The sequence below is a fragment of the Hermetia illucens genome, chromosome 4 (genome assembly GCF_905115235.1).
Source record: "Hermetia illucens chromosome 4, iHerIll2.2.curated.20191125, whole genome shotgun sequence".
NCBI classification, from domain to species: domain Eukaryota; kingdom Metazoa; phylum Arthropoda; class Insecta; order Diptera; family Stratiomyidae; genus Hermetia; species Hermetia illucens.
In genome coordinates this window covers 64,692,507-64,764,595 of record NC_051852.1, presented here as the reverse complement: position 1 = coordinate 64,764,595, position 72,089 = coordinate 64,692,507, and the positions used below count along the sequence as shown (strand labels likewise).

Below are 72,089 nucleotides of genomic sequence, written 5' to 3'. Positions count from 1 at the left end.
TAAGGTTGTTAACGACCTCACTACATTTTCGGCTAGCTATTCGTCGACACGCAAATTCGATAGAAGGAATGAAGCAAGAAATTTGGGAAACTTTCTTCCATAAATGTTCTACAGACGAAAATCCTCAGCATCAAAATTGTCCAGCAGGCGAGGGCAGTTGGTACAAATGGCACAAAGCGGAAGCTAAAGGAGAACTGGATAGTTTTCACCACGAGAAGGCACCTTTGGCTGAAGAAGTTCAAACAGTCATCAAACCAATCTACGAAGATTTCTCACGAGAGGATCTCTTGAACAGATGTTTAGGAGCAGAGACCCAGAATAACAATGAGTCGATAAATGCATTGATCTGGACTTTGGCTCCTAAACCCCTTCATTCTGGGGCCAAGGTCGTAGAAATAGCCACTTTTCTGGCTGTAATTATTTTCAGTGAAGGATTCAATGGCATTCTCAAAATCCTAGTGACAATGGGATGCCAAGTTGGTCACATATGTCAGGTTTATGCCCACCGCCGTAATGAAGCGCGAATTTGGCGGTTCGAACGACGATCGACTGACCTCGCTAAAAGAGCCACAATTGACACCAGAGAGCAACAATCGGTCTTACAAGACTTTTTTGAAGAAATGGAGAGTGCTCTCTATGGACCAGGTATAGCAGATTAATGGTGAGCTAAAATTTTACTGTTGATAATCACATTTAAATTTTCAAATGCGTTTTTCTCGAAACTGCATCTTGAAAATCGGCTGCCACCATAGCTCAAAATCTATCCAACCAAATTCTTTGAAATTTTTACGGCCTCTTTAGTACATATTTCTACGGTCCGCAAACTAGGATAATTGCAATCGGACGGGTAGTTTTTTTTTATTCATAAAAAAAGCCGTAAAAAAACACCAAAATCCAAAAAATGAAGTTTAAAAGCCCACAAAAAATTTACCTTTCAATATTTCCCAATTATCCTAGTTTGCGAACCGTGGAATATTGTCCACATTAAAATGCCGTTTAGTTTTTTTTCCCTCAGATGAACACAGCGCCCTCCAGCGTGGCAGCAGAAAAACACCTTTTTTTGGAGATGGGTGCATAAATTAACACCTATTCCGAAAATTAGCTAAGAAATCAAGCTGAAAAATTTATCAAATATATGAGAGTTATCAATAAACATATGGTGAAAAAATCACGTTTCTATCTTTATCCAGTCCTTCAAAATATTTTTTCAAAAAAAGGCAAAAAAAACGGCCTTCACACGGGATGACCCCCTTAAAGTAAATTCAGTTATTTGTATTGTATTGCAGTGAATTGACGTAAATAAACGTCTTGAATAAAACAATTTGTTTTTTTATTTTTATTGTCTATGGAACAAGTTCCATAACTGGCGCAGTCGACGGTTCGGTTTTCTTTTTGCGAATCCTTCCAATTCAAGTATCGAAGGATTATCGGTATAAAAATAAAACTAGGTAGCTTGCTCCTACTACAATATATTTTAATAGTTAGTAAATACGTATTTCGAAAGCTACTTACTTTCTTCCTCAGTACTTAAGCTACTAAATCATTGGGAAGTTTTTCCTGAATTTTTAAAATAAAATAAATTAAAAGTCTGTAGGGACAGATTATAAAAAGTTGCTTAAAAGCTAAAGATCCGTATGTGGGTACAGATTCTAAAAGGTAAAGAGAAAAACGTAAAAAGGTCCACATGCAGGTAGGGATAATATAATAACTTTTAGGGTTCATGGCCATCAATTATCAATAGTTAGTGGGTGGTGCGGTCCCTGTGTTTGTCAGCGAGTTTTTTGATTAGCCTTGATGCACAATTCCCTCCATCTGTGTTCATCAATTTTGCCGCATCCTTTCGCAATATTTCCAAGCTTTCCCATGCGTCCAAGGTGTGTGGCTTATTCACTTGTCGTACCAGCTCAAGATTTGCCCTCGTCACAGAATGCCCCTCCTCTATGACGTGCATCGCAACCGAAGAACGCACCGTGTTGGAAATAATAATTAAGTGAAATTCAGTTCAGCAAGTACAATCGCGACTGAGTGAATTAATAATTAGATCTCTAAAACGAAATCTTTGAACCATCTTATTAGACGTTGTTATACTCAATTCGTTTAGTCAGAATGGCAACAAACGATAACGGTGGCAACCATGTTATCACTGCAAAGGACATTTGTGAGGCTTTACGCGTCCCGGATGCGATCAAAGATCTACCAAAGTTCAGTGGTAATCCGAAGTTACTTTTTGAATTCCTCAATAATGTTGACGAAATTCGCTCACTCATTTCGTGTACAGAAGGCACTCCATATGGGAACCTACTATTACGATCTACCAGAAATAAAATTGAGGGATCGGCTAACGAAATTTTCAATATGTATGGAACCCCACTCGACTGGGCAACCATTAAACAAAATCTCATTCATCATTACGCCGACAAACGTAATGAAACTTCGTTAATTAGAGACCTTCACAGTATCAAACAAGGTAACAAACCTGTTGAAAAATTCTACAACGAAATTATAGAAATATCTGCAACCATGACAAACTATGTTCAAATTCACGAACAAGACAATAATGTAGTGAAAGCAAAACAGAGCTTATAAACCGAAATGTGCCTAAACGCATTTCTATCAGGTCTAAAAGAACCTCTTGGTGCAACGGTACGAGCAATGAAGCCTGATAACCTGGCAACAGCTTTTGCCTATTGCATTAAAGAGCAGAACATATCTTACGCAAGGTACGATAACTCTGTACTCCGCATACCGCAATACGTCAGACCTACTAATAGAACACATTTAGCCCAAAACAACCCATTGAATCCAACCTTTAGACAGATAACTGGCAATCCAAACTACAGGACACCAATGATTTCGAATCCCAGCAAGTTACCCCAGGCAACGAAATTTCCGCAACATAATAATATACAAGTTAACCAATCGCTGCCCCAAAACCCCAACTATCAATTTAATAGAACAAACATGTCACAACTACCCAAAGCAGAACCAATGGAAATTGGCTCTGCTAATACACGTCAAACTCGATCTCAAAACTCCAGGTAAAATGAATACCCATGGAACAATTTTTTCCACCCAACAGGACCAGCAAATTTCGTTTCTAAGGAACTATTCAATGTTTCTTCCTTAGAAAACTCAAATCCAAATATGAGCTCTAACGTTCAGGAACCAACACACTATCACGACGAAGAAGCCGATCAACTTTTCGTAAACGAAAACCAAGACTGGGACCCTTCACAAGATTTTAACCAGTCACCTGAGCAAAATCCTTGTTACGAAATTGACGATCAAAATTTTTGGCAAATAGCCTCAACGAACCAATCGGCTACTTAGACGTCAATAAACATGGATCAGTCCTTCCATATATAAGTATAGCATCTCCATTCGGTCGTCCCTTAAGATTTTCAATCGATACAGGAGCATCAGCTTCTTTCCTAAATCCAGAATTTATTCGGTCAGAAGACTTGGAGGATGTCAATCCAGTAACAATAACGACAATTTTCAATCAACATAAACTAAGCAAACGAATTACACTACCCAACTTCTTGGAATTTAACCAATATGGTGAGTGTAGTTTCCTCATTTTTAAATTCCACAAATATTTCGATGGACTGTTAGGACTGGACATACTTTCTAAACTCGGAGCCAAAGTTGACCTTGAGAACAAGACACTCATAACAAAAAACGCAATCATACCTATTCTTTATAAACCCAACTTTGCATCCGCTAAATACACAGTACCAGGAAATTCAAAAATTCTAGCCAAATTGCCCGTAGACGTAAAGAAAGGAGAAGTGTACTTGCCCAAAACAGAAATCTCGAAAAATTTAACTATTTCCGAAGGGATTTATCTTACACAAAATTGGTTTAGCATTGTCGAAGTAACCAACACATCGGATCTCGACGAAATTTTGTACTTGGACCAACCTCTTAAGGCCAAGGAATATGTCAAAGAAAATTTTTGTGAACTCAACAACTTCAACATTTATGTGAAGCCTTCGAACCAAATCAACCCTTGTATCATAAGTGATTGTATCCGAACGTCTCACCTGAATGAAGAAGAAAAAGACCAAATTATCAAAATCTGCAGAGATTACCAAGACATCTTCTTTAAACCCGGAGAACACCTTAGCTTTACAAATTCCATCAAACATCGTATTAGTACAACGGACGACGTACCGATACATATTAAGTCGTACAGATATCCGCACGTACATAAAACTGAGGTCCAATCCCAAATTCAAGACATGTTGGAACAAAGAATAATACGGTCCAGCTTCTCACCTTGGAGCTCTCCAATTTGGATTGTTCCAAAAAAGAAAGACGCTAGTGGCAAGCAAAAATGGCGTCTAGTAATAGACTACCGTAAGCTAAATGAAAAGACCATCAGTGATAAATACCCAATTCCCAACATTAACGAAATCCTGGACAAACTCGGGAGATGTCTATATTTCTCAACGATCGATCTGGCAAGTGGATTCCACCAGATTGAGATGGACCCTCGAGACATAGCTAAAACCGCGTTTACTGTAGAAGGTGGACACTATGAATTCATCCGCATGCCTTTTGGGCTGAAAAACGCCCCCGCTACCTTCCAAAGGGTCATGGATTATATATTATAAGATATCCAAGGAACTTTTTCCACGTCGTTACAGGAACATATTGAAAACCTCAGAAAAGTGTTTGACAAACTAAGAGCAGCAAATTTCAAAATTCAACTGGACAAGTCCGAATTTCTAAAGAAAGAAGTCAGTTTCTTAGGTCACATTATTACAAGCCAAGGTGTTAGACCAAACCCCGACAAAATTGATGCTATTAGAAAATACCCTACCCCCAAAACCAAAAAAGAAATCAAGGCATTCTTAGGACTTCTCGGATATTACCGAAAGTTCATAAAGGATTTCGCTAAATTAACAAAACCTCTCACCGAATGTTTGAAAAAGGATAGAACCATTGACTTAAATGAAAACTATGTCAGAACATTCGAGTTTTGCAAACAGCTTCTTACCAACGAACCGATATTACAATACCCAGACTTTTCCAGGCCATTTGTATTGACCACTGACGCAAGTAATTTTGCTATTGGGGCTGTGCTGTCACAGGGACCTATTGGTACAGATAGACCAGTATGCTACACAAGTAGAACCTAACCGATACAGAAACAAATTATTCTACGTCGGAAAAAGAGCTTCTAGCAATAGTTTGGGCAACAAAATATTTCCGCCCATACCTATTTGGTCGTAAGTTTCAAATCGTAACAGATCATCAACCACTTCTATGGCTCATGAGTCTAAAAGATCCTAACTCGAAGCTTATACGATGGCGACTTAAGCTAGAAGAATTCGACTACCAAGTGATACATAAAAAAGGGAAGCTAAACACCAATGCCGACGCTCTTAGCCGAATAAAATTGACAAAAGACACCACTCCCAGCACTGAAATTAACCTGCATACCCTAGTAAATCCCGATAGTGGAGACGCAAGCTCCACATGCGCAACCAGCTCCAGAAACCCTCGACGACCACATATACATTTCAGAACGTCCATTGAATGAATTTAATATTCAATTAATCCTGGAAACCCACAGTGGACCCCCTTCTAATTCCATCGAAATCTTGTTCAAAAATAAACAACGACGCACCATTAAGATGAATTGTTTCACATTAGCATTAGCACCCAATAAAATCAATGCCATATTCACAGATGACGAAACATTTAAAACACTGCAAGAAGAATACTCCAAATTCTTTTCCAGAAGCAAGATTTTCAAGCTACTCCGATGTACGACAATACTGACTGACGTAAGAGAAAACGACCAACAGACAGAGTAATTAACGAATATCACAATAAAAACAACCATAGGGGAATCAACGAAACAACAGCTCACCTCAAAAGAACCTATTACTTTCCATTCATGAAATCAAAAATAACTCAAACAATAAACAACTGCCAGGTGTGTCAAACATTAAAATACGACAGAAATCCCACAAAAATCAGATTTGAAAAACCCCCGACACCTTGTAAACCCTTAGATATAGTTCATATCGACGTTTATGCTATAAACCATAAAAAAATTTTCACCATAACTGACAAATTCTCAAAATTCATCGCAGCCTACACACTAGTTGCCCAAAACAGCCTCACGATAATCAAGTCCATAAGACACTTTATAAGCCTTCACGGCATTCCAAAAACGCTAGTAGCAGATCAAGGAGTTGAATTTACAGCTAATTTTTTCAAGGATTTCTGTTCCCAATATGATATTCAACTGCATCTCACGTCATTCGCCCAGAGCACTAGTAATGCCCCTGTGGAAAGATCACATTCAACCCTCACGGAAATATACCGAATTATCTACAATAAAGTAACAAACAAAGACCATGACGACATCCTGAATGAGGCTGTGATAACGTACAATAACGCCATTCATTCGGCAACCGACCACACTCCTTACGAATTATTCACGGGACAAACACACAAGTTCCTCGAAACTGTCAAATTCAATAACGAGCACGAATTCTTACAAAAACTCAATGAATTCCGTCAACTAATTTACCCAACTATCAAAGATAAACTTCAACAAGCCGTAGAGAAAAATATAGACAAACTAAATCAAAAACGAGAACCCCCCACACCTTTCGATGAACACGAAATTGTTTTCCGTAAAGAAAACAGAAGAAACAAATTAACTCCCCGATTCAGTAAACAAATAGTAAAAAATAATAATAGAGTAACAATTATCACCCATAAAAATCAGAAAATACACAAATCTAAATTGAAGAAAAAACGCAAATTTCAGGCTGACAATGACGCTAGGACAGAAACTAGAAATTCACGACCTACAGAACAACCAGGGACTTCTACCACTACAACTGGGGAACGCGAGAAATAAGATTGGACATAACAACTTTATACACATCATAAACCTTCAATCTTACACAATCATTGTAGAAGAAATACGACATTCACTTAATGAACTTGGCAGCATACATGAACTTGATAATACTTTAGCTACGACAAATCTTAAACTCAATGAACTACAATTAAAACTGAACTCCCTCTTACCGAAAAGAAGGAATAAACGAGGACTTATAAACGGACTAGGGACAGCTATAAAATTCCTTACTGGTAACATGGATGCTAACGATGCTATTAGGTTAAACGAACAGATTGAAAATGTGATCGCTACACAGTCTAAAACCAAAGATGCAATTGATCGTCAAACTTTACTTAATACTAAAATGATACAAAGGTTCGAAAACATAACCAATCATATAAATTCACAACAGAAAATAATATCGAACTATTTGAAACTCAACGAGAACACAATTAATAACCAAGTAAGAAGAGAACACGAACTCCTTCAAAACATACAATTTTTAAACCAACTAAATTATCACATCGATATTTTACACGACCACTTATCCGACATCGCAGAAGCGATTATACTTGCAAAATTGAACATAATTTCAAAACAAATCCTTACTTCTGACGAACTTTCCGAAATTCATGATACTTTATTAAAACAAAAAATCCCAATAGAATCAGTAGAATCTTTATATGAATTTTTGAACCTCCAAGCTTACATAAATGGCACTAACATCATATTCAATGTACAAATACCCACCTTCCGGAGTGAAAATTATTCCTTTTTTCACCTTATTCCTGTCCCTACACCAAACCACCTAAAAATTATAACAAAGCCCTATGTAATCCTACACCCTAACGATACCCAACTCTTCGACGAGAGATGTCCTAAAATTGGAAACACCTTCTACTGCCCAAAACCTCCGTACCAAGGAAATAAGGAAACTTCTCAATGCATCAGTGACTTACTCCAAAACAAACCTTCAAACTGTGAATTTATCGAAGGAAATAGAGGAACGGAGATTTTTCAACCAGAAGATAACTACATTCTTATCACCAATAGCCCCGGAATCCCAATCGAATCCTCATGTCCATTCGCCCCGAAAAATGTGTCGGGTACCATACTTATACACTTCGAAGGCTGCAACATCCGAGTAAACGGAGTCACCTACGAGGGTCAACCAAAGAAGTTCTGGGATGATATAACTGTGCATATAACATCCTTCGGTAAAACGAAACCTACATCAGTTGGACACAACTTCACAATCAAATCATTGCCAATATACAAATTCCCAAACTTGACAACCATCGAACTCCTACAAAGTGTGACAAACAAGAAGCATATACTTACCTTCGTGCTCTTAGGCTCCCAGGGATTCATCATCTGTGTAGTCATAATATATAATACATTATCTACAAGCCCCGGGGATCCATCTTCAACATCCAACAATCCGCTCCAGCAACGGCAACCACTAAAGCACAGTTCCTGTTCCCGACGCTCTATTCCAAGGGGAGAGGAGTTACGTCAACGACCCCATCATAACCACCCGATACCAACACATGCCATGCTAACTCATCAGATTGCCACACATGCCATGCACTCTACTTTTTACTAAATACATATAATATGTCAACGCACTCCACGCACATGCACCTGAGTAAGCATTATTGTAACATTATAAATGATGCACTCAATTAAAGTAAATTCAGTTATTTGTATTGTATTGCATTGAATTGACGTAAATAAACGTCTTGAATAAAACAATTTGTTTTTTTATTTTTATTGTCTATGGAACAAGTTCCATAACTCGCGCGGTCGAGTATCTAGGAGAGTTAATAAATTGTTGTAATATAAGGAAAAATTAGTGTAGTATTACCAAATTTAATAAAGTGTTAGTTAAATAAAAGAAGAGTGTTTGTTCCTTTATTGCAACTGCGGATCTTCCAAACAATTGGTAAGACCTTAACTTCGTCACTTTTAATCTTTCCACAGCTTTACTCGACAGCGAGGGACAAAGGGCCCGGATTCCGTCGCTCCCAAGAAGTAAACGCGCCGAGTTTAATACTGGGCTGGACTTGGGATGACCTGCGCCCTATTTTAGGACTCCCAAAGACCTGTTATTTGGACTAGTGCATGCCTTCGCAATGTGACCAAAGCCTGTTCCCTAAGAAGACATAACCCAGCCTATTCTCACTCTCCCTGCTGCTAACAGTTTAAGTGCGTTCTCCACTGGTAGGCTGATGATGACCGTTTGTGTTCCCCCATAGGCTTTCCATAGCGGTTTCACCACTGACTCTTGTAGTCCGGCAAGATCGAACTGCTTCTCTAACTCTTCGCGAACCTCCTCCTTCGTCGTGATTTCATCTATATCTTTGCAGATTATAGTGATCTCTGGCCTGCTAGCTCTTATGTCGGCTTCCTGTCCTAAAGTCTTTCCGATTTGGCTCAAGAATTTGTCCGCGGTTACATCCTTGGATTTCTTAAGCTCCAATATAAGATCTCCCTTCTTGGACCGTCTAATGCGGCTGATATTGTCTCCCAAATTGATGAGTTCGGGGTCTGCCTTCACTTTCCTGAGAATGTCGGTGTATGACCCTTCGCCTCGTTTGGAAATAATAATCACGTCCGGTCTTATCTTCCTCCGATCATTTCTTTTCCGCGGTTCTACCTTCTTCCAACCTTCCGCATCCGCCTTTGAAAGTTCGATCCCTTTTCTCGAGGTAGCCACTGCAATATTTTCACTCCATGTTTGGCTTTATTTCTGGGTATCCTTCCCATAGCCAATTTTTATCCACTGGTGGGTGTTTACTTTCCACCTACCCGGCCTGCGCATAAACATGCCCATACACGCACATATCCGGACGGGTGCATGTGAATGCCGATGACACATTCGCCGAGCATTCCCTCATCCGCACGAACGGACGCGCCTGATGGGAGATTTGGCAACTCCACACAGTATATATTATATATAGTTAAAAAAGCCCTTGGACCCTCTTCCCGCCCAACCGGACTGAGGGGCGACCAACCTAAGGATGGGCTAAAGGTAACATCCAAAGACCCGCATCACAGCGATGATGCGTTTTAACGCAAAGTGTGTGCGACCATGCGAAAATGTATTACTACATCCCGATTGTCGCAAACACTTCAGCCAATGACGCGGTGTTTCTGCACTACAGAGACATGGATCTTATATCGAAGACAGTGCGGATCAAGACTGAAATCCACTAGGTCAGATTGTTACCGGACAGGACTCTTTGGACTATAGCACAGGTTGCAAGGATAACCGCTTTTTGTATCTCCATGTATAGTCCAACCCTAAGATCGAGCGCTTTATGTAAGTTCTGCGGGACTAATCCCGTCGCTGAAATTACTACTGGGACTACTTCGATCTTTTATAGTCTCCAAGTCTGCTTCATATCGTCTCCCAAGGAGCCGTAGTTCCGGATTTTTACGTGCTGTTTTTCAACAGTGTTCCCGTCCAACGGTACGGCTACATCGATTATAAAGCACGTGTTACATATATTAAATGTAACTAATAATGTAAAGTAAATTTGCACCAAAAATATACTTTCACAATCGTTTGCAATTAAACACGCGTCACGACCTTTGCATTTAACTTTGTCCCACGGTCGTTCACATTACGGCGGCATATGATACTCGCCAGCGGAAACCGCATAACATTTGCAAACGATGCGTTTTATAGCACCTGTGGGAATTCAGGTGAAGTGAAATGTGAGTAACGCTGAAGTAGTATTTTTGGGGCAAAATTATTAAAGTATTCATTCAGTGTTGAGCTCTCGTTCGAAACGAAGCAGCTAGGAAAAGAAAGAACCTCCAAATTATATCTTATACTAAATATTATATTTTACTCTTTAATAAACACTTATATCCTTATTTTATTTTTTCCATTCAATTGACCTATCGGTCCAAAAATATATATATAACACTGGTGGCAGCGGTGGGATTAGATATTCCGATATAACAAGGAATCAATCGGTAAATTCGAGTGCGATCAGCAATTCCATTCTCGAAAACTCGAGCGTGATGGCACTGAGTTTTTCCGATCTAAAGGCATTTATCCCTGTGTTTGATGGACGAGCTGAGGATGCTTTTAACTTCGTATATAGCTGCTCGCAAGCTATGGAGTTCGCATCCGAGGCTCAAGCAACCATATTATTTAAATATATCCAGACACAGATAAGAGGAAATGCCAAGATCATAATCTTGAACGAAAATTTCGTTGATTGGGAAAGTTTGAAAAAGAAACTTAAGGAAGTTTATAAAGAGTCACACTCGCCTCTTCAGCTCCATCAAGAGTTGATATTGTTGAAACAAGACGCGAGTGAGACAGTTATATTCTATACACAACGGATTCGAACTTTACAGCGAAGAATCCTAACGTCTCGGGCACAGTAGATTTACTATAAGCAGTACCCTTACAAAAATGACCCCACTTGCAAATGTGCTTGCAGAAGCTTATCTGTACACATCAGAGACGCTAAACAAGGAAAAGGCATAATCTTCGTCAAATCGTATTGGTAAGAGACAGATCGGTGAGCTTTTGCTATTCTGGTACTACGGCGTGCTCACCCACATATCAAAAAGTTGTTTCACGTATTCACTTATACATAAGCAAAAACTTGCCAATCTCACCAATACATTGGCAAGTCCGGGCGGAATGTCAAACACAGCAGATCGGGTTTTCGGTACATCTCGCTCATGCTCAAGGGCAAAACAATTTGAAATCGTGTGTACTCGCACTGATTTCCCCCCTTGAGGGGCAAGGGGGAGTGAGGTAGCTGTCTAGTATCTAACTGTGGTCTCGGGAATCCTTAGTAGAAAAGGCAAATCAACTGGGTGAAAACGCGTATTTGGCGGACCAAGCGCTAATGGTTTTCATCAATGGTTTGAAACCACAACTTTCGCAGTATGTGGTCGCCCAAAAACCACAAAGTGTAGAGGAAGCTAGTCGATATGCTCAGGAAGAGGAGCAGCGACTTAAAGCTTACAAACCGACTGTTAATCGTGATTTTACCAATAAAAATACACTACCTCGAATTCATAAAGTGTCTGGTGACAGAAAGTGTTTTAACTGTGGGAAAGTAGGGCATCTGCAGCGTGACTGCAGATCAAAGAAACGTTTCGATAGAAACAGAAACTTCGGTAAAAAGAAGTGGAATTCCGATGATTGTGAAAAACCAGCAGATAACAGAAAAAATAGAAGAGAAAGAGATAACGAGATACATTCAAACAAATATTTCAAATGGTGAAGAAGTTTTCGTTAATGGATTTGATACCGGTAGCGTGATCGTAGCTGACACTTTGGTAAAAGCTAACAAAAATGGAGAAATATCAATAACTCTGTATAATAGTTCCGAAGAGTGTCAAAAGGTTAATGTAAGTGATATTCATTTATTTAATATTCAGACGGAAACTGATTAATGATTAAAAAGCCAATCACAATCAGAGATCAGCATCTAAATGAGGAGGAAAAGTCGTCAATTCATGCAGTTGTCAACGAATATAGTGAACTTTTCGAGGAGATAGATCCTCACAATCTTACCAAAGCGGCAGAGCATTCTAGTTGCTTGGTTCCAGACGCTAAACCGGTGCACGTAAAACTATACAGGTACCCAAAGGTACATGAGGAGGAAGTTGACAGCTAAATTGATAAATTACTAAAAGATGGCACCATAAGGAAGAGTAACTCACCCTGGAACTCTCCCTTGTGGATAGTTCCTAAGAAACTCGATGCTTCATGAAAAGTAAAATGGAGAATGGTCATAGATTACCGTAAGCTTAATGAGCTCACAATTTCTGATAATTATCCATTACCAAACATTAATGACATCCTCGATCAGTTGGGTAAAGCCAAGTATTTTTCTACTCTGGATTTAACATCAGGTTTTCACCAGATTCCTGTGAGGGAATCTGATCGTGCAAAAACTGCATTTTCGACTCCACATGGTCATTATGAATACAACAAGATGCCATTCGGACTAAAGAATGCTCCTGCTTGTTTCCAGAGGATGATGAACAACGTCCTTTCAGGTTTGCAAGGTTCACGTTGTTTCGTCTATCTCGATGACATAGTCATCTACGATAATTCGTTAGAAGATCATAATTCCAAATTGAGGGAAGTGTTTGAGAGGCTGAAAGTCAACAATTTACGCGTACAGCCGGACAAGTGTGAATTTCTCAGAAAGGAAATTATTTATCTGGACATATAATCAGTGATATGGGAGTTAATATGGATCCTGGCAAAATAAAGGCAATAGACAACATTGGGAGGCCCAAAAATGTCAAGGAAGTCAAGTCATTCTTAGGAATGACTGGTTACTATAGACGCTTCATTAAAAACTACACAAAACTTGCGGAACCATTAAACAAACTATTGCGCAAAGACACTGCGTTTGTGTGGAACAGTAAGTGTGAGGATGCTTTTGAAGAATTAAAACGCAAATTGAAGGATGACATAACGTTAGCTTACCCAGACTTCGATAAGGAATTCATATTAACCACTGACGCCAGCAATGAAGGAATTGGCGCTGTTCTCTCCCAGATGGATGATAAAGAGGCAGAGAGACCCGTACTGTTTTTAAGCAGGACACTGAATAAAGCTGAGCGAAATTACTCTACAACGGAAAAAGAGTGTTTGGCCATTGTTTGGGCGACTAAACAATGTAGACCGTACCTATATGGAAAAAAGTTTATAGTGCGTATCGATCACCAACCGCTCACCTGGCTCTCTAATGTAAAGGATCCAGGAAGTAAACTTGTGCGATGGAGGCTAAAATTGGAGGAGTATTCTTATAAAATAGAATACAAGAAAGGAAAGGACAATACAGTTGCGAATGAATTAAGCAGAAATTGCATGGTAAACGCGATTATACGGACAGCAGACGGAAAATTTGAGGAAGTAAGTGGAAGGCACATGAACGACATATCAGAGGAAATATTAGGCTACAGGCACACGGAAATAATTGAAGATACTACTGTAATCAACAAACATGGAGACATAATCAGCAAGCAGGATGGCCAGATAGAAAGGCAATTTAAAGATGGTACTGTAGAAAGAATCCCATTGTCGAATGAAAACGAACAAACAGATGATGATATCGAGGACGATCATCAAAGCAAGGATGAGGATGAAGAAGCAGAATTACAAGCAAAGAATAACCCTGTTAAAGAAATTGTGAACGAGGATGAACAACGGAAGATTATAAAAACCGCACACAATGGCTTGATAGGAGGACATAGAGGAATGAACGCTTGCGAAGAATTTATAAAAAGGACATACTTCTGGAAAAACATGAGACAGCACATCGAGGATTAAATCAAACGTTGCGAGCTCTGTCAGAAATATAAAATCACAAGACAGAACCTTAAGCCACTCATGGCGATAGAGGAACTCAAATCGGAGCCGTTTGAGAGAATCCAAATAGATATTGTCGGGCCAATTGAAGTCGAAAACCGAGAGAAGAAAATTTTAACAATTCAAGATAATTGCATTTACCATGGATTAATAAAAGTGACATTAAACCCTTTATTCCAGGTGGATTCTCTCCACTCTCATCGCAATCAGCTTAGCCAATGTGGTAGGTAGAAGACTCGAGTATCCAGGAGTCTACTTTAAACACATATCCGAAGCCAGATTTACGGACAAACAAATTAGGCTAATAAAAATTGTAGATTTATCAGACTTGGAAGTGGAAATAAATAACGTAAGACACATTATAAAGGGAATAAGCGACACATGCATGGATACATTAAGTCAGTGTAAAACTTTAAAATCAAATGGTGAAATACAACTCAGAAGATTGAATCACAATCTTAACACTATCTATGGGCTATTAGGTGTTACGCCTAACACGAGGTTAAAACGTGAATCAAGAACAAAAAGAGGGTTAATTAACTGGGTAGGATCAGGACTAAGGGTATTGTTTGGTACAATGGATGCCCTCGATGCCGATAAAATCAAAGAAATACTTGACACAATCGAAAATAATGAATCGAATATTAAGGAAGGTATGATAAAAGATTCGGTATTAATGGGAGAAATTAATCGTCAGGCTAAATTTATTGACTCTGAACAAAGAAGTATTAAAGGAAAAATTAACGAAATCATTAGCGAAATCGAAAAACTTGGTAATATTACGAACGAGCATGAGAAAAGGCTGAGTCTCGAAGTATATTATGAAGAACTTTATTTAAAAATTTCCTATAAAATCGGAATAATTGATCTGAAAAGCGAAATTTTACGGGAAAGCTTACTTTTCCTTCAATCCGGCATTCTACATCCGTTTATTCTTGAACCCGAACAATTAATAACTGAGCCAAATAAATTAAAAGAGAAACATGAATTGGCAATCACTCCTTTAATAAGTAATTACAAGGATATTACCAAAGATTTAAATTTGAATGCTTATACTTTAGAAAAGAAAATTTTTATTATAATAGAATTGGACACAATTCAAATGTATGAAACTCTAATTTTTCCATATGTCAAGGAGAACAAAATTGTTACGTTGCAAAACCTAAATAAATATCTGATTGTATCAAATGATAAAGATTTTTTTGCTAATATTAATGACATTGCCAATAAAGCAATATGTAAACCAATACCGTTAAGATCCTCAATTGACGAGAACTGTATTTCAAGGTTATTCTTTAAACAGAACGATAAATATTGCGAATTTAGAAGAATAGACTCAGACTTAGAAATAATGCATAAAATCAGTAATTTGAAACTGATAACTATAAATTCTTTGACAACTCAATATGAATGTAGATGTAACACTTCCGAAAAAATTAATTTGATTGGATCGAACTTATTGACTCTAACTGATGACTGTACGATACATACAGTAACATTGGATTATGTTCCTGAATAGAATGTAAAAGAAATAACAATGAAACGAGATAAAATAATAGAATTATATGAATGCTGCACTTTGTTGGACCTAAACGAAATCACCAGGTTTATCCTCACCTGAGTTGCAAACGGTGGGCTGCATGCGACCAGGCGCGTGTCATGGGTTGCGGATAATGACATGACCCACCGGGTCAGCTACGAGTATCGCAAGTTAATCTTCTAAATAAGTAGCCGCGGACCAGCAGAACGTTCCCCTTTGTGTTTGTCCTCCCTTACCGATTCTTCCCGTTCAGGGGGAGTAAACCTCCTTAACAAATCCGTAATCCGGGGTGAAGGGATCGATGCGCCTATCGGATGAATTGCAGTGACGTTACACTGTATTTCAGCGGCTCTCCTCCAAATACCTTCCCTACCTTTGGAGGTAACCATGGGACATTGCCACATTGGGGCTGTGTTGCAGTGTTGACTGCTTCCCCAACACTCGTGGGAACAAAATTGGGGATAATTTTTCAAATTCTTTTGATGGGATCCCAGGGACACGAAGACAGTACCCAACACGGTTAAGGCTCGTTCAGCAACATGAGAGCGGCTCTTCGCCCTTGGATGTTTTGGCGGTTATGCCGTCAACCACCAGGGACGGAAGACCTAGGCATCGTATGGTTTGGACGCACCAACTTAACGAATTTATCGTCCTTGCCTATTACCGTGTCACGGATTTGGAACGGAATCCATCAGGGTACAGACACCGACTCTATGATGCGTTCATAACCCGCTTCCCGAAGCTAAGTCATGTTCCGGAGCAGAACGTTGTCAATCAATACCGGGTGATAGTGAAAAATAGTCGAGTTGCCCTACCAACTAGGCAAGAAATATTCCAAGAGGTTTCACTTGAGCTCAGTCTGGAGTCATCAAATTGAGTTGACAACATTCACAACTTCTGGCTGAAGCGGTTCAAGAGCACTCACAGGATATTGGCAAATCAATTTAATCAGATGATTGCCGATCCTGATTTAGTTCCACCATTTTTCACCAAGGGGATAACTTTCCTCATCCCCAAGGAACAGGGTGCATCTTGCCCTTCAAAATGTCGACCAATTACTTGTCTTCCTACCATCTACAAGGTCTCCACTTCAGTTCTGTCCGCGAACATCTCAAAACATCTTGATGTTCATAAATTGATAGCTGAGGAGCAAAAAGGATGCGCAAAAGGCTCCCGAGGCTGTAAAGAACAGATTATAATCGATGCGGTCGCTGTAAAGCAGGCTGCCCATCAGGAACGAAATATCTTGGCAGCCTACATCGATTATAAATCAGTCTTTGACTCCATATCACATTCGTGGTTACTACAAGTGTTACGCTTGTATAAAACCAACCCGAATGTCATTCTTCTTCTGAGAACAGTAATGAAGAATTGGAGCACGAAGCTATCGGTATCCTCACAAACATCAGGAGAGATACCAATCAGACGTGGCATTTTCCAAGGCGACTCTCGAAGCCCACTGTGGTTTCGTTTGGCTTTGAATCCACTATCCCATCTTTTGCATGAAAGCAAATACGGGTTCCAAGTCAAGCATGGCATATTGTCGAAATGTACATTAAGCCATTTAATGTATTATACATTGACGACATCAAATTGTATTGCAAAGACGAGAACCAACTTCGCTCCTTGCTGGATACCACGATCCAGTTCAGCAGGGATATCGGTATGCAGTTGGGTTTGGAAAAAAGTCGCATAAAAACAATTGTTCGGGGAAAACACACCGACAACGAAGGAAACAGCCAAAATAACATCCGAATTGAGGGTATGGATTCGGACGACAACACCTGCTGTGGCAATAATCAAATCTAAGTTGCTGGGGGAATTTGAACGGCGTCTGGATCTTGTCCTTAAAATTGAGCTGTACGGGAAAAATAAAATCATGGCAATCAATATCTTCCCCATTCCCGTCCTTCTATACACTTCCGGTGTGATACAGTGGAGTAATACTGATTTAGAATCTGTCAATAGTCGGGTAAGGGTAGTTCTTGCAAACAACAACATGCACAATAGAGCTGCCGAAAAATTGAGGATCACCATCCCACGTCATCGGGGAGGAAGGGGGGTACTTGATTTAAAAACGTTGCACTACAATCAAGTGCATCCTCTTCGTGAGTTTTTCTTTGAGAAACAGTCCTCTAGCCATATACACCAGCTTACCGTCATGGCAGCTAATAAATTATATCCTTCGAACTTGAGAAGCAGAGAATGGGATCCCATGTCGAATGTTACTTCAGTCCAACAGTTCCAGTCCAAATTGTTGACTAATGGTATACTTTTCTATGAGACCGAAGCATTCCTAACTTCAATTCAGGATGCTTCGCTCCCAACAAAAAATTACAAACAGTACATTCTTCATGACTCCTCAATCACCAACTCCAATTGTAGGTCATGCAACTGTGAAGAGGAGACCGTCCAAGATATAACACCTCCGTGTAGGATGTTAAGCAGTACCGAGTACACCAATCGTCATAACTCCATCTGCAAGATTCTCCATCAAAACCTTGCCTTCAAGTATAAGTTAGTGGCAACCTACCATCCTCACTACAAGTATACTCCGCAGAGAATATTGGAAAATTATTGGGTCAAACTACTGTGGGATCACACTATTACCACCGACCACAGTGTGAATCACAATAGACCCGATCTAGTTCTGCTTCTGAGGGAAGAACGAGCGTGCTTCATAATCGATGTAGGCGTACCGTTGGCACACTCGATCTGAGGGCTGGACTATACATGGAGATAAAAGTTTTTTTATCCTTGCAACCTGTGCTATAGTCCGAAGAGTCCTGTCCAGTAACAACTTGACCTAGACCTGAAGTCTTGATTCGTACTGTCTTCCGTTTAACACCCATATCTGTGTAGTGTAGAACCAGCTCATCATTGCTTGAAGGGTTTACAGCAATCGGGATGTAGCAATACATTTTCGCATGGCCGTACACACTATGCGCTGAAACGCATCCTCGCTGTGATGCGGGCCTTTGGTTGTTGCCTTCAGCCCATCCTTAGGTTGGTCGCCCCTCGGTCCGTTTGGGCAGGAAGAGCGCTTGTGAGATTTTTAACTATATATATATATATATATATATAACTATATATATAGTTCTACCGCGGACAGGTAGAACGTTTCCATTTGTGTTCGTCCTACCCCTAACCTGTTCTCCCCTTTCCGTGGGAGTAAACCTCCTTAACAAATCCGTAACCGAGGGTAACGAATCAACGCGCCTATCGGATGAATTGCAGTTACGTTACACTGTATTTCAGCGGCTCCCCTCCAAATACCTTCCCTACCATTGAAGGAAACCATGGGGAATTGCATCATTGGGGCTCTGTTGCAGGGCTGACTTCCCCCCCCCCCCCCAAATCTGGTGGAAACAAAATTGTCGAGAATGTTTCAAATTCTATTGATGGGACCCCAGCAACACGAAGATAGTACCCAACACGGTGAAGAGTCGCTCAACAACATCAGAGCGGCTCTTCGGCCTTGGATGTTTTGGCGGCTATGCCGTCAACCATCAGGGACCGATGACCTAGGCATCGGATGGTTTGGACGAACCAACTCAACGAATTTATCGTCCACGCCTATTACCGTGTCACGGATTTGGAACGGAGTCCATCAGGGCACAGACACGGACTCCATGACGCGTTCATAGCCCGCTTCCCAGAGCTAAGTCATGTTCCAGAGCAGAACGTCATCAATCTACACCGGGTGATAGGGAAAAACAAATCGGGGAACCGGAAGCTGGGCGCTTGAGGTATGAAAGGTTTTGTTTGATTCTTCAGCGAGTATATCTGATTGTAGAACTATCCCATTTGTACGTAGCCCGTTATGTATATATATTTAGCATGCCTGACTACTCCCTTTAGTGTGATATTGAAATTTATTAGGTTGTTGCATATGAAATGGCCGTTTTGGCAATCAAGTGAAGTTAGTTGCGATTTTTGTGTATCAACCCATCACCAGTTGGCGCTGTTGAATATTGAAGTATAAATACTCCTACATTTAATCAAGGAGTCATTTCAGTTTTGACCATCGTTGGGATAACAGGGAATAGAAAGGAAAAAAAGGATGGAAAAGAGCCAAGAACGTATACTTTTTCTGTATGAGTTCAAACTCGGTCATAAAGCAGCGGAGGCGACCAAGCACATTAACGGCGCATTTGGAGCTGATACGGTAACCGAACGAACCACACGGCGGAGGTTCGAAAAATTCCGATCAGGCGACATAAACCTTCAAAGTGAGCCACATGGACATCCAAGACCATCGATTGACAACGACGAGCTGCGTTTGTTAGTCAAACCCGACACACGTCATTTTGTGAGGGACATTACAGAGAAAATGGGCGTACACTATTCGACAGTTTCCCGGCACTTGCAACAACTTGGAAAGGTGAAAAAGCTCGACAAATGGGTTCCGCATGCCCTTACAGAGCATAACATGGCGCCCCGAATAGAAATTTACAGTTTTCTACTTATCCGCAACAGAACCGATCCCTTTTGCGCAGAATGGTGACATGTGATAAAAGGTGGATATTATACGACAATCGTCGCCAATCAGCACAATGGCTAGATGCTGATGAGCCACTGAAGCATATGCCGAAACCGAGCCTCCATCCGAAGAAGGTATTGGTGACTGTTTTTTGGTCTACAACTGGAGTTATCAACTATTCTTTTTTGGCACCTGAAGAAACGGTAAATGTACAGAAATACTGTGTCCAACTCGAGGAAATGCACCAAAAATTGAGTATTCAACGACCGAGATTGGTCAACAGAGATGGTGTGATACTCCCTCACGACAATGCACGACCTTATGTTTCCAGAACAACGGTTTAAAAGTTGAACGAATTGCAGTATGAGACTCTGCCTCTTCCACCATATTGGTCGGACCTTTCGCCAACCGACTACCACTTTTTCGAGCATTTGGATTATTTTTTGGCGGCAAAACAATTTAGGAACGAAGAAGCTGTCAAAATTGCCTCCGACGAATTTATCAACACCCGACAGTTGGACTTCTACGAATTTGGCATAAATGCTCTTGAATCTCGCTGGGAAAAGTGTTTTGAAACGATTGGCACCTATTTTGATTAAATAAATAAATTTTTGTAAGCTTTACAGTCGTTTCAAATTTTAGAACCAAAACGGCCATTTCATTTGCAACAACCTAATAGTTGCAAATTTCCACGGTAAAGTCAACTTTGAGCTACTGTAACTTTGTTACTAATAGTAGGATTTTGATCAAACTTAAGGATAATATGCTTCATATTATATTTTATACTATTGCCAACTTTTATAACTCTTGGATAAACTTAAGGGGGGTTTTACTCAATTTCCCCAAAAATTGGGTAATATACTATTATTACATTAATTTGAACAGATATCGATATGGAGAGTATATTGAAGCCTGGGCATCATATAGAGGCAGCTTCATGATTTTTTTCAGATTGGTTGGGTAGTTTCTGTCCGTTAAAAAAATCATCCATTTCCACCCCTCCCACTCCCCGCCTTTCTAACAAATCTCAAAACTAAGATCGGTTTCGCAAAGTACTAATCGACACCTTTCATTTGATACCCCACATGACTATATTCGGTGAAAAAAATTTCACACCTCCTTTTACTTGTATGGGGACTTCCCCTAAATCTCAACGTAGAAGGATATCACTCACTGCATGTCTGGGCGTTCACAGTTTCCACCTTCTCACTAAATTTCGTGTCAATCGGTATAGCCGTTTCTGAGAAAAGTCCGGGTGACAGACAGCCAGATAGACATTGAATTGCAAACAAAGCCTTAATAGTCGAGTTTCCCTACCAACCAGGCAACAAATTATCCACGAAGTTTTACTTGAGCTCGGTCTGTAATCACCAACTTACCGGACTGAACAAAGGAGAAACACCATTATCAACGGCGCAACAACCGGTATCCGGTCTAGACCTGCCTTGATAAGGAACTCCAGACATCCCGGTTTTGCGCCGAGGTCCACCAATTCGATATCCCTAGACTATTTGCCTATTGCCCTTATAGTCTTTCCGGGCTGGATCATCCTCATCCATACGCATTAAGTGACCCACCCACCGGAACCTGTTGAGTCGGATTTTATCCACAACCGGACGGTCATGGTATCGCTCATAGATTTCGTCGTTATATAGGCTACGGATGATCAATAAGTACACTATAACCAGTAAAAGGGGCACAGGACGCGGTGCGACTTTCCCTTAACAGAATAATAATAGGCTACGGAATCGTCCACCCTCATGTAGGGGGCCAAAAATTCTTCGGAGGATTCTTCTCTCGAACGCGGCCAAGAGTTCGCAATTCTTCTTGCTAAGAACCCAAGCCTCCAAGGAATACATAAGGACTGGCAAGATCATAGGCTTGTACAGTAAGAGCTGGTGAGGAGTTTCAGGCGTTTTTGTAAGCTGAAATGGGCTGTCTTGGCTGCCAGCAACTGTGCGCGGATTTCATCGTCGTAGCTCTTTTTTGAACGGTCTCAAAATTTTAGTCTTCTATCTTCATTGTTTTCGTTTGACCAGTGTGGTTCGATGTTGTTCGTACTTTTGGTTTTGGCGCTGACGTTGCCACCATGTACTTCGTCTTGCCTTCATTGACGTGCAGCCCAAGATTTTGCGCCGCCTGCTCGATCTGGTTGAAGGTAGACTGTAGATCTCGGGTTGCTCTTCCCATGATGTCGATATCGTCAGCGTAGACCAATAGTTGGGTGGACTTAAATAGGATGGTACCTCTCACATTTACATCGGGATCGAGAATCACTTCCTCCAAGGCCAGGTTGAAGAGGACGCATGATAGGGCATCCCCTTGTAGCCCGTTGTTGATGTTGAATGGTCTCGAAAGTGATCCTGCTGCTTTTATCTGGCCTCGCACATTGGTCATGGTAAGCCTAGTCAGTCTTATCAATTTCGTTGTGATACTGAATTCTCTCATGGCCGTGTACAGTTTTACCCTGGTTACGCTGTCATAAGCGGCTTTAAAGTCGATGAAAAGATGGTGCAACTGATGTCCATATTCCAACAGTTTTTCCATCGCTTGCCGCAGAGAGAAAATCTGATTTGCCTAGAGTATAGTTTCTTTGGAATGGGCGAATGATGTTCTGGGCGTATGGGGCTATCCTATCCTTGAGCACAAGTTGATGAACCACTTGATGTAAATGGTTGCCTCCATATTTAACCAATTCGGCTGTAATTCCATCGGCTCCTGGCGACCTATCGTTTTTAAGCCGATGAATCGCATGGACTGTTTCTTTTATGCTTGGAGGTGGCAGCATTTGTCCGTCGTTTTCAGTTGGCGCGACGTCCAACTCGCCAATATTTTGGTTGTTGAGCAGTTCGTCAAAATACTCAACCCATCACTCCAATATACCCATTCTGTCGGAAATCAGATTTGTAGGTGTATACGGCTTCATCCTGCTGACTTGTTAGTAAAACTTCCGAACCTGGTGTGGTTGCTCCCTGTACTTTTCTAGTTCACAGACTTGTTAGTTCTCCCAGGCTTCCTTTTTCCGTCTGTGAAGTCGGTTCTCTGCTCGACGGAGTTCCTGATAAGTCTCTTCGTGTACCCGCGTTCTTTGAGAATGCAACATTACTTGATATGCAGCATTCTTCCGTTCCGTAACTAGCTTACATTCAGCGTCAAACCAGGCGTTCCTACTGTTCTTGCGGCTGGGGCCAAGTATCTTTGTGGCCGTGATAACGTTCTTCAGATGGTTGTGAAGATCATTTGTTGATGCTTCATCTAAAGGATCCCTGTTGACTGCGGTTGTTGCAGCATCCATTTCACCCTTATAGGTGTTGCGGAGGACTGTGTTGTGAATGGCTTCGGTATTCACTCTCACCTGATTGTCAGAGGAGATTGTAGGTGTTGTTGTAATCCGAGTTCGTAGTACTATGCCAACGAGATAGTGGTCCTAGTCTGTATTGGCCCCCCTATAAGTTCTGACATTCGTCAAGGCTGAGAAGGGGTGGCGCTCAATCAGCACGTGGTCAATTTGGTTGAAAGTGGTCCCGTCTGGAGAGGCCATATAAGGCATTCCATGAATCCTGTAGTCAACTGGCGATGTCGCCCCAATTTATAATGAGGCTTTGACCGCATTCCAGGTCACACTCACAGAATATGCTAAGATTCATCCAGACGCTAGGCCAAAGATTCCAAAACTAAAGTTTACTTCGGCAAAATTCTATCAACGGCAGCAATGATTTAAGCTGTCGTTAATAGAATTTTGGCTGATCGTTTAGCTAGCGAGATTACTGCTACAGAGGTTCACAGCCTGATCTACGTTGCAGCTGCCACGGTTATTCGTCTCCATTATCAATATCTTAGAACTAATAACAGAGGTATGTAAGAGGACTTTACCGTTCTCGGTATTTCGACTCAACAAATGAGTCGAAAAGTTGAGAAAGGAGTTGAGGAGGTCGTGTCAAGCAAGCACTCTTGGAAATCCATCACCAAGGTTGCACAGTTGCGTTGCGAACATCTTTGGAAACTACCATCTGTCCAATGATTTGCCAATCGAAGAAATCCTCGAGGTGCTGAAACAGAAACTTACGGTATGCTCCAATCGCATCCGTAGGTATCAAAAAAGCTTTCAGCGAAGGACAGACAATACCTTGTTGTTGCAGAACCAACGGGGATTTTATAAAAATCTCACCAACTCAAGTCGGGAAAGTAACCTTGATCTGGCTCAGGCAGAAGACTTCTGGAGAAGTGATTGGAGCGAATCCAGCCGTTGCAATTTAGAAGCGGCGTGGCTCCTACACCTTACGCGTTCATGCGAGACCCTCCCCAAAATGACCATGCCTGACGTAACTGAAGTCGACCCAAAAGGAGCCCTTGACAAGGCAGGCAATTGGAAGGCGCCAGGAGGTGACAAGATTCACAACTTCTGGCTCAAGAGCACTCACAGGGTATTGGCAAATCTATTTAATCAGATGATTGCCGATTCTGAATTAGTTCTAAAATTTTTCACCAAGGGGGTAACTTTCCCCATCCCCAAGGAACAGGGCCTTCCTGACATCTACAAGGTCTTCACTTCAGTTCCGTGCGCGAACATCTCAAAACATCCTGATGTTCATAAATTGGTAGCTGAGGAACAAAAAGGATGCGCAAAAGGCTCCCAAGGTTGTAAAGAAGAGGTTATACTTGATATGGTAGCTGTAAAGCAGGCTGTCCACCAAAAACGAAACAACTGGACAGCCTACATCGATTATAAATCAGGCTTTGACACCATATCGCACTCGTGGTTAATACAAGTATTACGCTTGTAGAAAATCAACCCGAATGTCGTTCTTCTCCTGAAAACAGTAGTGACGAATTGGAGCACGAAGCTATCGGTATCTTCACAAACATCAAGAGGCGTGGCAGTCCAATGTGGTTTTGTGTGGCTTTGAATCCACTATCCCATCTTCTGCATGAATGGGTTCCAAGTCAAGCATGGCATATTGTCGAAATGTACATTAAGTCATTTAGTGTATATTGACGACATCAAATTGGTTGCCAAAGGCGAGAACCAACTTCGCTCCTTGCTGGACATCACCATCCAGTTCAGCAGGGATATCGGCATGCAGTTGGGTTTGGAGAAATGTCGCATAAAAAAATTTTTTTAGGGAAAACACAACGACAACGAAGGATACAGCCATAATAACATCCGAATTGAGACTATGGATCCGGACAACGCCTACAAATACCTCGGTATATTGCAAACAACAGCATCTGCTGTGGCAATAACGAAATCTAAGTTGCTGGGCGAATTTAAACTGAGCTGCTCGGAAAAAATAAAATCAATGCAATCAACACCTTCGCCATTCCCGTCCTTTATACATTCGGATTTAAAATCTGTCAATAGACGGATAAGGGTAGTTCTTGCAAACAGCAACATGCAGAATAGAGCTGCCGAAAAATTGAGGATCACCATGCCAGGTCATCAGTGTACAATCAAGAGGATTGTCTTCGTGAGTTTTTCTATGAGACACAATCCTCTGGCCAAATACATCAGGTTATAAATTATCTCCTTTGAACTTGAGAAGTAGGTAATGGGACCTCATGTTGAATGTTACTTTAGTTCCAAAGGAGGTCGATATGTGGAAAGAGAAACCCTTTGACGGAGGTCACATAAAAAATTTGTTGTTGTCAGGCATTGACGCGGAAGCCTCCAACAGAGGCCGAAGCACTCTAAACTTAAATTCAGGATGCTTCGCTCCCAACAAAAAATTATAAACGGTACATTCTTCACGACTCCTCAATCACCGACTTCAGTTGTAGGATATGCAACTGTGAAGAGGAGACCATCCGGCACAACATCTGCGTGCAGGATGTTGAGCGGTGCCGAGTACACCAATCGTCATAACTCCGTCTGCAAGATTCTCCATCAAAACCTTGCGTTGAAGTATAACTTAGTGGCAACCTACCATCCTTACTATAAGTATACTCCGCAGAGAATCTTGGAAAATTATTGGGTCAAACTACTGTGGGATCACACTATTGCCACCGACCACAGTGTTAATCATAACAGACCCGATCTAGTTCTGCTTCTGAAGGAAGAACGAGCGTGCTTTATAATCGATGTAGCCGTACCGTTGGACCGGAACACTGTTGAAAAACAGCACGAAAAAATCCGGAACTACGGCCCCTTGGCAGACGATATAAAGCAAACTTGGAGACTACAAACGATCGAAGTAGTACCAGTAGTAATTTCAGCGACGGGATTAGTCCCGCAGAACTTACATAAAGCGCTCGATCTTAGGGCTGGACTATACATGGAGATACAAAAAGCGGTTATCCTTGCAACCTGTGCTATAGTCCAAAGAGTCCTGTCCGGTAACAATCTGACCTACTGGGTTTCAGTCTTGATCCCCACTGTCTTCGATTCGAGATCCATGTCTCTGTAGTGCAGAAACACCGCGTCATTGGCTGAAGTGTTTGCGACAATCGGGATGTAGCAATACATTTTCGCATGGTCGCACACGCTCTGCGTTGAAGCGCATCATCGCTGTGATGCGGGTCTTTGGATGTTACCTTTAGCCCATCCTTAGGTTGGTCGCCCGTCAGTCCGGTTGGGCGGGAAGAGGGTCCAAGGGCTTTTTGATCTATATATAAATATCATAATAATTAAAATGATAAAAATTGTAGACATGGTCGTTTTTTTCCGATGTTGGAACATTGGTTCCCCATTTTACGGCAGTTCTTTGAGTTTCTTTTTAAAAAACTGCCTCTGCTCTCCAAGCGATATGTTGTAAAGGCCTCTTTCGCCTCGGTCGTCTTTCTTTGGGTATAGTTGGTAGTATTCCTTATGCTGACCATTTCTAAATTTCGCAGATAGGTCCTCGAGTATCGGATGTTTCAAGTGGGAATAAGATGTGCAATGGTGATGGCTCTGCTTTACTTACTGGTTTCATGAAACTACGCTGGAAGAGTTGTCCGATCTTTGGGCTCGTGTAATCGAACGTAGTCTCTATGTCAGAAGATTGCATGTAATGTTCGGTAATGTTTAAACAATTTACCCTGGGGTTGCGTCGTTATGGCACGAACGTCACGCAGTGAGTCCGTGGTATTAGGCGGTGCACCATGTGCTATTACGACCGTTGTGCACATGATGTGTGAATAAAAGATAAACAAAACGGACAGATTCCCAACGTGAAGAAATTGCAAAAACGTTTTCAGCTAAGATTTGCCTAACCATCCTAACCAAGTCGGTGGGAAACGAAAAAAAGATAATCAAAAGCAGACTAGACAGTGACTTGAAAACATCTCGACTTCACCCGGACCAACTTTACGGCCGAGAGAAGAGATGGACAGCGTTCCGATGATACGATGCCAAATGCGAAAGAGAAGATAGTAATATAAACAACTAAACACGAATGCCTTTTTATTTTTTTCATTCTTTTTAAGTCTTGTCTACTGCCTGGTGCAATCGAATTTTTGCCACCATTCAACAAACTGTTTCACCTTAGGTATCACGTTGTGGTCTTCTTTGGGCTTACGCCAGGTCCTTGGGTCCAACTTCAACAACCCTCCTATGATCTCCTAAAAATCGAAAGTATTAAATGTTTTCCACCAAATTTCTAATTTAATCGAACCTCTGCAAAATGTTTGGAGAAACGCTCCTGATCTTCTATAACATGAGCAAATCCAAACGATACACCGAAATGCACCCAGAAGTAAGGTAGCCCTTTTGGAACGGCTCTCCTCACGTCCATTTCTTTTAATGAAATTAGTTGTTTATTCATTGACCACATTTGTTCAGATTCTTGAATCCCTTTTTTAAAATAGAATGGCGCCATATCAAATTGTTTGCTGGGAACGCAATGTATTACCATATGTGGTCGTCTATTAAGATATCGAGCTGTTTCAAAAAATACAACATCCTGTGAACGAGCATGGAACATTTGAGTTAATGCTTTTCGAATATCGTTGATTTCAGACCAAGTATCTTCATCAAGTTGTGTGGAGCATGGAATATGTTGGAGAGGAGAAATCAGACAATGACCTGATTGTAAACCTTTATGCCATGGTAAAGACAGATATACAGTTGATCCGGAGAATACAATCAAATTCTTCTCCATTTTAGGCGAATCAAAACAACGGTCACAAATTTCTAGCATTCGGGTAAAGCGTTCGTGTTCACGAATTGCCTGGTTTTCTTCTTTGTTATTTCCACTGTAATCTGATATTTTCTCCGGCATCATATCAGTGAATACATCCGAATAGCTTCCTCCCAAATTCTTGTATTTTCCAACAATTTTAGTGAATTGAGCATCCATATGTTCCCCACTTTCAATCTTTTCACGCTCAAACTATTAAAAAATTGGAAAATTATATTATTACTTTCCTGAAATGAAAATTATTTTCTACTTACCATTTTCCTTATATCATAGTGACTTTCATCGTTGAGAGATCCAGATTTCTCGTAGCAACTTGTTTCATTTCTGTCATATGATTTAGAAAATCCTGGGCGATAATCGAGCAAAGGTCGCGTATTGCCCCTAATATCAGTTGTAGTTAGTAATACATGATCATCATCGCCCTCATCTTTTGTTGAGCTGTCGATTCTATCCTTAGTTAGTTCTAGAACGTTTGATGTTATATTCTTCTTCCGCATTTCTCGAGCTTTCGCGAGCTTTTCAGTTAGCTCATTAGCTTCTTTTATGTTACCCATAATTTCTGCTTTAACAATTTTCGCACCTAGTTCATTCATTTGTTGATCAGTTAAAAGACTTAAAGCTGTTTCCATACTTTTTTGTTTATCTTTCATTATTGGTGATTTCTCATTTTGTGCCTGATCAGACTTTGAGATGTGAATATCAATACCATTAATGTCACTTAAATTTCCAGCATCGAAGGCCGTTTCAGTAATATTTGTTTTTTTACGCCAATTTCCCCGTGGCGCCCAATTTAATGAACTTGTCGAGGGATATGGGTTTTGGTAGGTGGCGTCGTTATCACAAAATTCTTTAAATGGTGGCAGCCCATTGCCGCCATTTTTCCAGTAGCGGTTCCCTTCCTTATAGCTTGTCGATGGATCGTATGATTCTTCCGTCGATTTTTTCTTTTGAATAAGTTCTTTTGAGAAGGTTTTCAACGGGACACACTCTGTCATCCAGTCATCTCGGATCAAAATTTTCTCACTTTTCTGGCTTTCATATATTGGTTTTTCAACCCATTCATCAGTGCTATCGCTCTCGCCAGAACTGGTATAGCTTTCATTATGGTTGCATTTCTTTCGTTTTTGCTTTCTTTTATCTTTAACGCTACTTAAACTTGTTTGAGTCTTTTCTTTTTTTGCCGGCTTCCTGTGTTTCTTAGATTTTCTCTTTTTCTTTTCCTTCGATTTTTTTTTCGTTTCTTTTCGTTCTTCTGAAGCAGTAGTGTTGCCAAAATCTGAGATATTTTTTTCGACTGAAGGATGCATCCAAATGTTGTCGCCGCGTAGTTTGTTTGACACTTCGTGAGTGACGCGAATTTCGGCACTCTTTTGAGCCTTTAAATGTCATGAAAAATAAATATTTCAGAACATTTTATTACAGACACATAGACCAAGAATTAATATTCAGTTGTTAGTTTTGAAATACGTTGTTCAGTTTTAAACTGAACTTCTTTATTTTGTATGATATGTGATTCTACGCATACTATTACATTCTCTTATTTAAACAAAAACTGGTCGGAGTACGGGAAGCTCGCGCTTCGAGTATAGAGGTTTTGTGTTCATCTTATGTAAGAAATTTCAACGTATATTTTTCTATCCGTATATAGCTACAAATCCAACATATTGCTTCATATTTTTCCAAACTACGAGACATACGTACATATTACAGCCACAGATATTACGCTCACCCTAAACAAACAAACTGCCTATTTCCCAATACTGTACACATATATGCACGTATATAAATTGATCGACTATCCGCAAAGTTCGTTAGCACACATATATTATATACCTACATAAACACATGTCTGGTTGGAGTAATTGATATTCATATACAAATAACTAACAAACTAAAACAAAATAATTCTTTCCGACCCCATTCATAAGAACTCATTTCATTGGGGTATTGACAAATTGATATGTGATGATGACGTCATGCAGGTTGTAGAGTAAACGAGATTCACAAAAAATAGTAAAGTTTTACCCCTTACAACTTTGTTAATAATAGTTGGATTTTTTTCAAACTTGACCAAATTGTGCATTATCTTCTTCATTAGACGCATGCCACTTGTACTTCTGGGATGAAGATAAGGGGGGTGCCGGGTAAATTTCTAAAATGTGGAAATATACTATTATTAACTTTATTTGTGCAGATATCGGAACCGCATATAATTTGAGGCCTAGATTTCGTAGAGATGAACCACTGTGATTTTTTCAGATTTTTTGGTTGGATAGGTGAGAGAGAACGAGACCTGTTACACTTTTTGGGGGTCATATTTAGAGCCCTCACTCCCCTATGTTTCACCCAGTATCAAATATTGAACCAGTTTTGAAAAGTATTAAGACTTTTCATTTGATACCCCACATGGCAACATTTTGTGAAAAAAAATTTGCACCCTTCATTTACATGTATGGAGAACCCCCCTTAAACTTAACATAAAATGGCGCCATTTACTGCATGTAAAGGGCACACCAGATTACATCCTCTCACCAACTTTCATGACAATCGGCCTAGCCGTCTCCGAATAAATCGGGTGTGACAGACAGACAGACACTGTCTCACTGTTTCACACAAAACCTTAATAAACTGAAGCGCCTGGAATTAAGGGGCAATATCACTTTCTAATTCGGACTATTGCTTAAAATATTTTTTTAACTAACTAGATATGTGCACTCTTAGTGGCATTTAATTTTATGATTTACATAACATAAAATATAAGATGTATACACCAATTGAACGCTATGTGCAATGCCTTGATTTTGTGCGCAGACAATCGACTTGTGTACATATTTTATGTTATGAAAACCATACAATTACTAGGTTGTTGCACATGAAATGGCCGATTTGGTACTAAAATTTAAAACGACTGTAAAGCGTACAAAAAGTTATTTAATTAATCAAAATAGGTGACAGTCGATTAAAAACACCTCTCCCAGCAAAATAAAAAAGCATGTATGCCAGTTTCGTAGAAGTCCAATTTTCAGGTGTTGATAAACTCGTCGAAGGCAATTTTGATGACCTCTTCATTCCTCAATTGTTATTCCGCCGAAAAATGATTCAAATCATTAAACAAGTGGTGGTCGGTTGGCGAAAGGTCCGGTGAATATGGTGGATGAGGCAGAGTCTCATACTGCAATTCGTTCAACTTTTGAACCGTTGTTCTGGATTCATGAGGTCATGCATTGCCGTGAAGGAGTATCACATCATCTCTCTTGACTAATCTCTACTCAACTTTTGGTGCATTTCCTCGAGTTTGGCACAGTATTTCTGTGCATTTATCGTTTCTTCAGGTGTCAAGAAAGAATAGTGGATAACTCCAGCTGTAGACCACCAAACAGTCACCATTTCCTTCTTCGGATGGAGGCTCGGTTTCGGCATATGCTTCGGTCGCTCATCAACATCTAGCCATTGTGTTGATAGGCGGCGATTGTCGTATAATATCCATTTTTCATCACATGGCCGGTCGGTTTCGGTATATGCTTCGGTGGCTCATCAGATCTAGCCATTGTGTTGATCGGCGGCGATTGTCGTATAATATCCACTCATCACATGTCACTATTCTTGCAAAAAGGGATCGCTTCTGTTGCGGGGAAGTAAAAAACTGTAAATTTCTATTCGAAGCGCCATGTTTTGCTCCGTAAGGACTTGCGGAACCCCTTTGTCGAGGTTTTTCACCTTACGAAGTTGTTGCAAGTGCCGGGAAACTGTCGAATAGTGTACTCCCAGTTTCTCTGCAATGTCTCTCACAGCCTGACGTGTGTTGGATTCAATTAGCAAACGCAGCTCATCGTTATCAATCGATGGTCCTGGATGTCCACGTGGCTCACTTTAAAGGTTTATGTCACCTGGCCGGCATTTTTCAAACCACCGTGTGAATCGTTCGCTTACTGTATCTGCTCCAAATGCGCTGTTAATGTTCTTGGTTGCCTCCGCTGCTTTGTCACCGAGTTTGAACTCATACAGAAAAAGTATACTACGTTCTTGGCTCTTTTCCATCCGTTTTTCCTTTTTATTCACTGTTATCATAACGATGGTCAAAACTGAAATGACTCCTTGATTAAATGTAGGAGTATTTATACTTCATTATCCGACACCAACAGCGCCAACTTTTAAAGCCGCCTATGATAGCATAGCCAGGGTAAAACTGTACACGGCCATGAGAAAATTTGGTATCCCGACGAAATTGATGAGACTGACTAGGCTGACCCTTATCAATGTGCGAGGCCAGATAAAAGCAGCAGGATCACCCTCAAGACCATTCGACATCAACAACGGTTTACGACAAGGGGATGCCCTATCATGCGTCCTCTTTAACCTGGCCCTCGAGAAAGTGATCCGTGATACTGAGGTAAATGCAAGAGGTACGATCCTCATTCAGTCCACCCAACTACTGGCCTATGCTGACGATATTGACATCATGGGAAGAACCACCCGAGACATACAAACTGCCTTCATCCAGATCGAGCAGGCGGCGCGAGATCTTGGGCTGCATATCAATGAAGGCAAGACAAAGTATATGGTGGCAATGTCAGCATCGAAAACCAACCAACCAACAACATCAAACCGCACTGGTCAAACAGGAAGAATAAGGATAGGAGAATACAACTTTGAGACCGTTGACAATTTCTCCTATCTAGGGTCGAAAATCACAACCGATAACAGCTACGATGATGAAATCCGCGCACGGTTGTTGCGGTTGAGCTGAATAGTCATACAGAAAAAGTATACTACGTTCTTGGCTCTTTTCCATCCGTTTTTCCTTTTTATTCACTGTTATCATAACGATGGTCAAAACTGAAATGACTCCTTGATTAAATGTAGGAGTATTTATACTTCATTATCCGACACCAACAGTGCCAACTTTTAAAGCCGCCTATGATAGCATAGCCAGGGTAAAACTGTACACGGCCATGAGAAAATTTGGTATCCCGACGGAATTGATGAGACTGACTAGGCTGACCCTTATCAATGTGCGAGGCCAGATAAAAGCAGCAGGATCACCCTCAAGACCATTCGACATCAACAACGGTTTACGACAAGGGGATGCCCTATCATGCGTCCTCTTTAATCTGGCCCTCGAGAAAGTGATCCGTGATACTGAGGTAAATGCAAGAGGTACGATCCTCATTCAGTCCACCCAACTACTGGCCTATGCTGACGATATTGACATCATGGGAAGAACCACCCGAGACATACAAACTGCCTTCATCCAGATCGAGCAGGCGGCGCGAGATCTTGGGCTGCATATCAATGAAGGCAAGACAAAGTATATGGTGGCAATGTCAGCATCGAAAACCAACCAACCAACAACATCAAACCGCACTGGTCAAACAGGAAGAATAAGGATAGGAGAATACAACTTTGAGACCGTTGACAATTTCTCCTATCTAGGGTCGAAAATCACAACCGATAACAGCTACGATGATGAAATCCGCGCACGGTTGTTGCGGTTGAGCTGTTCCGCTCGAAACGTCTCACCACCGGGTCAAAGCTCTTACTGTACAAGACTATGATCTTGCCAGTCCTCATGTATTCCTCGGAGACTTGGGTTCTTAGCAAGAAGAATTGCGAACTCTTGGCCGCGTTCGAGAAAATAATCCTCCGAAGAATTTTTGGCCGCCTACATGATAATGGACGATTCCGTAGCCTACACAATGACGAAATCTATGAGCGATACCAAGACCGTCCGGTTGTGGATAAAATCCGACTCAATAGGTTACGGTGGGCGGGTCACTTAATCCGTATGGATGAGGATGATCCCACCCGGAAAGTCTATAATGGCAATATCTATGGTAGAAACAGAAGACGAGGCAGACCCTGCCTAAAATGGAGCGATGGCGTAGGTCAGGACGCCAGACAGCTTTTAGGGATATCGAATTGGTGGACCTCGGCGCAAAACCGGGATGTCTGGAGTTCCTTATTAAGGCAGGCCTAGACCGGATACCGGTTGTTGCCCCGTTGATGATGATGAACAACGCCATCTGGTGGTGGTTTGATACAGCGAATTCACACCAAATTTCACTTGATTGCCAAATCAGCGATTTCATATGCAACAACCTAATAAATGCCACAAAGAGTGCACATACATCCGGTTTAAATTCAATTTTTATGAATGGAAGCGACAGGATTAATGCAAATGTCAATTATTGGCACTCGCAACTCAAATAGTTGTCCCATGACGTTCCGGCACCCTAACAGAGAGAGCTAAGTTCTCTGGTCCGAAACGAGATTTGGGCAAGTATTCGGCCTGTGTCAGCTTTCACTCGGTTTTTGGGCACCGGATCCCTTGTTGCCAGGCTCGTGTTAAGTTAGATAAGCCACGTACGTTTCAATACATTTTGTGCCAACACTTGCAGGCACAATTGTGTTGGAGATTGTTATAAGTTTGGACACAGGTATATGGTGATTTTTATATGATTGTGGTTAATATAACCAAGTAATATACTTGTTCTAGATTTTATATTATTTGCTACTTTGCCTTTGTGATCGACGTGTCAACGAACGTCTCAAATTTAAAATTTACCGCAATGTCATCCGTCCTGTATCCCTCTATGATTCTGAGTATTCGCCAAATATAAAAGACAATGAACGGCGTCTTACGGTAATGGAGACGAAGATGTTGCATTGGCGTGACAAGTTTTGATTACATCCGAAATGAGGATATCCGCGATTGTTAAGGGGTTGCACCAATCGTGAAAAAATTGCGAGAGAGGCGTCTTCGATGGTATGGTCACGCAATTCGTGCTAACGTGAATTCACTTGCCAAGATTGGTCTGAACATCGAGTCGATAGTAAACGACCAAAAGACAGGCCAAAACAACAACTTGATACATTGGATGGGGATTTAAAAGCCTCAAGATTGCACCCAGATCAGGCATTCGATAGAGCCAACTGGGCGAAACCGATCACGACGAGCCGACCCCGCTTGTGAACGGGACAAAGGCTGGAGAAAAAGAAGAAGATCAGCTTCTATTAATTATTGTGATAAGTCGCAGAGTTAAGTGATTTGTGTTATTTGAACACCGTATGTGCTATTTTGCTTTACTCATTTACATTGATTGTACCGGGAAGATGAAAAAGGGGATATAAGGAATGGGTGGAATAGGGCTAGGAGTGGTATTTTGCGATAGGAAATGCCTTGTGGCTTGCGATATTCTCATTTTCTCACAAAAAGCAAAGTAAAAGAAATATGAAATAGAACATGAGAGACGCATAGTCTAAAGCTTGATTCTTTTAGGAAGCTGATCAAACTCCTCAATCTGAAGTTGGTTTCCTTCTTTTAAAAACACTCTTAGGGAGTTGAAAAATTCTTTCCAACTAAATTTGTTCCTAGCCACACCGTGCCTCTTACACTTAAAAATAAGGTGTTCCATTATTTCCTGCACACCATAATTTAGACAATTGTCATTGTTGGTTTTGTCAATCTTCCGAAGGAAGGGTTTGCTGTGATTTGAATAGTCTTTTGAAAGTTTTTATAATTGCTACACTATTTGTTGAGATGAACATAATTACAGAAACACTGCCGCGAAATCTGTGCTTTTTCATTTCAACGTTGCCTGGTATTTTGCCAGTCCTTCTTGATTTTATTCTGCATTCTCAGCTGCAAAGAATGAAACCATAGTGCTTTCTATGATAAGAGCTTCTTTTGCTGCTGAGGGGGCCGTCTTGTTCAACATAATTTGGCTTTTAGCTGGGCACCAGAGTCTTCTTATCTCCTCGAAGTTAGAATTGCTATTACGTCAGTTATTTGCCAGATAATGGCATGCCTCATGCCTTGCTTTTCAGTGCAGGCTTTTGGGGAATGTTTTCATTATTGCTGCTCTTCTTTTTTTATCTTTCGTTTGCCATTTGGGTGGCATTTTTAACCCATTCATTACTTGCATCCTGTAGCCAGCTTTAACTTTCAGTTCCCATTCCTTCCCTGCCCTGACCCGCTCCAGGCCAGCAGTTTTTCCACTCTTCTTTCCTCCTCATAGATTTTGAAGTTATTAAAGGCTTGCTGAACGTTTTTATAGGACCATTTTTAGCTATGAGATTGTCTATGACCAAATTATAGGAGCAGGGAGCAGATCTTCTGAGCCTTATCAGCTCCTTAGAGGCCAATAGCCCCTTTCTGAACCTATGTGGGGGTTCGCCTGCAAGAGTGTAAGCCACATGATGCGATGAAGACTTAGCTAAACCTAAGCATCTTTTCAACTGAGACGCTACAATCGTGGTTATTCTGTTGACCAGTTGTTAAGTTTAAGATTTAGTGTTCCTGCAACCAGTATTTCATGTTCAGTGTTAAAATTGAGTTTCCTAAAGGTGATACCGTTGCAAAAGGCGACTGCCATTTCTCAATATTCATCATCTCTCAATCTGGACACTAAAACGTATCCTGAGATAACCTCGAAAACCGGAGTAAAGTGAATGTCATAAGTTTCATGCGAGACATTGGGTCGATGTTGTTTAAATTGTAAAATCTAGTGACCTCATCTTTACAGTAAAATATGCTTCGCATATTATGTTGCAGATCCTTACCTTCGAGGTTTTCCATGAATAGGACTCGCTAGAGGTTTTCAACTTTTTCTGTCATAACTCTGATGTATTGTATCAGGTTGTCCACAAAGTTTTCGCACAAATCAAAGACAGAATTCAGCAGATAAGTTTATAAAAACCTTTAATTATTTAATCTAATATATAATTGCCTCCATTAGGTACAACTTCCCTCCATCTATCGGGCAACTTCAAAATCCCCCCTCTATAAAACTCTTCCCCCTTCCCCTCAAAGTACGTGCGAAGTGCACTTTGGAGGTCAGCTTCAGAAGTCATTTTTTTACCATCCAGAAAATGTTGGAGGGACCTGAACAAATGGTAATCAGAAGGAGCAAGGTCGGGACTATACGCAGGATGACTCAAAACTTCCCAGCCAAGCTCACTCAATTTTCGCTGAGTAGTTAAAGATGTATGCGGCCGGGCGTTATCATGATGAAAGACAATATTTCGCCTGTTGACCAATGCTGGTCGTTTCGAACGTAGCTGGGTGTTTAATCTGTCGAGCTGCTCGCAGTACTTATCGGCGGTAATGGTCTCGTTTGGTCCCAAAAGCTCGTAGTGTATGGGGCCACGAACGTCCCACCATATACTGAGCATTCGCTTCTGCTGATGAATAGACGGCTTTGCTACCGATGGACCCGGTTGATCTCGATGAGTGTAGGCTCGTTTCTTCGCTACGTTTTCGTACACAATCCATTTCTCATCGCCAGTTACCAATCGATTCAAAAAAGGGTCGTTTTCGTTCCGGAAAAGGTTAGCGGAGCAAATTCTCACTCTATCGGCCAGATTTCGCTCAGTCAGTTCGTGCGGTACCCACTTTGTGCTCTTCAAAACATATCCAAGACGCGTAATGGCTACTGCTACTCCTGATTTTGATACACCGAGATCCTCTGCAAGCACACGTGTCGAAAGAAAAGGATTCGCTTCCAGTTTGTTGCGCAGGATATCGTCGTCAATCGTATAGGGTCTTCCTGAGCGAGGTTCATCTTCAAGTGTCACGTCTCCGCTGTAGAACTTTTCGAACCAATCGTAAACTGTCCTGCGCTTTACCTTTCCTTCACCGAATACCTTCGACAAATTTTCAATCGCCTTCGGCACCTTCGTCCCCATTTGAAACTCGTACAAAATGCAATGACGAAAATGTACTTTGTCGAATTCCATGTTTATCCTTGAATATCCTTCACAACACTAATCCTTCAAGGATAATTTACCATGCATTTTATAGTTAGGACTCTGACCTTTCCATTGGGATATCACATGTTGTACCTGCTGTTTTGGTTTGTCTGCTAATTGCTTTTTAATTGTCACATTAATATTTGTGCGAAAACTTTGTGGACAACCTGATATCTCGTCTGCAATTTCTAGGTGCTTATGACTCTCCTACAGTTTGTTAAATACCATCATCATTTTATACATTGGTTTTTGATACTAAGATATTATAAAGTTGTTTGTATTTGTAGTTATTTGCTCCACCTGGGGAAATGTCGTGTAGCCGTTACAACCTACAGGACATTTCCCCAGGTGGAGCAAAAAATAACTAAAAAAATAATACGAAAACCACTGATTTTAAGCACTCTTAACAGATCACTTGTATGATTTTAATAACATAAAATCTCCACGCAGGTCGTCTGTCCACGTACAAACTCATGGCATTGGACATAATCATGAAGTTTATGCAATTAGCGTATACATCTTCCTGTATTTTATGTTATGAACAATGTCGTCTTACATTAATGCCGCATTTACGATGCGCATAATGAAGTGTCAATTACCGTAAGACGGTATCATGTAAGATTTTACGTTACCATTTACGATTGGCGTAAGAACATATAAAGTTGTGGAAGCGAACCGTAATCTCTGAAATTTTCCAAGAATTTTCAACGGACGCAGCAAAAAGGCGACAGAAAACTCTCCATCGAGCAAATAACAAACGCAATTTCAATTACTCGCCGAACCATTCGTAAAGGATAATTGAAAACGTACTTTTCAAACGGAATGTTTCTATTACTGTAAACTACGTAGACAAATATAGTAGGTAGGCAATTGCAATGTCATTCCCCATCTCTATTTTTGACTACCTTTCATAAACTATGATTTGAGTCAAAGAAACACTGTCACTTTATGTTCTTACGGCAATCGTAAATGGTATACCTAAAACATTACGTCACACCGTCTTACGTTAAGTGACACTTCATTAAGCGCATCGTAAATGCAGTATTAATGTAAGCCGACGTAGAGTTAAGCATATGGCAACTCCTACATCATATAGATAATTTATTCCCAATAATTTATATGTACAATTTTAATAACAGTAATAGAAAGAATCTAAGAGTCAGCCATTTTTGACTATACATCTTATAAGTATAGACTTAGCCTGCTGGCACCATTTTTGTGTTTTCTGAATATACAAACATAGATATTAATATTAGTTATTAATAGAGGAAAATGGCAAATAAAAACCTTTTAAATTTAGACCTTATCCTACCCTAACCTACTACATGATTATCAACTAATTATTAAAAGATGCTAGTAGAGGTTTGTCAATGACTATGATTCACTCATAAATTTTTTTTGTTATTTCTTTTAACTTCACCTCAATTAAGTCGACCTTGGCTAAAGAGGGTAGTGTCTTTGTGCAGAAGATTGGATGATTTGGTATTGTTGTATCTCGACTCCAAAATTACTTCTCGTTACGATATCTTGACATACATTTATGTTTACTATGCCACACAAAAACGTTTTGCTTAGGAGAGTAACTGTCTCAAGTTGAAGGGCGGATGGCTCAATGGTTAAAGCAAAAGGTCGAGATTCAAATGTCACAAAAGTCAATTGTTATAATCGAATTGATAGTAACACTTATATCAGCTAAAATGATTGATTAAAATCTATCACTAAGTAGGCAAAGTATTATAAACAATCGCAAAAATCACTTTTTATTTAGGTGTTTACGCCGCCGCGGTTGGAAACAGAAGAGACCGACTTATTTCCATGCGGTCCTTACTGTCCCAACCAACGGCATTTTTCCACCGCTAATTCTCCACTCCCCCGGTGCGTTCAGAAAATGAGTGAGTGGAGAGTCCCGCGCCATCTATCCGTCCGCATCCGCAACATTCGAAATAAATTTCGAATGCTGCAGATCCTGCCGCGCCACATCACTCCGCCCCCAGACGAAACCTAGGGGGTTTCGGCGACGGATCCCGGAACTTCGTTCGCCGTTAATCCACAAAGCGGACACGACGCTGCTTCGGGGCGCACACGGGTTTCAGCCTGGACAAAGAGACCGCCTTTTTGTGACCACCGATCTCGAGCTGGAAGAAATGTTCTCCCCTCTCGAGAACGCGGTACGGGCCCTCATATGGAGGCTGCAGCGGCTTCCGGACGGCATCCGTCCTGATAAGCACGTGCGTGTACGTTTGTCCAGTTCCTTGGGCGAATAAGCGGATATGGACGCGTGTCGAGTGGGTGGTGGCGCTTTGATGCGTCGGAGATTGTCCCTCAGCAGACGCACCAACCCCGACTCCGTGAGACCCGATCTCTTGTCGAAGACCAGATCACTAGGGAGCCTTGGGTTCTCCCCGTATACCAGCTCCGCGGGGCTGGTAGCAAATTCCTCTCGGCGGGTTGTCCGTAGGCCGAGAGGCGAGACATGAGTCCAGGACGGATCGTCGTGTGCCATAATGGCGGCTTTCAGCGTCCGGTGCTAACGTTCTAGCATCCCATTGGATTGCGGGTGGTATGCAGTAGTCCGCTGGCGTTTGAAACTCTGGAGTTGGCCTAACTCCGAGAAAAGGGTGGACTCAAATTGCATTCCCTGGTCATGATGATCACTGCAGGGACGCCAAAGCGAGGGATCCACTCGCGACAGAGGGCTTCGGCACAAAGTTGCGCCGTAATATCCTTCAGAGGTGTTGCCTCAGGCCACCGCGTAAACCTGTCGATGATTGTAAGGCAATACGTGAAACCGTGCAAGCCTCGCAAAGGGCCTACGATGTCGAGGTGTATAGTGCGGAATCGCTTGGTAGTGCAGGGGAATGAGCCCACTTCCTTTCTTACATGCCTGGTAACCTTACACTTTTGGCATGCGATGCACTTTCTGGCCCAGGAGTTAACGTTCTTATTCATGGAAAAATACTTCTTTCGGTGACTAGACGATTTGTTGTCCTGATGCCTGGATGCGCTAAGTCGTGAACCGTGTGAAACACTTCCTTGCGAAAGTTGGCCGGGGTCCCTTTCCCGAGCCTTCGCAGCAGAGAAGTTCGAGCCGAAGATGGGCAACTCCCGAAACTTGTATTTGGGGTTGGGTTTGAGCCTCTGAAGTACTGCGTCATCCTCCTGCGCTTTGGCGATAGCCGAGAAGTCGAGTGAGGCGGGGATGTTTACTTAGGACACATGTGACAAAGCGTCAGCAACTATGTTGTCCTTGCCGGACACGTGCTTAGGTGTCGAAGGGGACGCTTTGTCGGGCTTTTGTTTCATAGCATACGTGAGAGGCTTATGGTCCGTGAACACTGTGAACGGCCTGCCTTCTAGGGAGAAGCGGAAATATTTAATGCTCAAGTACGCGGCGAGCAGTTCTCGATCGTAGGTGCTGTAGTTCCGTTGAGCGGGGTTCAACTGTTTAGAGAAAAAGCTCAACGGCTGCCAGATTTTATTCACCTTTTTGTGAAGAGCAGCACCCACTGCGATGTCAGAGGCATCAACCAAAACGGCTAGGGGTGCATCTTGTAGAGGAAATGCCAAGAGTGTAGCGTCAGCCAGATGTCAGGATTTATCAAACGCGCAGACAGCCTCATCAGACCACACAATCTCTCGTGTGTCTTTTGTTTTGGGGCCAGACAAGTACGGGTTCAAAACGGACTGGTGTTGGGCGGCCTTGGGCAGGAAACGACGATAGAAGTTTAGCATGTCCAAGAACCTCCTCAACTCCTTCACGGTTTTCGGACGCGGGAAGATTGTGATTGCTTGCACCTTGTCTGGATCAGGCTGTATTCCGTCAGGGGAAATGGAAGGAACTTGCATTTCTCAACGTTTAGCACTAAACCGCCCTCAAGGAGACGTTGAAAAATGCACTCGAGATGGGCTAAATGCTCAGACTCAGTGGAAGAATCGACCAAAACATCATCCAAATACACGAAACAGAAGTCGAGGTTTCGCAAGATCGAGTGAATGAACCTTTGAAAGGTTTACGCCGCGTTGCACAACCCGAAAATCATCCTCGTGAAATCGAAGAGTCTAAAGGGTGTGCATATTGCCGCCTTGGGATTGTCTTCGGGAGCTACAGAGATTTGGTGATATGCCTTGGCTGAATCCAAGCTCGAAAAGATGCGGCAGTTTGCGAGATAATGGACGAAGTCGTGGATGAGCGGAATTGTATATCGGTCTGGAACATTCTGTGCGTTTAGTCTTCTATAATCCCCACACTTTTGGCTTAGGGACCATATGTAGTGGGGAAGACCAACAGCTGTTTGAAGGTCTGCAGATACCCTGTTGAACAGGTTGCTCAAATTCCTTCCGCGCAAAAGCCAAATTCTGGGGTGGTAGAGGACGCACCTTCGAGAAGATCGGGGAACCAGTGGTGTTAATGTGGTGCTGCACATTGTGCTTCACTGGTTTAGAGAGACTACATTCGGTAGTAATCTGGCTGAACTTTTGGAGGAGTGCCCGAACACGATAGTCGGTAACGTCCTCCAAAAGTACGGAGAGATTGTTGTTTGGGTGAGATGCCATTTATAATAATCGTTGGCGCAACAATCCATGTTGGATCAGGGCCTTGAAGTGTGTTAGAGCACTTCATTCAAGACCGTAACGGTACACTAGGAGGCAATGTGGTCAGTATTGCGCTCGCCCGAGATTATTACCCTGATTTGACTCAGGTACTCATTCACAGCTGAGTCGACTGGTATCCGACGTCAAATCACGATACAAATTCCACTGCCACCAGTGAGATTTGAACCGCGACCTTCCGTACGACAGCCTTGCCCTCTAACCACTCAGCTGTCCGGACGACAGCCAGACAGACGAGATGCCATTTGGGCCGACGAATTAAGACTGGCCGTAGGATCTATAAGGGACTTGTTCTGCAAGTCCACCAGCAACCCATAGTGATACAAGAAGTCTGCGCCTAAAATGGGGAAGCTGACATCCACCAGGATGAATCGCCACGGGAACGTCCTATGCAAGCCAAGACTCACGTTCACTTGCCTGTACCCGTAGATATTAATTCAAGAGGGGTTTGCTGACGCAAGTTTTAAGGGTTGCGGGTAAAGCCGATGGTGGCGGAGTACGGGAAGAACCGAAACCTCCGCACCAGTATCTACAAGATAACTTCGCTTGCTGAGGGGGTCATAAATTGTTAGGCGACGTGGCGCTGTGTTCTGGGTGGCCGTCGCCAGGACCCCCCGCGGACCTAGTTTTTTGTGGTAGGCGCGAACATACACGCGAGCGTACATCTGGTAGCTTTATCTGCGATGGTACCAACAAATGCTTCGGTTCGTAGGTTGTCCCGATGATCTGCTACCCGATCGCCCTTTTCGGACAGTAGACCGCGAGCGAGCTCGCGACCTGCCGCCCAAACGCTGAGCGTCCAGCGTCGCCCTCATCTCCGCCATGCTGGCCACAAAAGTGGCCACGTTGCGCTTCAGCTCGCCAACTTAATTTGAAAGCTGCTGAACGGCCGCTAACGTGGGACGTGTAACTTATGGGCCGCAGCTGTCAGCGCTTCCAAATAACCGGAGACGCACGCGAGGACCGCCTGGGTGCCCTCCGGAAGTCGTAGCAGCCAGAGAGACTTCATCACTTTTATGTTTAATTTTTGCTCCGTACACAGTGAGCGACTTTTATGTTTCTTCTTCACTCCATACACAGTGAGCGAACACTTCCTTTTTTTCAACAAAATAAATTACTTTTATTTTTTTAAAGACAAACTTTTTACATTTCTATACAAAACGCAAACGTCCGAGCATGCTGCTGGTCGAGGTGTAAGAGAACGATTTTTTCTCGGACCCGTTGCCTCGACAAAACGGATTATTCACCAGTGATTTTCCCCTCTCGTGGCGAGTTCGAATATGCCACGGAGAATGCCGGCGGCGTCATCTGTCCGTTTGTTGTTAACCTTCCTGCGCCACACATGCATTGAAAATGCGCATTAAATAAACGCCTGCTTTTTTTGGTAGTTTTTTCAAGCATATATTTGGGATGTAATCAAAATCGGCCGACAATTTTGGTTTAATATTTGTACATTGAACAAGCGGTATTCAATATACGTACTTTATATGTATGCACATATGTATACTTTTATGCACGAAGTAAATGAGAAATATGTGTACGATCAATTTATGTGAATGCATATAGAATACAGTATTTCGTAATTGGCAATGTTTGTTTGTTGGCATGAGCATAATATATAAGTCTGTCTTTTAGTTTGAAAAAAATATGGAAGAATATTTTGAGTTGTTGCAGGAAGCTTTTGCCGCCTGCTCGATCGCGCAAGTTTCTGCTTTATTTTTATATAATCACTCCATTGTTTGTAATCCTGGTTGTTGGCCACAATTTGAAGATTTAATGCGTTCAGGCTCTTTATCGCTTACCTCGCACCGGGTGTAGTGGTGCTCCCCGCTCCAGATCATACATTTAATGGTGAGATGTCAATGGGAGGAACCATGTCCATACATATTGCATCTTCTACGCTGGGTGGGGCCACGCCTTTTGTTTAAGTCAAAGTTCCATTGGACCAGTATGTGCATGATAGCTTTACGCGCTCTAAAGAGTTTATCTAGGGTTCCGTCCTCACGATTAATTTTTTTTTTTCACCTCCAAACAGGCAATTTTCAACTTAACCTTTAGATGTTTTTTAATTGCTCGTAGGGCATATCATGCAATCCTGACAGCAATATTTTAATAGATCACAGTTCGGGACGTTGATATGTGAATAATTTTACATTTTTAGCCGAGAGGTACGCCATTACCTTCTCGTAATTTGCAATGTCTTGAAGCATGAGGATACGCCCAATAATATTGTCTCTCGTTGGAGATCAGTAAACATAATCAGTGGTACCTTTTTTTGGCCGCTTATTCCCTATCGTCCCCCACGGGATCAATGACCTGCCCAACACTGAAAAGCGGTTTTGTGACGACAATCCGGTGCTTTTGTCCATTTTTAATTCGTTCCTTATCAAAATTTTAACCCAGGATTCCTCCCGTCTATTTCTTACCACTAGCAACTAATCAAATTTATCATTATCTATCTCCTGTTTCAAGTTGATTATACACATTTTTTTTTGTTTTTCTGCTGCCACGCTAGAAGGCACTGCGAACATCTTAAAGAAAAAAAGTAAACCGCATTTTAACGTGCAGACTTAACTACAGTCTGCAAACTAGGATTATTAAAAAATATTGAAAGATAAATTTTTGCTGCCTTGTTGAAACTTTTTTTGTGAATTTTGGTGTTTTTCCAAGGCTTTTTAATGAATTAAAAAAAAAAAACTACTGAATAAATCGCAATTATCCTAGTTTGCGGACCGTAGAAATATGTTCTGAAGTCCTGAAAATTTCAAAGAATTTCGTTGGATAGATTTTGGGCTACGGTGGCAGCAGATTTTCAATATGCAGTTTCGAGAAAAACGCATTTAAAAAATAGAATGTGATTTTTAGCCATAAGATCTTAACTGACCATTAATCTGCTATACCTAATCCATAAATCTTTGGTTTCTTTAAGAAACACGTTTAAAATCTTGGCTTCAATTCTTGTTCTTTTAGCGAAGTCATTCGAACGTCATTCGGACCGACAAATACACGCTTTATTACGGCGATCGACATAAATCTGGCATGTGATTTATTACGTGTTTAACACTATAATTTCCGAACGATACCGAATATCAAAAAATCACTTTGTTCATATATTCTACACTATATCTAAATACAATTGGTGTAAAAAAAAATCGATTCCGAGGATCCGACGCACGTGCAAGTGCAATACGTTAACTGACATCTGATTATGCGCATCGTAAATGCGGCATGAGGCAGTGTCACGTAATGTTTTGCGTATACAATTATGGAATGTAGTGAGAAAAAAGAGATGGACCACGGCACAGAAGTTATCTATCTACATGCCTGTAAATGTTGTAAATTTCTGAGAATGCGGTTTGTTTCCACAAATTTACAGGAAAAATCGCAGGGTCAAGGTTATATGATGAATATTATCTTAAAAAATGTGTAAATGATAAACTGAAAACGAAAATGACATCACGAAATGTCTAGGACGTCAGGATTTTTCACAAAATGCAATTTCAGATTTGGCCCATTTTGCCTTGTCTAAGCCATAAGATCTTGATAGACATTGTAGTATTTTCATCATGTGTTTTTGCCGGGGCAAGGGAGCGGTGAGTTCACCGCTACCAGAAGAATGTTTTTTCGGAGCAATGCCAAGAAGCTACAATAGTAACTGTTGTGTTTCCTCAGTGCAACATCAAGAAACCGAAAGCGATGGTTGTGTTTTCGGTGTAACACCAAAACAGGAGGGAATAAGAAAATTTCGCTTGGAGCTTCGAAATTTCGCTTCTATCCAAAAGTCTATTATGTACTCACTCAATTCGAAATTACATGGACGCTTTTATTATCGCGCGCCCCCTCACCGTTTTTACGGAATTTGTATAAAAGAAATTCCCACAAAAAATGTAGAGTTGCGGTTCGTACGACAGACAGGGAAACTACCCTGCCAAGAAATCAAATATTGCTAGAATCGCTAACACTAAAAATATGAGTGGTCGTATGTGTCGTGTGAATTGTGAATGTGAACCAATTGGGACGGTTTACAGACACATTTCATTCAGATGCTGTCGAATATCGTGTTACGATAAATAGATGCATTCCAAACGCGTGCAAAATATGAATACGAATTTTCGCACGCGTTTGGAATGTGCAAATAGAATGAAAGCGATTCGTTTTGAACATTCTCCCCGGTGTTGAACGCATGTTCAAATAAACTAATACTGTCCTTGAAGGCGTGCGTATAAAATATTACAGTTTTATTACATCTTAGTCTATGTTACAGACACTGAAAATTCGGGTGCATCTAACTGGTGTTCTCGCTGGGGCTGATCCAGCACTGGCCTAACCTTGCACCATACAATGATGCCTGCGATTAAAAGGACCCCGAAGAATCCTAAACTAACGTATCCGGTTGCGTAGTGGTGGATTGTGGTTGCTTTGAAGTAGGCAGAGAAAGAGTTCGTTTCTCCTCATTTGAGCCTTTTTCGTAGTTGATCGGCAATTTCGTGCGAGATGAAGTGCGTGATGTTGCCGAAAGCATGTAGGAGTGATGTTCACTGAAAGATGGTGCCGGGGCTTCAGATGATCACCTGGATCTCGACAATCTCGTGTCCTTTTGATTGTCATTTGGATAAACTGATTGCCACAGATCACGTTGATTAATGCTTCGCCATGTAACGCGGTTCCTGGTGTGACTGGAACCAATACCTAGTTCTGCAGGTATACATTGTCAACAGAGTTCCTCGGTTGAAAGTTGGCAATACTCGCTTCCATGTAAATTGATAGCCAGCAACGAAGTTGATGTTACAATAGTGAATGCCGTATCGTTGATATAAATTCGAATTAGGATGATCCTGAATAGGCCGTTACCAGGAGCGGAAGCCGTATTCTAAATATTATGTGTTTCTCGGTGGCAGTTGCTTGCAGTTTGTATACTTCCACCACGTTTTCCAGATTAGCCGACAGTCGTAAGGATGGGTCAAGATGCCTCATGACTTGCATGAGCGCTTGAGCGAGTTGATCCGGGTGTTAATAATCGGTTTGCCGCTCTTGTCTTACTCAAATTGTTTGATTAAGGTCATGCAGGTGTCCTGATTCTTAAGTAGGTCCCATAGTCGCCGTAAGGTGAGTAATCCTTGCTCAAATAGCGAGATTACTCGTTTGTAGCTCTGCATGTTGTAATATACCACTAAATCTCAATTGCTCGAGATGATACGAATTATTCCCTGCGGATCAAAGTAGAGGCATGTGGTTGTGTTAAATGGGGTCAAAATCACGGGAGACGATTTGGCTATTGGTAGTAGAAGGCATGTTAGCACAGGAGCTGCTAGTCCACTAACAGGCCTTTCGTCTCTTCAGTGGTGGTTGATTCGGTTTATCCTCGGTGGCTCTTTGTGTTTCTTGGTCCGGTATTTTCTCTTCGCGTGCTCCTGAATTGGCTCCCTCTTAATCGGTGATGTCTACCGTGGACTAAATGGGAAGCTAAGCAACCCTATGGACAGGTCGCTTGACAATCTCTTTGGCGGTGCGGACCTCAACTACCCTAACAAGATTGTCGTCGTCTGGGAATGTCCTGATGATTCGGCATAACGGCCATTGCAATGGGGGACTGTTGTCTTCCTTTAGTAAAACCATCAACCCTTCCAGGATGTTATCCAGCCTTTGTTTCCATTTATAGCGTTGCTGCAGTTCATTCAGGTACTCGCGGGACCATCTTTTTCAGAATGCTTTGGCAATTTCGAATGAACCGAAGCTACTATTCTCACCAGCCGATATGAGTTGGCGTACCATACATTGTCCAGTATGCGTGGTTGAGCTGGCTCAGCAATACTAGCTACAAACTTCGTTCGCTTTCCTCCGGTGCAGCTTTCCTGCGGTGTCATAGTTGTTGGTCATGCTGACTCCTTTCCGTGTAAGAAAATTGGCCCATAAAACCATAAGCTGCACTCTGATATTTTGCCGGGTTAATGCCACGTGAGATTAAGTCAGCTGGAATTTGTTTCGACTCCACGTGGCGCCATTGCTGAGCTATTGTGTAAGCCTGTATGGCGGCCACCCTAGTCGCTCCGAAGGTGCGTAATGATGAGGATGATGCTTTGACCCACGATAGGACAATCTCCGAGTGGGTCCAAAAAAAGACGCCGCCTCATTAAGGCCAATATCTGATTTGGCTCGGACGACTAAATCGGTTGCAAGCTTGGCAGGAGTTTTTGAGTTTAGGCAGTATCATTTGTTTAAGGGATGTGTGTGATTTGGCGCACAATAACCTCACCCTTATTATAGCTCGTTGGTCTATGGACCGTATGTAGATCGCTGCCCCATATGACTTCTCAGGAGCGTCGGAAAATGCGCGAATTTGCATGGTTACTAGTTGGCTGGGGAGCACATGCCTTGGAAATTTAAAATCGTTGAGGACCTTGAGTTGTTCTTTGAAGGCAAGCCATTCGTGATGAAGATGTTGGGGAGGGACTCGTGCTAGTCAAGATCTTCTTTCTTTAGTTCCTTTATGAATATTTTCGCAAGAACGATAACCGGGCCTATGACAGGGTCGAATAGACGGGCTGTGTCTGAGCAAAAGCTTCGCTTTGTGATGGTGCGGCGTGAACGCAGAACATACAAGTTTGGGGACCATCCTAAGTCCAAGGCGTTACATTGTCGATCGCCGTCTTGGTCAAAATCCAAGGGAACTGTGACATGTTCCATAGTGAAACGTTGGAGTAGCTGAGGATGATTTCCAGACCATTTCCGTAATTTGAAGCGTGCTTTGTTCAGAAACTTCTTTAGTTGGTTTTATGTTTTGATTGCTTCATCCATGGTGTCGAGAGCCAGCCATGGCATTGTCCATGTAGAAATTCCTTTTGATGGCCTTAGAGCCGAGCTTGGAGGTGCGGGCTCCTTCCTGACTTAGACTTTCAAGCCATCGAATTGCCTGAAATGATGCTGATTTCATACCATAAGTGACTGTTAGTAGCTGATAAGCTCGGATGCTTTCGCAGGGATCGTTTCCCCATAGGATGATTTCGAAGGGTTGGACATCATCGCGGATCCAAATTTGCCTATACATCTTTTCGATGTCGGCAACAAATATGAACTTAGGCAATCGAAAGCGAAGAAAAATGGAAAATAGTTCCGATTGGATGGCTGGGCCAATATGTCGTTGAGCGATCTCCCTGACCCCATGCGTAGTTTAGTGACAGTGGCACTTTCGAAGATTACTTTACGTTAACCTTTGCCATATATTCGTCTATAAAGGCTGTGTACTGAGATTTGACTTCTGGCGACTTGATCAGTTTCCTTTTCAGAGAAGTAAATCTCTTAATGTCAAAAGAGTCTTATAGTTCTGATGTTTGACGAATGAATGGCAAGCGGACTATGAACAGCCCTTCATTATCTCGTGTCGTGGTCCGTAAGAATTGCTCGTGACAGCCGTGAAGGGGCGTAGCTGATGGTCGAACTTCTCGAGTTTCCAGAATTTTGTTAGTTGCTCGCTTAAGGACTGTTCTTCGATGTGAATAGCACATACTGGCTCTTGATCCACTTTCATATTTTCGGAGGTTGCCACCCTGCCAGTGATGACCCATCCGAGTAGCTTCTTTTGAAGCACCGGCAAATTGTTGCCGAGTTTGATTTGACCTACAGAGAGGATTGCAGCGTAATATTCAGCGCCGATTAGGAGATCGATCTGACGGAAAGTTGCTGTTGCTAATAGCACATGGTAGTCAGTTGGATTAGTCGCATGGGCTGCAATATCCTTACCCAGGTCTGGTTGGAGAGTTGGTAAACAAGAACTTGCGCTCTAAGTGATAGAACTGGATGCAGGTAGCGCTGAGGCCGTAGTTGTCGGAAAGCAATCGTGGAGCAGCGTATAGTGCCTTTTAGCACACTGTTTGCATCTCCCAGCGGTACAGCAGGCGTTGCTTTGCTTGCTTTGTTGATAGGCAGTTAAGGCATAATTTACGTTGTTTTACCAGATTAAGTAGTTCGACGGGGGCTATCTCCTGTAGTTTTGTGCAAATGTAAGTCCTGTCTTCACCCCTGCAATTTGCAGCAATTTCCCTTTGCACCTGAGTTGAATGAGCAGGCTGGCAGTGCCTGTCGTTGTTGTGTTGAAGGCTTGGCTTTGTCGTGCATCGATGTCAAAGTCTGAAGCCTGCCGCCAGCGAAGGCTAGCAATGCCTCAAGACATTGTAATTCTCTAGAATTCGCCAGCCCTTGCTCGTATAAGCTCCGTGCGCTTTTGTCCAGTTTGCGAAGGAGCAAGTGGACCCCGCCAACCGCATCTACGAGTCATCGTTCGCAGTTACCTGAAGATCCCTTCAACTCCCCACGAATTCCTGAGACGCGCGCAAACCTCCTCTATCATTCTGCGCCAAGCGCCCTTGAGGCGACCCTCTCGTCGTTCATCTTAGGAGGGTGGAATCCACTGCATGACGTAGCCCGCAATGCAATTGTCACCCCTCCTTAATGTGTGACCTATCTACTGCTACTTCCGATCACAATGCGTACGAGTGCCGGGCCTGTTCGCCTGCCAAGTTCTTCGTTTGAGATGCTTACTCCGATGATACAACGCAGACAGGTGTTGACGGAGACTTGGAGGTTTTGAGTAACAGTGGAATTCACTTTCCATGTGCTACTCCAATTTAGCATCGCAGAAAGGACACTAGCATAGAACAGTTTCAACTTGATCTTGGCGTTGAGATAATCGCATTCCTATTTATTTACCTTCAATCCAGCTCTACTTGCCTCTTTCCAAATCCCGAGCCATTCTGCCAATGTACATTACCCGGTGAGAGAGCAAACAAATATCATTAGCGTAGTCGAGGTGTTTGGGGAAATATGCCATCGTCCATTGAATTTCTCCACGACCTCCGGACAAGGCAGCACGAAAAACGTCACCGATAACAAGAAATAATATCGGTGGCAGGATGCAACCCAGGCGGATTCCGCTTTGGACATCAAAATCCTCCGAGATTTTACCTTGATACAGCACGCGACATCACACCGTTGGTGAGGAGGGTGCGCATATTTCAGAAAGCAAGCACGGTCCGTTTTCAATAATCAAAGGTGCTAGTCGTGAGGTCAGTGCGGTAATTTCAAAATTTGCAGGTTGTTGGCACACAAATTTCTATCCCTTTTAGTCGCCTCTTACGACAAGCAGGGAAGAACTTCAACTTTTAGATTGAAGCTCGAAGTACAATGAACAGGAGCTAGGCGATGGACGACTCGTCCGAAATGCTGCTCGCGATTTCAATGTACAATCAAAGTTCTATGTCGGCGAGGTTCGCTGCGATGACAATTGAGTTCGTTCGGAATTTGATGGCGGCGCAATTAAGACATAATAAGTCATTTTACTAATAATCATTGAATGATCACCTTAGCTATGCCTCTCATTAAATAAATGCTGGTATCGCAGACGATCGCCGGCACTGAAGGGAATAAGTATCTCCACAAGTACTATTATAATAATAATCGTTGGCGCAACAATCCATATTGGATTAGGGCCTTGAAGTGTGTTAGAGCACTTCATTTAAGCCCGTTACGGTACACTACAGTACACTGTAGGAGGCAATGTGGTCAGCATTGCGCTCGCCCAAGATTATTACCCTGATTTGACTCAGGTACCCATTCGCAGCTGAGTCAACTGGTATTCGACTTCAAATCACGATACAAATCCCACTGCCGCCAGCGAGATTTGAACCACGACTTTCCATACGACAGCCTTGTGCTCTAACCACTCAGCTGTCCGGACACAAGTACTATTATGGAAAATGAAAATTATTTGTAATGCGCATAATTAGATGTCACTTAATGCATTGCACTTAATGTAAGTCGAGTTTAAGAGTCTAGCATATAGATCTCGTACATCATATTATGATCAGGGACGCGAATAGCCGTCGCAATGAACACATGTTGTTTTTGCTGAAAATTTGAATTCATTTTTCGGGATTAAAGTAAGTAAAGAATTCACGATTAAGAAAATTTATCTTCTCTGCTGTTTAAAGTTTACCATTTACAAACGTTGACCTTGCGATTTTTTGTATAAAGCTGTGGAAATAACCGCATTCTCAGAAATTTCAACGATCGCAGCAAAAAAAGTGACAGAAAACTCCATCCAGCAGATAAAATATCGAACGCGGGTTAAGTTACTCGCAGAGACCTCCGTAAACGATAACCGAATACGTACTTTTCAAACGGAGTATTTCTACTTCTGTGCGTTTTCATCATTCTCTTTCACTGTAGATAAATAACTTGGGTGTTGTCTATCTACTTTTTTTTCCACTACCTTTCATAAACTATGATTAGAACCAAAGAAATACTAATTGCCAATCTGTCATTACGTATTAGCGAATACATGATTGCTTTTCCAGCTACTTTTGATTGAGTGATCACGGCAACTCAGTTGTGGTTTTCATTTTTGTTTCATCAATAGGATTTGATGGAAATGATGATAAGCTCTTGTTTGGAGGCTATGATGTGTTTACAGGAGCTACACTCAAACTCCTTTGAGTGTGGATACCGGGAATTGAATATTTGAGCCAGGACAAATAGTTGCCATGCACCGTACACTCAAACATTTCCCAACCTTCTTCCCGGTAATGAAGCTAGAAGCTTCCTGCTCAATATCGTAGTGTCGCTGGCTCTACAACCCTAGAACGTCGAATCATACAAATGCGGCGGATCATGAAACGCTCGCCTGTTGTATTGTTCTCGCATTGGTCGGCATAGTGACGTCCACTTTTTCGACCACACAACTCATCGCTAACGGGTCGCACTCGAAAATTACGAGTAGTTCCGGAAGAGACACAATCATAGAAGTGGTTTTAATTTCAGGGAATCTCAACTCGAAATTTCCTACTGCAATGGAACGCTAAAAGCATTTCGACTATGACCATTAACGCCCCCCAACCCATACCATTTGGAAGTGCGCAACGAACTCTGGCAAGGAAATGGAACGGAATTTACCGACAGGATGCTTGCGAGCACCGCGGGCGGCTAATGGGCAAATAGTGGCAAATATAAACACAAAACACAAATTCAGCTAGCTATTGGCCAGCACCGTTTTTTAAAGCGTCCTCAGTGCAGAAAACTGCAGCTGATTTTTAAAAAGAAGCCCAACATTGCATCAGGGCCACTTTTTGTGGCTATTCCTACTAACTACTTTTGATTTGTAAACACGTTTTTGTGACTATTTAGATGCTAGCACTATATCACTAATTTTATTTAATCCGTTTACTAAACATTTGCAAACTACTTTACATTTTTTAGCAGCTCCGTATGAACTGCCTTCAGTTCTTGCCGTAATCGTTCTTTATCTGCCCCATTTCCAAAATTAGTAAATTCCATACTGCAACCGAACTAGCGCGACACCAACACTAAGCGCGACTAAACGAAGCCAGGGCTCTTGTTCTTCCTTCTTCTCCTCGCGGTCAACAAACAATTAAGCTTTCAAAAATTATAGAGCCGTGTGCCACTTGGCGCTCACAATTCTGTTCCTATAAAACGACCGCGATTAGTGTTGTCAAAAGCAAACAAATTATGGTACGTACAAACAGGTCGGAATACTAGAAGCTGGGCGCCTCAGGTCTAAAGGTTATTGAGGAAATTTTAATTCGCGTTTTTCAGTTCGTATATAGCTAAAAATTCAAAACATTTCTTCATATATTTCCAAACTCCACATACTTTTAAAAAAAATGTGAAGAAGTGTCCACCTTTAAAAAGCGTACCTAGATTCAGTAAAAGGAACCCATTTTCACCTGCACTATTTTTATATTCTATTTCATACTACTGTTCCGTAATGTGAGCTGCGTTCCTCTTTTTCGGTGGATGCTGTTCCATTTGTTTACGATCGTTTGATACGCGCTTGTTATGGCGTGCTCCAAATGCTTTTAGCGAACTCAGTTAATTGCAACAGAAAGTTTCGAGTTGAGACTCCCTGAAATTACAGTCACTTCTATGATTTCCTCTCCTCAGAGCTAGCGCTGAATTTTCATTCAACACTTTTTTCCACTGACAAGAGAAGTGTCGAAACCCTCAGCAAAACAAAAATAAAATGCTGAAATCAGGGGAAGAGGCAAATGTAGTATAGTTGGAGTTACTCCAGTATGAAAAATCATATATGGTTTCTCTTGCTAATATTAGAAAATATATTCGATGTTATTGAAAAAGAAAAACAAATGATCATGGAATTGTTCCAAATGTCGGCAGTGCTTGTGGAAGTGGAGGATGAGCTAATTTTTCTGTGAAATTTGCTCAAAAAATTGACGCCATCTTCCCGCTGGGGCATTGCTTGTCATTACCGTTACAGAATTGTCCAATATTCTGTATGCGTGGGCGCCTACTTTTGACAAGTCAATACAACAGGCGGTAACAGCAATCGCTTTCTTTGCTTCGCAGTTGTTATTTTTGTAAATTAGCCAATTGGTCGGTGTTTTATTCAGAAGAAACTTTGTGTTTGTCCTCACGAACCTTCGTTTAGACACCATTATTCCTAAGCAAAGTAACTTGGTTAATGAACTGTTTAGCAGGCTTGGTGACCTCGAGGGTTATATAGGCCGCTATGTGGATTGTCCTTTTTCTATGACTGCACATTTCTTCGTCATTCGTAATTGTTGAAAAATCGCATCAGTTAATGCCCGGTGGGATAGTGCGCTCCTCGCATCGTTTTACCAGTGACTTGATTTGCAAGACAGAAATCATCGCCGATATTGAGGTGCGATGGTCTCGTAGGGAACGACTTTGGAATCACTGGCGGCGACAAAATGCCAACAAGCTATCGTTTTACTATTCGGAATCGGGTCGACCTATCTATATTGCATATTCGGTGAAGAAGTGAATTGTGCGATCAGTTGATATAATAGTGAGTTTCATCAGCCGATCATCAAGTCATCCGATTTCTTTAATGGCATCACGAAACCCTCACGACATCGAGTGTGTGGGCTACCAATATCGCATTGGCGTTCTGTTTTGCAACTTTTGAGCCACTGAGTTTCTTGTAGAGCACAAATATCAGTGCGTCTTTTCCGAAGGGCTTTTGCGAGTTCCTCGACCTATCCAGTGAGAATATCAATATTTAGCGTATAGACACGTATTTCTTTTGCTCGGACTCATTTACTTATGGCCTGACTTCATCGATCCGTCAAGCACCCTTGTTGTTTTTCCGACAGGACTGGGCCGTCTTATCGCGAAGAGAAGTCGATGAAGTAATAAAACGAACGAAATCAGGGAAAGAAACAAGATGGCATCGCATCTGACCCCTGAAAAGTAAAGATCTAGGGCTCAACACTACAGATCAGCGAATTCTACATTTGGATTATTGAGGAAGATAGAACATCATCCGACATCCGGCAAAAAGCATCACCGTTTCCAATATGGCAAAAAAGTTAGTCCAGCAGAATGTTCAAATTTCGGTCCGATTCGATTGCTTCGATTTTTAATTTCATCAAGACATCGTTCAAATAACAGTAAAACACTCTGGGTTCATTAAGAACTTCGAATTACTGACGTTAGGCGGTCACTCACGGCGAAACACCGCGAGAAGCATCGGCCTCGTTATATTGCATTTCTGGATCTAGAAAAGGGTTTCAACCGTGCGCCACATGAACTCATCTAGTATGCTCTTTGATAACGCCTAGTACCAGAAGGGTTCATGCACTCAATTAAATTGCCCTACCATGATCCGAAAAGTAAAATTCGAAGTGTGGCAGATAAACCGAACCATCAAGAAACGCCCTCTCATCACTCCTCTTCGTTTTTGTTATGACATCCAACGCTCAGCGCCCTACATACAACTAACTAGTCCAAAAATGAAAAGATCACATCGTGCAAGACGGTCTCAGCTTGAATATGAATAAAACAGAATTTCTGACGATCGATACCAATGAAACAGAACTCACTGACTGACCATCAGTTTGGCGTTAGTCTGAATGACAAAATTATAGCAAATTGATCGTCTATTTTTTTGTTTACAGCAATGACTGATGAGTTGATCAAAATATAAATTCTTAAATAAAATCTGTTAGACTGACTGGACGGTTGATGAGTATTTTAATGCCATTATCAAACACATCAGTGTTGATCAATCCATTTTTGATGGATTGTGTAGTTTTCATTGCGACTGCAATCGTTTGCAATGGTTTCGAATGGTTCAGATCTTGAAAAGCATGCACCAAAAGTGGCTTTTTGTCTATGTTTACATCAAACACATCAGCCCATTAGTTTTTTATCAGTCCTTTTTGGATAGATTAACATATGATGTAAGGTCAGCCATAAAAATACCCTAGACAATCAGTTTGCTACAAATTTGTCATTCAGTGAATATGGGAAAGCAAATCAAGTGACGAAGGGGGGCAGGGATGAGGTAGCTAACTGGCCCGAGAAACATGTGGTTAACGCGTATCGGGTTCTCGATGGTGCTTAAATGGTTTTCTTGTGTGTGTTACCAATCCTGTGTTGCAAGCCATAAACAGCGGTGCTTGCTTGAATTGTTATGGCAGATGCTGCCAAGTAGTGCACACATACTAGACAAGTTGATATCAATCTTTTTCTTCAGCCTTTGTCCCGTTCACAAGCGGGGTCGGTTCGTCGTGATCGGTTTCACCATTTAGCTCTATCGAATGCCTGATCTGGATGCAATCTCGAGGATTTTAAATCCCCCATTCAGCGTATCAAGCCACCGTTATTTCGGCCTGCCTTTTGGTCGTTTAACATTGACTTCAATATTCAGACCAATCTTAACAAGTGAATTCTCGTTAGCACGAATTACATGACCATACCATTAAAGACGTCTCTCTCGCAATTTTTCCACGATCGGTGCAACCCCATAAAGATCACGGATATCCTCATTTCGGATGTGATCGAACCGTGTCACGCCACTAGCAGAACACAACATCTTCGTCTCCATTATCGCAAGACGCCGTTCATTGTCATTTATAGTCGGCCAACACTCAGAACCATAGAGAGCAACAAGATGGACGACATTGCGGTAGATTTAAGATTTGAGACCTTCGTTGATACGTCGATCACACAGAACACCAGTTCACACCACACCACTTCATTGAGGTTGCGTTAATGCGTGAAGCAATTTCATAACGCAGTTCTCCATTGGCTGATAGCGTTGACCCGAGGTATTTCTGGGCAGATCACTGCCGCTGACAGCGATTGCGACTGTTTCATGGGGATCGGTCGTCAAAAATTCAGTTTTGTTTAGATTCAATCTAAGACCGTGTTGCATGAGGCGATCATTCCATTTTTGGACAAGTTGCTCGAGATCATTTTTGCTATCAAATACTAGGAAAACATCATTTGCATAAAGCAGTGTGTAGGGCGCAGGACGTTGGATATCTCGTGTGACGGTGTCCATAACAAGAACAAAGATTCGGGGATTTCGGATTGTGATAGAGCAATTGAACCCAGCGCACGAGTGTTTCTGGCACTAAGTGTTGTCGTAAAGCATACCAGATGTACTGATGTGGCACACGGTCAAACGCTTTCTCTGGATCCAGAAATGCAATGTATGGAGGGCGATGCTTCTAACGGTGTTTCTCCATGAGTAACCGCTCAGCGTGTATTGCGTCAGTAATTCCGTAGTTTTTGACAAATCCGGCTTGATTCACGGTTATTTCAACGATTTCGCGAATACGGTTGTCAAGAATGCGTTCAAAAATCTTCATGGTATGGGAAAGTAACCAGATCGGACGATGATTTGAACATTCTGCTGGACTACTTTTTTTTCCATATTGGAACTGTGATACTTTCTTGCCAGTCAGATGGTGTTCTTCCTTCCTGAATAACGCGATTAAAGAATTCACTGCATCAAAGTTTTGGGTCCCAGCTCTTCGCTTTCCAGAGCTCAGATGCGATGTCGTCAGGTCCTGTGCCTTCCCCGATTTCATTCGTTTTATTGCCTCCTCGACTTCAGTTGCTCTGACAATTAAGTCCTTGAAGGTTTAACGTGAGCACCTGTCGTGGAGACTTAATCCTACGGTCTTCTTAAGACACGGATTGATTTTGGGACCACAATCAGAGCCCCACTGTGACAAGCAACAACGGTACCACTCTATGCAAGTGCATGGGTTAGCATTCATACTGGTGGATGCAAGACCTACTTAAATCTCTACCGAACTAAGGAGTACGGCACCCGTGTTGAAACGCAACACCACGCCGAGGTCCGAAGGTCTCTTCTCGCTTGAGCATCACCAACAACCACCATGAAGCTCCCACTAGGGGGCCAACCGCAAACAACCGAGCTTTACTCATATACGACAGGAATTCTCCCGAAGTATCTGAGTCCAGGGGCTATCCCGGTTCCCATGGTACCAGTATACCCCTGGTATACCGAAGCCACTTCAGATGAGTCCCCGTGCAAATTCGGGTCTGATTAAGCCTTGGAGCATTTGCCTACTGCATCACGGTCGGCAAGCCAATGCGATACAGCGTTTCCCGGTGCCACCACGTAGAGGTTCTCCTCGGCCACTTGGTTTTGGTTCAGCCGACAGGGTTGCCGCCCCACCTTCCTCCCCGCCACCTCAGAGGAACAGGACAGGTGGAACTGGTCCAAATATCGCCAATGATTGTGGAAGTGGAGGATGAGCAAATTCTTTAGTTGAAATCTGCTGGAAGTATTCTCGCCATCTATCCGTTGCGACTCGACGGTTGGTAAGCAAAATACCGTTCTTGTCATTAACGCAACAGAAGTGTTCGATATCCTGTGTACGTTCGTTACGGCTTTTAGCAAGTCGATACAGATCTCTCTCGCCATCCCGAGTGTCCAGTTTATCGTAAAGATTTTTGTAATCGTTCGCTCGGGTGACAGCGACTGCTTTCTTTGCTTCCCGGTTGACATTCTTATAAATTTGCCAATTGGCCGGGGTTTTATCGTCGAGAAATTTGTGATAGAGGCGACTAAATCGCCACCATTTAATGCGCCGCGGGCCAGTGCGTTCCTCACGCTGTTTTATCGGAGGCTTAATTCGTAGGACAGAAATCAACGCCGATGTTGAGGTGCGATGGTCTCACAGGGAACGACTTTGCAATCAGTGACGGTGGTAAAATGTCGGCGTCTTATGAGAATATAGTCGATTGCGTTTTACTGTTCCCAGTATAAAATATAGGAAAATGAGACAATCGTTTGATGAACCATGTATTCATAAGTACAAGGTCATGGGTGTCGGCAAAATCGATTATACCCTCGCCGCCCTCATCGCGCGCTTCGAACCCCTTCCCCCAGCAATGATAATATAGTTGTCAGCAGGCACGCAACAAGTTTTTTCATCGTGCAGTTGCCAGAAGGCATCTTTCTCGGCATAAGGTCTGTGGTGTGTCTGTGGTGCGTACGCGGTGAAGAAGTGAATAGTGTGATCAGCTGATATAATGGTGAGCTTCATCAGCCGATCATTAAATCGTTCGACTTCTTAAATGGCATTACGGAAACCCTCTGAGATGGCAACGCCAACACCATATTGAGTGTGTGCGCTACCAAAATAGAAAAGTTTATAACCACTTTTACTGCGTTCGCGTTCAATGTCGCAGCTTTTGGCACCAGACCATCAGGTTTCTTGCAGAACGCAGATATCAATGCGCCTTTTCCGAAGGGCTCTTGCGAGTTACTCGGTCTTCTCAGTTAGGAAACCAACATATAGTGTGCGGACACGTATTTGTTTTGTTTGGACGTCGTTTGTTTTGTTTACGTCCTGACGCCGACCATGCGTCAAGAACCTTTGCCCATTTCTCGACAGGATCGGGCCCGTCCTACCGCGTCGACTGAGGTGGACACCCTAGCATTTCTCCGAAGCTTGTGACTCAATCCGATCACCATGCTTATAACGACATTGTAAGCAATTTCTTGGTCGGCCTGTCACGGGACCTGTCACCAAGAGAGATCAGGTAGAATTTAGCATAGTAGAATAACTCCAGCTATACTCTATTTATCCCTTTCCAAGATCTCAGCATTTTATTTTTGTTTTACTGAGGATAGTACAAAGTACGTTGCCTCAAACCCTCCTCCTTTACCTGGGCTTGGGACTAGCATACTATGTTAGTAGCATGGCGGAGTTATTGATTGCTAGTAAATAGAATGTTGTAGCCTATTATGAACAACAGAACACCTCACTTTCAGAAATTCAATGAAAAATTTGCAAAACTCATTCAAAAAATCAATCAATCACGTTTATGTTCAATGAAGAACATAAACGTAACATGAACACATCAAATTAATAAATACTATTAATCCCTTTTTTTTAGTGGCCGGTTGTGAAGGTAAATAATTTAGGTGTCAGTCGTTTTTCTTATCATACTCAAAAGTACTTATGATCTGCATCTCGTCAAAAGATAAAACACACAGACTTTCCTTAATGTTGTACCTTGATTTTGATAATAGTTGCAGCACAGAATCGACAATTTCAGGATTTAGTTTTATCTTTGCAGTCCATTTCTTTAGTGTCGGCTCGGCCGGCAGTCCTACTTTTTTCTTCTGTAGAAGCCTGCATACTCGAGGTTCAGTGGAGTAAAGAGAAATGGCAGAAGAAATATGATCACTGCTCCAACGCATCTTTTTATTTGGATTTCCAATTTTCCGAATTTGCTTCTTTGTAAAAATACCCTTACATATAGTACGTTCTGCTTTGAGATGCCCGTTGTAGCTCCAATATTTCCAATTCTTTGCTAAAATCGTGATCAACCCAGTTTTAAATATTTTATTTAGATTAATGAAACAAATGTACTTTTACCCTAATGTTAACTGACTCTGTTTGAACCTCGGTATCTTTCGCAGTCAATCTCTTCTTGCCTTTAATACAGTTATCGGAAATTAAATTTGGATTTACTTATTTATTTGAGGGATGTTAAGTCCGTTATCAACTTAAGGGTGGATTGCATTAAGTGCTCAGCAACTTACTGTGAAACTTTTTATTCACGGATTCCTTGTTCATGCAAGCACCCAATGAAAGAAAAAAGGCTAAACGTTTCGTCTAAAGGGAGGCACGACGAATGAATATAAGTAGAAAACAATACCTAGCTACTGCTTTTCAGTCACGCTTCTCACAAGATGATGGTGCGATAGCGTCTGACGAATTATGCCTCCAATTTGGGTGAAAACGTCTAGCCTTTTTCTATTTTTTAAATTTCATCTTCAACTTTAATAATATCTTACGTCTCAAAATATGGTACAGCATCTTGTACCCCCTTTTTTACCTCCTGAGCACTACTTTTTTGTTTGCTGGCGTATATACTGACTCGGAACAGCGTAGTCCTTTACTCGACTTTTGCTTTCCACAGTCTCGAAAAGTATGTCTTTGAGCTTATAATCGTCTTGCACAAAGTGTTTTGAACACACACGAGCCTTTTTGAAATCGATTTTCCTAAACTTTCCACAAAGTTTTCTTCACTATTTACAAATTGTTCCATTCTTCGGAAAACGAAAGAATCTCAAGGTGTTTCCTCTCTTTCCTTGAAAACTATCACCCCTATTTATCGCACACCTAACCATTTTCAATTTTTAAACAAAATTTGTCAACACGATTGGATTTTAACGCTTCTCAATAAAGTATTCGCAACGATTTTCAAACCGAAATGGACTACTTGATAATCACGACCAAAGTGACATCACCAAATTCAAATATGGAGGACATGATGTTCGAATGATATTACCTTGTCAAGTCTGTGTACACTGCTGCAGCCATGCGCTTGTAACCACGTGACCGCACACCCATCCACTGCATCATATACCCGATACTAAGATCAGACCTTATGCGCAGAATTTTTCTTGCGCATTTATTGTAGCCTGCTGAACATGTGCAATGATTTTTTTGCATCATAAAATTGCGAACAATGCAAAATTTAAGGTCAGCTATATTAAGAGTGCAAATAAGGAGCAGTGTTTTCGTATCTTTTGCGCTTTGTGCTTTTTTCTACTTGTATTCTGAAATTAGGAAGAGTGTCTCCTTATTTTTGTAAAGCGTGCGCTTTGAAATTGAGCAAATCAGAAACCTCAAATGGTTTGCTATAATTTCAGAAGAATAAGCGCTCCTTGATGGTAAGCGCTTATGTGTAGGGAATAATTTCGGCTCTCAAGCGCAGCAGAAGAACTCCTGAAGGATTACTGCGGGACCTAATGAACTAGGTTCACAAGAAAAAGAGATATTGGCAAGGCAGTAGGGAAGCATCGAGACTGTGCCACAGAGACGCACAGAATTCCCTCCAAAGACTCCTGGATTGACGCTGTAATCATTGCCGAGCGCTGATAGAGAAGGAGGCTTAGGCCCTAATTTATTTTCATTAGCTGACACAAAAAGACCCAAGTACATACGAAAAGAGTCTTGACTCCATGAGATCGGAAGCTTAAAACTTAGGGAAAACTGAGTTCAACTGTCAGAGGGTGCCTTTCATTCTAACCCGAAAAATGATTATCCGAACACAGAGTAATCTCAATTTTGCTCTAACAAATACCAAGCTAACAACGGCACTCGACAATGTGGAAACATTTTCCTATTATTTCCTTTCAGGAAGAGTAAATCTCCTTAAAAAATCCGTAATACGGGATGAAGGCATCGACGCGGCTATGAATTGCAATGACGTTATACTGTATTTCAGCGGCTCCCCTCCAAGTAACTTCCCTACTTTTGGACCCAAATCGAACTTTTGCGATGCGTGAGAGAGAGTTTGTTGCGTTATTTGCAAAATGCCGGTGCTTTTCCTTTTCAACTGTTACTTTTGAAAATAGTTGAATTCGTACATGAATTCGTTTTGAAAACTGTGGAAGGCAGTAATTGAATTGCAAATGCCAATTAGGAATGTCACCTGCATTATTTCAGAAGCTTCCATTCAGAAAAATTGAATTTAAGCCGGAGGTAAGTGCATTATTGGCGGCATTAATTGTAAGATTTTATTAACATAAAATATGCATGCAGGTCGATTTCCCGCCCACAAATTCGCGGCGCTGCAAATAATCTTCACATTTATGCAATTAGCGAATACATCATGCTATTGGTTTGGCTGTACAGGTACGTTGAACATATTTCTGTTGATGGCTAGTGTGCACGGTGCTTCGAAAGCGGGCGGCGCAGACAAACCGACACTCCATGAACCCAGTAGTTAGGAAAAGCTTAGTAACTAGGGATGTCCACCCAATTTATAATGACGCTTTGACGGCATTCCAGGTCGCATTCACAGAATATGCTGAGATTCCTCCAGATGCTAGGCCAAAGATCCCAAAACTAAAGTTTACTTCGATAACTACTAACATCATTGCTGCCGTTCACAGAATGGCTGATCGTTTGGCTAGCGAAATCACTGCTACAGAGGTTCACAGCCTGATCTACGTTGCAGCTGTCACAGTTATTCGCCTCCTTAATCAATATCTTAGAGCAAATAACAAAGGTATGCGCAGGAGGACTTTAACGATCTACCATTAAGTTATATTTCAACGCAAGGTTTTGATGGAGAATCTTGCAGACGGAGTTATGACGATAGGTGTACTTGGTACTGCTCAACATCCTGCACGCAGATGTATGTGCTGGATGGTCTCCTCTCCTCCTCACAGTTGCATAAACTATAACTGGAGTTGGTGACTGAGAAGTCGTGAAGGATGTACCGTCTGGAATTTTTTGTTGGGAGTGAAGTATCCTAAATTAAAGTTAAGAATGCTTTGGTCTCATAGAAAAATACACCATTAGTCAACCATTTGTTGGAGGCTTCGATGTCAATGCCTAGCAATAACAAATTTTTTATATTATCTCCGTAAAGGGGTCTTTCTTTCCAAATATCGAACTTCCGTTGGACTGAAATCACATTCGACATGGGATCCCATTCTCTGCTTCTCAAGTTCAAAGGAGATAATTTATTATCTGGCATGACGGTAGCCTCGTGTAAATGGCTAGAGAATTGTTTCTCGAAGAAAAACTCATGAAGTGAATGCACATGATTGTAGTGCAATGTTTTTAAATCAAATACCCTCCTGGTGACGTGGGATAGTTATCCTCAATTTTTCAGCAGCTTTATTGTGCATATTGTTGTTTGCAAGAACTACCCTTACCCGTCTATTGACAAATTCTAAATCCGTATTACTCCACTGCACCACACCGAAAGTATATAATTTTTTCCGATCGTCCGCGCCTAATACCGTGTCATGGATTTGGAACGGAATCCATCAGGGTACAGACATCAACTACATCACGCGTTCATACCCTGCTTTCCGCAACTAAGTCATGTTCCGGAGCAGAACGTGGTCAATCAATACCCTACCAACTAGGCAACAAATTTTCCACGAAGTTTCGCTTGAGCTCGGTGTGAAGTCATCAACTTACCAGACTGAACCAAGGGGCAACTCAAATACTCCACCTATAAGGCAAACCATGGACCCAGTAATCAGGAGAAGCTTAGTGACTGGGGATGTCGACTCAATTTATAATGAGGCTTTGATGGCATTCCAGGTCGCATTCACAGAATATGCTGAGATTCTCTCAGACACTAGACCAAGGATCCTAAAAGGAAAGTTTACCTCGGGAACTACAAACATCATTGCTGCCGTTGATAGAATTTTGGCTGATCTTTTGGCTAGTGATATTATTAATTAATGAAAGTATAGTAGGCTCAAAAGAAAAGCCTACATATTATATTTTAACACAAATTATTTATCAATCTAGGAAAATTTGTTACTTTTTAGAAACTAATAACAATTACAAACTCACACAATCATACAAAATGTTTCCATAATAAAAATTTAATTTTTATTTATGTTTTAATTATTCATTAATTGTTAACTTGTTGACTAAATTTTCTAGAAATTTTTGGGAAATCATCATAATCTCACCATTGTTGGAATTTATTACCAAAAAAATGATTTTGTTAATATTTTCCTTACTGCACTGCCGGAGACAGGATTTTCTAAATATATTAATGGGATTGGGAACGTATGGTAGTAGCTATCATTCCACATTTAATACGGCTCGTAAAGATACTCTATTGATTGTAGGTGCATTGCGGGCTATTGATGACACATGGTTGGCAGGGTGCAACTTTCTTTCTTGAAGATGTAGAGAGAGGTGTAGGTTACTTAAGTAAATTTAAAAACATTAATAATTCCCATTTTTCCCTGTTTAAGAATTGTATATAATACAATTTACAAATATTTACATTTTTAACTCCGCCATGTTATTTATATAGCAAGCTGGTCAAAAGCCCAGATAAAGGAAGGATCGAGCCAACGTACTTTGTTCTACCTCCAGTATAACAAAAATAAAATTCGGAGATCTGGGAAAGAGATAAATAAAATATAGTTGGAGTAACTCCCCTCCGATAGATCCTACCTGCCCTCTTTTGGTGACAAGTTCAGTGGCAAGCCGGTCAAAAAAATGCATTCAATGGCTTGAATGAATTCTAAACCACGGTCACCAAAATCAATGTAGCAGAGCGGCCTCGGTCGAGAAACGACGGCATCAGATCGCAAATAAGTTAGTTCGAGCAAAACAAATACGTGTCTATACCATAAATACGGGCACTCACACTGAAACGGCGGAGGAAGCCATTCGGACAAGGTGCATTGATATTTGCGCTATACAAGAAACTCGATGATGCGATGCCTAACCTGCCTGCTGATCGTCATTGCGGACGACCCTAATGGTCATATGGGTGAGAAGGCACATGACAGCAGGTACCATGACGGCACGATTTTGCGGGCACTCATCACTTTGTACTTGTGAATACATGGTTCATCAAACGATTGTACATCTTCCTAAATTTTAGAGTGGGACCAGTAAAACGAAAATAAGACGTTGGCATTTTATCATCATGACTGAATCTATGAGAGCGTGTACCTCAACAACGACCGTTGGCTGCCATCCAGTAATTCAAGCCACCGATAAAAGAGGGTGATGAGCCTACTGGCCCGCTGCATATTAAATGGTGGCGATTTTATGACAAAAAAGAAGAAATGATCTCACTTACGCAATTGTCATCCATTATAAATGTAGAAGAATAGTGAAACCAAGTTAAAAACACGATTCATGCAACTCTCGGGGTCAACAAGCTAGATAAGCGGTTCATCAACCAAGATACTTAACTTTGGAATGACGATGTCCAAATTAAAGTCCGTTAAAAAAAACGCCTCTCTCAAAAGTTTCTCGACGATAAAGCACTGGCCAATTGGAAAATTAACAAGAATGCCAACCGGGAAATAAATAAAACGATCGCTGTTACCCGAGCAGTTTATTGCAAAGGCCTTCACGATAAATTCGACACTTGGGACGGTGAGAGAGATCTTCATCGACCTGACAAAAGGCGACACCAAAACACACAGGATATCGAACACTTCTGATGCATCAGTAACACGAACGGTACTTTGCTTACCAACCGACAAACTGCGACGGATAGATGGGGGAATATTTCGAGATTTGAACGGAAGAATTCGTTCATCCTCCATTCCATAAGCACTGACGACATTTGGAGCATTGTGGCACATGAACACATCTGGTATGTGTTACATGAATTTTTCTGGCCCGCATTCAGAGTGTTAAAATTCAACTCTGATACTTCGGATTTGAGTTTTCGAACTTCGGCTGCGGGAGAGTAATTTTTATTTGTGCAGCAACCCTCAGGGGTTTGAGCTATTTGACAGCGAGAGGACACAAAAACAGAGACAACAGAAATCAGAGACGAGTCGTCGGTGGTTTGGACGGTAAAAAGTCGTGCGATTGGAGATCAAGTTCACCTTCCACCTAAATCGATGCAGTTGTGACCACAGTAGATCTATTATAGGCAGTACCCTTACAAAAATGACCCCACTTGCAAATGTGCTTGCAGAAGCTTATCTGTACACATCAGAGACGTTAAACAAGGAAAAAGCATAATGTTCGCCAAATCGTATTGGTAAGAGAGAGATCGGTGAAATTTTGCTATTCTGGTACTACGGCGTGCTCACCCATATAGCAAAAAGTTGTTTCACGTATTCACTTATACATAAGCAAAAACTTGCCAATCTCACCAATACGTTGGCAAGTCCGAGCGGTATGTCAAACACAGCTGATCGGGTTTTCGGTACATCTCGCTCATGCTCAAGGGCAAAACAATTTGAAATCGTGTGTACTCGCACTGATTTCCCCCCTTGAGGGGCAAGGGGGAGTGAGGTAGCTGTCTAGTATCTAACTGTGGTTGTGACTTTGTCTTCTTCGGGGATTGCGGTACTGGAAATGTCACGCAGATTTTGGAAAGGTGATAAATATGAAATGTTGAGAGGGGAGCTTCAATGATTATCAAGAAGATAACAAAACTTAAGGGGTTGCTTTGAAAAGGAGTAGCTAAAAACCGGTAAAGTATTCATAATGTTGCGTGCTTTCTAATAAGAAACTGTTCCATATCAAACCGGGTGCGAGAAGTTTTCTTGTTGTGGAAATGCTTGGAACGAGTTTCAGTTCAGTTTGTATCAACACGTGGAAAAACTATCTATACCCCATTCTCAACAATAAACTTCAACTAAGTCGAAAAATTTTATTTTGCACTAATATTTTCTAATCAATCAGACGATAACGATTGCAATAAATGAAGTGGAAAACAATTATTAACAAAGAATATGCAATAAGGAGGCAACAGAGGGTATGCAAAAGAAAAGATGATTTGCTTTATTATTCTATTGCATATTCTTTTTTAATAGTTGTTTTCCTTTTCCTTTGCTTTATGCAGATGATAGCAAAAATGGCATCTCATAGCAAAAATGATGTCGAGCAACTTGTAAAAGAATGGAATGATCGCCTCAGGCAACACGGTCTCAGATTGAATCTGAATGAAACTGAACTTTTGACGACCGATCCCCATGAAACAGACGCAGTCACTGTCAATGGCAGTGACCCAGAATTGATCAAATTAAATGTCTCGGGTCAATACTATCAGCCAAGAAGAACTGCGTTATGAACTTGCTTCATGCATTAGCGCAACCTGGATGAATTGGCGCTCCGCAACTCGCGTTCTTTGTGATCGACGTATCAACGTCTCAAATCTAAAATTTATCGCGATGTTGTCCGTCCTGTTGCCCTTTATGGTTCTGAGTGTTGGCCGACTACAAAGGGCAATAAACGGTGTCTTCCGGTAATGAAAACGAAGATATTGCGTTGGACGAATCGCGTGAAACGCCTTGATCAATTCCAAAATGAAGATATCCGCGATCGATATGGGGTTGCACGGATCGCGGAAAAATTGCGAGAGAGGCGTCTTCGATGGTCATGTAATTCGCGCTACCGAAAGTTCACTTACCAAGATTGGTTTGAACATCGAATTCGATGGTCGAAATCCGGCCGGTAGATTGTGATTTGACCAAAACTGAGTGATTTAAATATATCCGGACAACGCTATCAGACAATAGTGAACTGCGTTATAAAATTACTTCACGCATTGGGGCAACCTGGATGAAGTAGCATTGTTCAACTGGCATTCTTTGTGATCGACGCACCAACGAACGTCTTAAATCTAAACAAGTCGGGAAACCGGAAGCTGGACGCTTCAGGTATGAAAGGGTTTGTGTATTTCTTTTATGAAGACATTTGAGTTTGCATGTATCCCATTAGTACGTAGCACATAATATGTGCATATATTATGTGAAAATATCCACTTTTAAATGATATTGACATTCAAAGTCGTGAATTTACAAAGAAGCAGCAAATTTGAGTAATAGTGCGATTTCCACCAAACTTAGTAAGATCATGCTCTATACTACAGTTTACATTGCTCCAAAATTTCGTGGTACTACAAGGAACTTAAGGGGAGTTGTGCAGCCAATTGCTACAAATTATAGTAATATACTATTATTAACTTTTTTGAGCAGACATCGCTATGTAGGGTATTTCGGAGTCTGGCACCATATGGTGACAACTTTTTGATTTTTTTCATATTTTTCGATTGGGTAGTTTCTGAGAATGGATCCGTTAAAGAAATAATCACTTTCAACCCCCCGTACTCCCCACATTTCCAACTAATGTCAAATCTAAGACCCACTTCGGAAAGTACCACATGACTATATTTGATGAAAAAAAACTGTACATCCCTCTTTTGCAAAAATTAAATTCGACGTAGAATTATGTAACTCTCTGTGTGCATGAGCGTTCACAGTTCCCACTTTTCCACAAAATTTGGTGTCAATTGCTATAACCGTTTCCGAGGGAAATGCGTGTGACACACAGACAGACAGTAAACCGATTTTAATAAGGTTTTGTTTTACGCAAAACCGTAAAAATGGAAACAAAGATGTCGCGTTGGACTAATGATGATCATATCGATATCCGCGATGGATATTGGATTGCACCGATTGTGAAAAATTTCCAGACAAGCATCTTCGATGGTATGAGCACGAAATTCGTGTTAAGGAAAATTCACTTGCCAAGATTGGTCTGAACATCGAAGTGGATGGGAAACGGCCAAAAGATGATGAAGACGAGCCGACCCTGCTTCTGAATGTAACAATGGCAGAAGAATAAATAATATGTTTCAGTCCAGTCGAGAAGAAGAAATTCGAAAGAGAAACCCGGACTAAAAATGGATCATCCGGTTTGAGGCCCAGTCATCGCACTGTGTTCTGCGCAACTGTTTATGAATTGTTTGTCGTGATTCTACAGCAGTCCTGTGTGTGCGAATCCATTTAACTTAACCATTTACAAACAACCAATACCAATAAAGTGACTGTGATATTCAGATCGCCGCATTCTACGATTGATTTTGGCACCAAACTGAAAAATGTCTATATCAAATCAAGCCACGTATGCTAACACCATCGCACAAATAAAAACAAACACCAAGGCAGATGCGCGGACGGCAATTGCGATCTTGACTGAAAAACCACGACAACCGGAAGCCATCTTTTTTGTCCTGTGAAAATTAAATGGTTCCATGAATGAGTACCTGAGTCAAATTAGGGTAATAATCTCGGCCGAGCCCAATGCTTACAGCCGGATACGCTAAATGGTGATTTGAGAGTCTCTCGGCTCCATCAGGAAAATGCTCACGATGTCCGTGCTTCTGAACGTGAAATCGTCTAAGAAAGGAGAGAAAGGAAATTACTATTGTTAGCATAAAATAAGATTCTCGTCTAAATCTAAATGTTGAACCTAAGATTTATTTATTTAATTGCTAATTTATATATGATTTAGTGTATTTTGTTTTATTGTTATGGTTTAGTAAACGGATTTGAAAATCAAAGCTAACAATTACTATTTAGAGATAAAATAAAATGTGCAAGTACTTCGGCCCGAGATAGAAATAAAAGATTAAAGTTTGCGATAAGCTTCCAAATACCCATTGGTTTAAAGACAGAAGATTGAGCGCATTCTAGAAATGGATGCTCGTATTGATATTTCCTCATTCAAATGGTGAAAATAATCCTATTGGTTCAGTTTAACTCCTCCTCTCTCTCTTTTTATCGGGCGGTTGAGCTTGTTCTTCTTTTTATGCACAATAAGAGTTCTTAATTCAGAAAAATTATGGAATATAAATGTGAAAAGTTGGTAATGTGAAGCTCACCCTCAAGTTACAGACCGAACCGCGTATCGAACAGAGCCAAACCGGTTGATTAGACACGAAGTGCGGCCAACTTAAATTCGCTGGTCCCTTTTCCGCTTCACGTTGTCAAGAAAGGTGAACTGCTTTTTATTTGTGCTTTCGTAAATTTGATGATTTGGTAAAATAAAGTAAGGTTTCAGCAGTGAATGTGTCGATAAAGCATATAAATACATTTTTTAGTTTATTTTTCACATTTTGAAATTGACGTTTTTATACAAAAATTACTTTTTGGAACAAGAGTTTGTTTATTGTGCGTTCGCTATAACAATCAAAATTGTTTCTTTTAGATGCCCGGAGTTACTGTGAAAGACGTTGATCAACATGCCGTTGTGAAGGCGGTTGCCGTTTTCTTGAAGAAGTAAGTCTATTCAATTTTTCCCTGTCCCTAACCTCAAATATGGATGGGGTGGGCGAAGTCGCATAAGATCGTCGAGGTAACCCATGACGTTGTTCTCATTTTCAGGACCGGCAAGTTGAAGGTTCCAGAGCAAATGGATATAATCAAAACAGCGAAATTTAAAGAATTATCTCCAAATGACCCAGATTGGTTCTACGTTCGTTGTGCGTCGATCCTGCGGCATTTATACCATCGAAATCCAGCCGGCGTTGGGTCTATAACAAAAATTTATGGTGGTCGTAAACGTAACGGAGTCCATCCTTCGCACTTCTGTCGTTCGGCTGACGGAAATGCACGTAAAGCACTCCAAGCCCTGGAACATGCTCGTTTAGTCGAGAAGCATCCCGACGGTGGGCGCAAATTAACGTCAACAGGTCAACGAGATTTGGATCGTATTGCGAATCAAATCGTGAGCAAGCAGAGAGCCGCACGTAAAGATACT

The 72,089-nt window shown here is 41.6% G+C and overlaps 2 protein-coding genes and 1 long non-coding RNA gene across 9 annotated transcripts in view; 1 reads left to right on the top strand and 2 right to left on the bottom strand.

The window, feature by feature from the left end:
* Positions 1–27,619: 27,619 nt before the first annotated feature.
* On the bottom strand, positions 27,620–54,166 carry LOC119654837 (CWF19-like protein 2 homolog). Of its 2 annotated transcripts, XM_038060412.1 has the most exons (5): positions 53,980–54,166; positions 28,730–29,756; positions 28,635–28,696; positions 27,856–28,572; positions 27,620–27,802 (listed from the first exon to the last, which is right to left on the bottom strand). In XM_038060412.1, exons 1-5 carry the CDS (start codon positions 54,064–54,066, stop codon positions 27,674–27,676), a joined length of 2,022 nt encoding a protein of 673 aa, XP_037916340.1. In that variant the 5' UTR covers positions 54,067–54,166; the 3' UTR covers positions 27,620–27,673. The 2 variants fall into 2 exon arrangements, with proteins under 2 accessions (XP_037916340.1, XP_037916339.1); XM_038060411.1 differs by having other exon boundaries at positions 28,635–29,756.
* An 11,310-nt stretch (positions 54,167–65,476) lies between these two features.
* Positions 65,477–71,125, bottom strand: LOC119655414. 5 transcript variants are annotated; one of them, XR_005249906.1, is made up of 4 exons: positions 70,987–71,125; positions 70,594–70,726; positions 65,848–65,964; positions 65,477–65,766 (listed from the first exon to the last, which is right to left on the bottom strand). It is a non-coding gene; the product is annotated as an uncharacterized LOC119655414 (long non-coding RNA). The 5 variants fall into 5 exon arrangements; XR_005249905.1 differs by having other exon boundaries at positions 70,934–70,990; XR_005249908.1 differs by lacking the exon at positions 70,987–71,125 and adding an exon at positions 70,903–70,979 and having other exon boundaries at positions 65,848–66,217; positions 70,364–70,726.
* A 111-nt stretch (positions 71,126–71,236) lies between these two features.
* Positions 71,237–72,089, top strand: part of LOC119655413 (40S ribosomal protein S19a) — a 907-nt gene continuing 54 nt past the window's right edge. The window contains exons 1-3 of one of the 2 annotated variants that reach the window (XM_038061298.1): positions 71,237–71,325; positions 71,538–71,608; positions 71,714–72,089. The exon at positions 71,714–72,089 is cut by the window's right edge and continues 54 nt beyond it. In XM_038061298.1, coding sequence (XP_037917226.1) covers positions 71,538–71,608; positions 71,714–72,089 — 447 coding nt within the window. In that variant the 5' untranslated portion in view covers positions 71,237–71,325. Of the gene's footprint in view, positions 71,379–71,537; positions 71,609–71,713 lie in introns of both variants that reach the window. The other variant, XM_038061299.1, reaches the window with a different exon arrangement.

What these genes read in the sequence shown, in the direction of transcription:
- LOC119654837 (XM_038060411.1), bottom strand. Translation starts at nt 54,066, where the DNA reads ATGGAATTTACTAATTTTGGAAATGGGGCAGATAAAGAACGATTACGG. An exon ending in ATACGGAGCTGCTAAAAAAT is followed by an intron (nt 29,757 to 53,979) that starts GTAAAGTAGTTT and finishes TGACATTTAAAG; the next exon opens with GCTCAAAAGAGTGCCGAAAT. An exon ending in ACTATGATATAAGGAAAATG is followed by an intron (nt 28,573 to 28,634) that starts GTAAGTAGAAAA and finishes ATTTTTTAATAG; the next exon opens with TTTGAGCGTGAAAAGATTGA.